This window comes from Benincasa hispida, chromosome 8, assembly GCF_027475165.1.
Source record: "Benincasa hispida cultivar pf3 chromosome 8, pf3_genome.v1.1, whole genome shotgun sequence".
Classification (NCBI taxonomy): Eukaryota; Viridiplantae; Streptophyta; class Magnoliopsida; order Cucurbitales; family Cucurbitaceae; genus Benincasa; species Benincasa hispida.
In genome coordinates, this window is record NC_143485.1 from 33,523,795 (window position 1) to 33,595,883 (window position 72,089).

At 33.9% G+C, this 72,089-nt stretch overlaps 1 protein-coding gene, 1 non-coding gene and 1 pseudogene across 2 annotated transcripts; 2 read left to right on the forward strand and 1 right to left on the reverse strand.

The window, feature by feature from the left end:
- The first annotated feature begins 33,829 nt into the window (after positions 1–33,829).
- Positions 33,830–35,712, forward strand: LOC120083400 (tetrahydroberberine oxidase-like). The gene has a single exon (XM_039039154.2). It carries the CDS (start codon positions 33,858–33,860, stop codon positions 35,487–35,489), a length of 1,632 nt encoding a protein of 543 aa, XP_038895082.1. The 5' UTR covers positions 33,830–33,857; the 3' UTR covers positions 35,490–35,712.
- A 2,190-nt stretch (positions 35,713–37,902) lies between these two features.
- Positions 37,903–38,025, reverse strand: LOC120084306 (small nucleolar RNA snoR77). The gene has a single exon (XR_005483669.1). It is a non-coding gene; the product is annotated as a small nucleolar RNA snoR77 (small nucleolar RNA).
- Positions 38,026–39,979: 1,954 nt separating this feature from the next.
- Positions 39,980–41,674, forward strand: LOC150034522 (protein FAR1-RELATED SEQUENCE 4-like; annotated as a pseudogene).
- The last annotated feature ends 30,415 nt before the right edge of the window (positions 41,675–72,089 follow it).

A 72,089-nucleotide genomic window follows, 5' to 3' on the forward strand; every position in this document is an offset into this window, starting at 1 on the left:
AGAGGAAATTATTACTGGTAGCGTTTCATTTTGCCAAAGAAAAGCATACTTCAGGTGATTTAGTAAGGTTTTCTACTCTAAGGTTGGTGGTTGTTCCAAGGATAGTTTTTTTGTTTTTCTTTCTTCATTCATTGTAAGCTTTTCTTCTTTGGTTGTTGTTTCTTCGAACACATTGCAGGTTTCTATGCATGCGGTCGCATCCTCTCTTTCATCTTCATCTTCAGACTTTTCTTCTTCATATAAACTGGGTTCATCATTGGACTCAGTGAGGTCTTCTTCTTCCAGATACTTCATGGCTCTAATAATATCAAATCTGATCGTCTTTCCGTTCACGCTCAGTGTGATCTCTCCCTTGTACACATCAATCTGAGTGCGACCAGTGGATAAAAATGGTCGTCTCAGAATGATGGGTACATGATGTGTTATTTTATGTGATAAAATAATGGAATGAAATGCGGTGATGGAAATGCATTGAGTAACAAGTTTTCTAAGTGGAATCCAAGTATAAACCCCACTGAGTTTCCTGGTAAGTCTAGGGTCGAACTCAGGGACTACGGAAATTGGTATGCGGTGGTAATTTTCGAGAAGACTTTGTGGTAACCAATAAATCAAATAGTTGTTTTGGGTTATTGTTTGCGGTATAAAATAAATGTATACGGCGGATTCGAGAAAAGTTTGATTATGCGGTAGATACACTGAGTATAAGAAGGAATGGGTTGAGAAAGTCTTTAGCCAGTGTTGCCCGGAAATGCGTCAAACTATGCGATCATGCTACACTCATGCCACAGCAAATCATTTTCCAATGCAAATGTGGTGCTCCTAGTTCTAGGACGCATGTGTTGAATGGAATAATGTCCATAGAGCTTATTCCTAAGTCTCTACTCTTTTTCTATGCGATGATGCAAGATGCACTCAAAGACAAGGTGACCCACACAATCATATCCTATCTCTAGGATGCATGCGACGCATTAATAGCAAACAGTGCTTATTCCTATGCTCCTATCTCTTGATTATGCATTTTAATCTGACTCTCTCGAGCCTAGATTCTAACCTGACTTTTTCAAGCCTAGATTCTGTCCTTAGACTACCCTCTCGAGTATCTCTAATGGATGAATGATGCATATATAATACAAGATAATCGCATAGAGTGAAGATCCCCAGTTATGCTAGCTAAGTGCTTCTCAACCCATTTGACAGATTTAGCTACTTATGCGTAATCAACATAGAGTGAAAAGATATAAAGAAGTAAATTTCATTTCTATAGATAAGTTTAAGTACAAAATGACAATGGAAGATAAGGATAGAGAGCCTGGTAGCAATCCTTTGCTTCCCAAGGCTTTTACACTGTCAACTTTATTCTGTTCAAAAGATATTCCTGCTTCCGCAGGAGCTAGCCCTCTCTCTGGTCTCGACGCTTCCGGCACTCTTTCAAGTTTACCAGAACGATCTCTTGGCACGAGCTCACTTCTCTCGCTTCCGCCTTAAAATAAAAGAAAAACTAAGAACAAGACTATTCTAACTATGGAGAAAATTATCCAACTATCCGAACTCCTTTACTGAAGGTTGCCTTCAGTCTTTATAGAGCTTTGGGGTGAAAAACGTCTTCTCTCTTATGATTGCACCGATGGAATGACATTAATTCTCTGTCTGATGCGGCAAATATTTGTCATCGAAAAGCTGAGTGTACTTGCTATAGTAGACCGTTAGCGGCTTGTCAACTTAATTCGGACTCGACCATCATCAGCTTTTTGTCTCATCGTGATTACTTATGCTTTTCACCTAGATGCTTTTCATCAGCTTTCTGCCATTTCTGAATTTCAAGATTGCGGATACACGTCGCTTGATTTTGGAGTACTATTTCATTCTTTTCAATATACTACTTCAGTAAGATCTCCAGAGATGAAGATTGCGGCACCTGCGAACTACTAGCTTGATTTTGTGTTTGATCGTTTGTTCGTGGGAAAAATCCTAGTGGCCCTTCTTTTTGCGCCATCGTTTGAAAATTTTGTTGTTGATTTTTCCACGCGAAGTTAGGGTGGTTTCTCTACCTAGGGTCGTAAGTATTGGAAAAATGATTATTCTTCACGAAATAAATAGATTGTGGGGTCCTCAGACAGTCTTCCATTGGATGGCCTTCTCCATAAGTGGCACAACTTGCACTCGTTTGGTCGATTGCGTTGACCTACCCCATATGCATTCCTGGGCTGCTAATTGTGATTCTTTTTATTAAATTTATCATCGCATTCATTTGGTTTTGTATGGATGCGATGGCCCCATTACTTGCGTCACTGTCCTTAATTCTCAGTCCTTGATCGCTTTCTCTCTAGTCTTCATGATTTTTCAAAATGCGATCAAGTATGTTCTTAGCCTCGTCATATGTCTTGTAAGGCAGACCTTCAGCTGCTGTCGCATTGGCAACCGTCTACGATGGAGAGTTCAAGCCGTGGTAAAAAATTTCCATTTTTTAAACAATCTGGTAAGCCATTGTGCATACAATCTTGCACCAGTTACTTAAACCTCGCCCAGGCGTCACTGAGCTATTTGTCGATATCTTGTTCAAAATTAGTAATCAACTTCCTCCTTCTGCCGTTCTCTGTCGGAGGGGAGTACTTCTTCATGAACTTTTCCACTACCTGTTCCCATGATGTAATCTCCCCTAGTTCGAGAGAATAAGCCCATTTTCGTGCTTGTTACACAATGAAAATGGGAACAACGTTAGTCGAACCTCCTCAGCGGAGATGTTTGGTAACACAAACATATTACAGATGTCAATAAACTCCGAAGGTTAGCATGCGGATCCTCGCCACGCCTACTGCCAAACTGTCTGACAGTTTCAATCAGGTGCAATATCACCGACTTCATCTCGAACCTCGATCCGTCCAAGGTTAGCCTCATGATTCCTGGTGAGAAATCATAAAGGTTGGGCAAGGCATAGTCCCGGATGGGCCTATCGCGGTTGTTTGCTAAGAGGATGGGTTTAGACATGACATTATTTGCATTCGGTGCTCTGTCTTCCGATTGCTCCGCCATGTTGGGATTTTTCGCTTATTGTTATTGACAGTTATTTCTTCTTCTTCCTCGGAAAGTTCTCTCAATCTCTAGGTCATAATTTGGCTCAGGAATTTGTCCTTCGGTCATACGACACCTGTTTTTTCCCATACCAAAGGAGAGGCAGTGCACAGAGATGGAAAGTCTGCAAAGAAAATAAAAAAGTTACCGTCAACATAATATGTACTATCGTAGCCCTTGGCAACGGTGCCAAAAACTTGATGCATTGTGGATATGATGAAATAATGGTGTATATTGTGATGGTGGTGTATGCGTTGTGCATGCAAGTTTTCCTAGCAAAATTCAAGTATAAATCCTACTAGATTGCCTAGTAAGCCTAGGATCGAACACAAGGACTATGGATACATTATGTGACGGTGATTTTAGATTTCTTTGCGGTGACAAATAAAGCAATGAGTTGGTAAGTATGTTTGGTTAAAATATAAATCCTATGCGGCGGAATTGAGAAAAGAGTTAATATAGCGAAAGTTACAATCAGTATACGGGGAATAAAAAGGGATTTAACTAGCGCTTCCTGAGATTGCGTTCAAGCTATGTGATCATGCTACACACACACAACAGAAATTCATCTTCCAATGCAAATCCCATAGCTCCTATTTCTACGATATATACGATGATGTCGATAGGACTTATTCCTAAGTATCTATTCTTTTCTATGCGATGATAAATGATGCACACATATACAAGGTGACCGTATACTATCATATCTTATCTCTACGGTGCATGCGATATGTTAATAGCAAACAGAACTTATTCCTAAGTTTCTATCTCTTGCTTATACGGTTCTAATCTGACTCTCCCAAGCCTAGATTCTAATCTGACTTTTCCAAACCTAGATTCTATCCTTAGACCACCCTCCTGAGCATCTCTAAAGGACGAATGACGCATACATAATACAAGATGATCGCATAAAATGAAGATCTCAGGTTATGCTAGCTAAGTTTTTCTCAACCCATTCAACAGTTTAGTTACTCATGCGTAATGTAAAGAGAGTGAATATATGTAGAGATGCAAATTCTATTTTATAAATAAGATCATAATACAAAATGACAATGGAAAATAGGGATAGAGAGCCTGGTAGCAATGTCTTTCTTCCCACGGCTTTTTACTGAGTTTTTGTCTACTCTGCCCAAAAGAATGTTCTTCCTTCCACAAGAGTCGGCCCTCTCTCTGTTCTCAACGCTTCCCAGCACTCTTCCGAGCTAACCAAGATGATCTTTCAGCATCTTCTCTCTTCACTTGCCTCCGCCTTCTAAGTATATAAAATTATAGACTACGGCTATCTATGTATATTGCGAAGAAGAACTCCAAAATTCTGAACACCTGAACCCCTTTAACGAAGGTTAACTTTGGTATTTATAGAGCTTCATGGTGAAGAGCTTTTCTCTCAAATGATTGCACTGATGGGATGTCATTAATTCTCTGTCTGATGCGCTGATTAATTGTCAACGAAAAGTTGAGGTACTTGCTACAGTGTTGTCGTTAATGGCTTATCAACCTAATTCAGAATCGACCGTCATCAACTTTCTGTCGCATCGTGATTTATTAAGCTTCCACCTTGATGCGCCATCTCTTTGTGACCACCTTCTTGGCCTTGCGGTCGCAATCTTTTAATGCGTTCGGACGTTGAATTCCTTTTATCACAATTCTGCCTTGTGCCAATGCATTTTCCTTCACAAAATACGTAAATTAGCTGCTTTAATGCAATGGACGCATGCGATCACAATGTTCTCAACTTAATGCTTTTATACACGATTTTATAAGATAAGCACGCCGCCCGCCTGCTGGCCGGGCGAATCGAAGCCGACTTTCGTCCCTGCTCAACGGCATATTTTTACCATCGCAATCCTACATTGTTTTATATCTTTCTGTTGTAATAACATGCATTTCTGCCCATTATCAAAGCACAAAAGCTTCATTGCTGGCCCAATGTTTTAATTTTGTGTTTTGAAATCTGCAGTAATCTTTTAAACTCATCAAGATTTTCTGTCAAGGTTTTGGAAGAACTCATTTTAAATGTAAAAAACCTTTCTCTCAAGAAAAGTTTATTAGGCGAATCTTTCATTTCAAAAAGTTCATTTAACTTTGTCCAAAACTTATATGTTGTATCTTGATCAATAAGTTTTCTAAGCACATTGTCAGAGAGGTTTAGGACAAACGTTCCATGAGCAATTAGCTCCATATTTTCCCTTTCTTCTTCTATTGCAGTAGGAGGGAGTCTGGATGGGTCTTCAAGAGCATTGTGAGCTTTCTGTTGCCCCACAATAGCTCTGATTTCAGCCTTTCATAAACTGAAGTTTCCTTTCCCATCAAATTTCTCTATGTCATATCTTGCAACAGCCATCTTTAACCTTCTTGTAATGTTCACTATGCTTCATGATTATCTTTCTTGGTTCTTGACTGATCTTTCTCTCATCCTTGCAGACTCTGATACCACTTTGTTAGACTTGTCAATATCCCATCGAGGACCAAACCATAAACTAAAACAACTCTGGAAAGCTAAGAAAACCACTGGCTTAGAAATCTACTAGCTAAAATCACAATCCACGTGATACTCAGATCTGGCCTTACACGTCAATGGTTGTGATCCCCTTTCCTCTATCAGAATAGTTTCTGAATGACTAACTCTATTTTTCCATTTGCAGATTAGAGAGAGAATGAGAGAGAAAGAAAGAAAGAAAGAAAGAAGAGGAAATGTTGTGCAATTTTATGGAGAAATTCAATGAAGAAGATGAAGTTGGCTCTATGTAAGAAGAGTAAAGAGAAGAAGAGGAGGAAGAACAACCGGATTTTACGTGGTTTGGCAACAGTGGCCTACATCCATGGAGGAGCTGAAAATTCTTTTATTTCTTGTAGAGATTGAAGATTACAACAAATAAATAGCTAGAGATCTCTTTTCTTTTTTAGTGTATTGAGGATTCTAGCTAGGATTCTTTACATAGGACTTTTTACAAAGTAGTTTTAACTGAATGTAAAGTTTATTTCACACATGTTCCTTAACATCTTTTTGCATTCTCTAGTTTGAGAGTTAGAAAAATGATATGAGCAATCTAAAGCTTTGAAAGAGTGATTTTGTCATTGGAGTTGGGAAAATTTTATGTGATTGTAATAATTTTTCACATAGTAGATTTTTTTCTGCTCCGTGATTTTCTTTTCTCTGGTTTGGAGTTTTTTCACGTTAATTTTCTTTTAATTTATTTGTTATTTTTTTGCATACTCCTGTAGTAGTAGGAGGTTTTTCCCAACACTCATTTCCTCATCACAAATGAGAAAGGAAATACAAGCAGAAAATACATCTTTCAAGAACAAATAACAACATTGAGAGGATGTCAAAATTGTAGTAACATGATTAGTATTCTTCTCCTCTCTAAGGATATGACAAGAAAAAGAGATATTTGCAGAGTTTACAACAAAAATCATGTCCTCGATGAGGACTTTGATATTAGCTAAAGAGCTCTTCTTTCTATTGAAAAGATTGATAACTTTTAAAGCATCAAAATTCACCTCTAATGGCAGATTGGTCCCGAACCACTTACACTCGACCACACTTAGAGTTTCTAAAATAGTTTCGATGTCTAGCATATTGACACTTCAATCCTACGTAAAACTCTTGCAATCCCGTAGATTGGCCGATTAACATGATCACAAATAATCTGCCCAAGTTTTCTCGAACCTACCTCTTTAGAAAATATTACATCAGCATTCAACTTCCAATAACCCACCTCCGACAGTGACCGACAAGGACAAAAGTATTTGGAAGGGGAAAAGACTGACCCAACCCTCACTCATAAAATCCTGATTAAGGACTTCAATAGAGCTCTTCAAAACAATAAGATCAGGCATCCCATTTCCAAAGGATATATCATAAAATCCCATTTTGTTCATATTTAGTGAGTTTTGAAGGGTTTTTACTTTTCTTTTTTCTTCAAATCATTTAGTTTCTCATAGTACTTTTGTTTTTGTTCAGTGAATTAGCAAAATTTCAGCAAGTGGTATAAATTGCAACACTTGTCAACTTGTAGGTTGGGAAATTTTTATATAAAAATGTATACTACTCACATTAATTAACTGTGATATCAACATTTTTTTAATAATCACGTGGGTTCAACAACATTAAATAATTGTTTATGAAAAAAAATCTAGTGTGAACAAGTGAGTAGCTACTACGAGATTCCTATAAAATTTTATGTTTTTGATCTATTGGCTTGTTTGGATTGATGTTGAATAATTACTTAAGAAACTATTTTAAGGGCAAAATAGGAACTTTTTATAAACAATTTAAAAGTCAATTCGAACGAATCATGATTTGATGTAAATATTGACAAAGATTTAACGAGTCTATGATTAAAAATTAAAAATATTGACCTAATTTCTATTTTGGGTTTAGCTATCATTTAGATCCCTTTAGTAATTATATTGTTTTGGCTTTTAATATTTAAAAATTAAATATATTTCTTCTCAATTTTTTACAATGTTTTAAAATATTTCTTAAGGAAAGGAGTTAAATTCTTGACCAAATTCCAAAACAAAAATTAATCTTTTACTTTCCAGAACTTCGCTCCGTTTTTGAGACATTGGTAAAAAGTAATAAAAAATGAGGAAATTTAGAGGTGAAAATGTGTTTATAGGTTTATTTTTTGTAAATCAAAAATTAAAAACTAAATGATTACCAAAGGGTACATACTAATTTTTGAATTTTTTGTTTAGATTTTAAAAATACACTTTCAAAATCCATAGATGGAAGTGGTGTTTATAGGCTTAACTTTCAAAATCCAAAAAATAAAAATAACATGTTTATCAAATGGAACCGAAATAATTTAAAGGAACAACTGCAAGAATAGAAAAAGCAAAAAAAGAATATAAAAATTGTAGAATTGCTTTTCGTTTTTAATTATTCTAATTTTACCAGACTCGTTTTCATGCATCAACATGTATATTAGTAGTATATTTGATATATTTTATCTTTGATGTATCTGATATACTTTATATTTAGCAGATTGGTCAGTTATACAATTGATAGACCAAATTTACCATACATTATAACAAATTTACAAGCAATAAATGCTCATGCACTTGTTATTATTCATGGAGTAAATTTGAATCTTTATTCATTTATTTTATAATTTACAATGGTTCAACTCTTCATGTTGTTAACCATTATGAATCTATGTTGATAATCTATTGATACACCAATGTTAAAGTTGAGTTGTATTTTGAACAAGTGATTATCTACTATTGGTATACTATAACAAATATGTTTTTATAAAGTACTAGTTTACTAATGATATGCTGAAACTATAATTGAAATGAATTTTGAATTGAAATTCACATACTATTAATACACCAATGTTCTACATAAAATTTAAGGTAAAATGAAATGTAATTGCCATTTTGTTGATAACCAATGTTTAGACTTCATATGAATTTTTAATGAGTTATGATAAATTACTGATGCACCAATAACATACTTGAAGTGAATTTTTATATAATGACTATTAATAACTTATTGATACACCATTATTAAATGTTTAAATGAATTTTAAATGAGTATTAACAAACTAATGATACACCAATTTAATACTTAGTATTATATTTTGATCGAATTGTAATATACCATTGATACACCAGTAATATACTTGAAATGCATTTTAAATTAATATTGGTATAAAATTAAAATACCTGATATTATACTTGAAAGAGTTAAATAACATGCATCGGAAGTATTAAGGATCCATAAGTATTAAAATTCACTAATTTTGGCAGAAACTAAAGCATGTTTTTCTAAAAAGAAGGTTTTAAGATCATACCTTCGATGAACTCTCCAAAAAACCGAGTGTATAGCAGAAGTCTTCACTTGATATCACCGTGAACTACCTCAAAGCCTTCCCTACTATCCTCCTAGAGCTTTAAACAAAGTCGTGAGACTCAAGAACAGCTTGAAAAAGTGAAGAACACTCATAGCCGGACAAGAAGAACAGTTTTTCTCACATTAATTTTTCTCTAAAAAATTATGCATTCATTCATCTCAAATGACTCCAATCTTTTTATATATTGTAGATGAACCTCCAAAGAAGTGAAGTGCATGGTTTGCAACTCATGCTTGAAGAATCAATGAAGAGAAGATAATGACCTTTCTGTGAGTATGAAGATGAAGGTTAACGGAAAAAATTCAATCTCCATTTTGTGCAACATGCATAAACTGGTTTTTACTTTTCTTTTTAAAACATAAAATGATTTCAAAACCATTTTAATTGAAAAATTATTTTCTTAAATTAATTTAAAGTATTAATTAATTCAATATCAAATATTAAATTAATTTTTGCACAATAATAATCTTCATATACTTAAATCATATTTAAATATATCTATTCTCTTGTTCCCTTTAATTTGAACGTTTCAAATTAATTTCTCAAGCTATCCTAAAGCTTATCCATTTACGAGCTAGTAGGGGAACCTCACGGACCTACAAACCATGGGCTCCAACGATTCAAGATTAATCAGCTAAACTTATTAGTCTGATCTAACCCCCGTTCGTTAACTAATGGGACACTCCACTATAGCCCATAGTTGAAATCCCCTCACTGTAGATATATTATGTCCACTTAATAATCATAATCAATAACTCAGTCCTTCAGAGGTTGTTCGTAATCACAACTAGCTCAAAACTACCGTTTTACCCCTGTGACTACATCTTGTTCCTTAAATTCCCACTGATCCTCTAATGAACAAGTTTGATTCATAATCTTTATGAATTAAATCCTTTCTCTATCATGAGAAGTCGAGGCCCCGATTGTTTAAGATCTGGAGTCAGTACTTAAGAAAACAACCTATCTGCTAACCCTAAATAGGGTAGGAGTGATTTTCATCTTGCAAGGCTATGTCCTCATCTATTCATCCGGTCTTATCCCCAAAATGGTAAGCTTCTTGAGCAGTGCTGTTAGGCTACTCTCACCATTTGCAGATCAAAGGATAATCCCAAACAAACAGGAGTCCATAGCTGGCTCAAGATTAAGATCAAGTTAACCTAGGTTACATATTAAATGAAATAATCAGTTTTAACAGTAAATGGTCGTTATAAAGAAAGTGCCTATTTTCGTGGTCCAGTCTATATGCAAACTCATTGTATAAGATGCCTCCACTCTCATGTCTCAACATGAATGATTTATGGATCACATCGCTTGTAGTAGCTTACAACTTCTTGTAACAACTACAGAGTGGGCCGCATCCAATTTTGTTACCAAGTTGAGATACCCAATATCATCCATATACTTATTAAACCATTTAGGCTATATATACTGTCAACTTGATCCTATTTATGTCATTTCATAAAGTTACAACATTCAGATTATAGCCAAGGTTTATTAGATTTTCATAATAAGATACAAAATCAACAAGTCATTGTTATTGATAAAATAGAATGTTTAACACGAACTACAAGTTCTAGGACATTCCCAACAATCTCCAACTTGGACTAAAACTTCAATGAGAACAAATATATACAATATAATGTTGAGATACATAATGGGAAAAATACAATAAACTAGGGCATCTATAATACCATAGACATTTTCCCACTTGCCCTAGATTACACTACTCGGAGTTCTAGTCCAACTAGGTGGCCCTCGAAAACTTTAGCTGAGAGGGCCTTGGTAAATGGATCAGCAAGGTTTTCTTCAGAGGCTATCTTTATGACGAGCACATCTCCTCTGTGTACGATCTCCCAGATGAGATGGTACTTTCTTTCAATGTGTTTTCCACGCTTGTGACTCTTGGGTTCCTTTAAGTTAGCAACTGCACCACTGTTGTCACAATACAGTGTGATAGGCAAGTGCATATTTGGAATGACTTCCAAATCAGCTAAGAATTTGTGTAGCCATACTGCTTCCTTAGCAGCTTCGCATGTAGCCATGTATTTTGCTTCCATGTTGGAGTCAGCGATACAACTTTTCTTGATGCTTCTCTAAACTATAGCTCATCCGTTAAGAGTGAAAATTGATCATGAGGTAGATTTTCTAGAATCTACATCAGTCTAAAAATCAGAATCAGTGTATCTCATAAGGATCAAATCCTTAGGTCCATACACAAGCATATAGTCCCTCGTTCTCCTTAGATACTTGAGGATATTTTTTACAGCGGTCCAATGACCGTGTCCAGGATTAGATTAGAACCTGCAGACGATTCTAACTACAAAACATATTTCAGGACGTGTACACAACATAACATACATCAAACTCCCAACTACAGAATCATATGGAATTTTGTTCATCTTCTCAACCTCTTGAGGTGTCTTAGTACATTGTTCCTTTGAAAAATGAATTCCATGCCTGAAAGGTAATAAACCTTTCTTGGAATTTTGTATATTATACCTTGAAAACATCTTGTCAATATAAGATGCCTGAGATAGTGCCAATGTTCTATTCTTTCGGTCTCGAAAGATTTGTATTCCTAGAACATATTGAGCATCACCCAAATTTTTCATTTGGAACTGTGATGATAATCATGTCTTTACGTCAGCAAGAAAACTTGTCTCATTCCTAAGGAGCAAGATATCATCAATGTATAGAACTAAGAATGCAATAGTTTTGTTGACTATCTTCTTGTATACACAAAGTTCGTCAACCTTCTGTTCAAAGCCATAAGATTTTATCGCAGTGTCAAATCTTATATTCCAAGATTTGGACGCTTGTTTCAATCGAAAAATAGATCGATTAAGCTTACAGACTTTCTGTTCCTGTCTTTTTCAAAAAACCCCTTTGGTTGAGACATAAAAATACTTTCATCAAGATAGTCATTCCGAAAAGTTGTTTTGACATCCATTTGCCATATTTCATAGTCATAATATGTGGCAATGGCAAGAAGTATTCTTATTGATTTAATCATGGCAACAAGAGAAAAAGTTTATTCATAATCAACTCTTTCTCTTTAAGTAAAACCCTTTGCCACAAGCCTGGCTTTATAGATCTGTACTTAGCCAGTTTGGTCTCGTTTTATGTTGTAGATCTACTTACAACCTATAGATGTAATACCTTGTGGTTGATCTACAAGTTACTAGACTGAGTTGAAGAACATAGACTCCATTTAATTGTCCATGGCTTTTATCCATTGTTCCTTGTCAACATCTTCCATTGCCTTCTTAAAGGTTAATGGATCCTCTAAACCATCATCTTGTATGATGTTTTGAGTTTCTGTTAAACCCATGTAGCGTTCAGATTGTTGAATAACCCTCTTACTACGACGAGGCATTCCCAACTCTTGGGATAGACGTGATGGGACAACAACCGTTGTTGATGGACCAGCTTGATCAACAACTCTTGTTGATCTTTCTGTAGTATCTTTGGACAGTTACTATAAGGTAGATGATTTTTAATATGATCCTCTTCCAAGAATGTTGCATTTGTCGATACAAACACTTTATCTTCTTGAGGATCATAAAAGTATCCTTCTTTTATTTCCATGGGATATCCTACAAATAGGCATAATTTTGAACTTGTTTCCAATTTCTAGGGATTCTGTACCAAGACGTGTGCTAGATAACCCCAGATACGAAAATGACGTAAACTCGCTTTGCATCCTTACTGTTGGGATTGGTGTCCTAATTCTCTCGGAGTCTCGTTGTTTTGTAAAGATACACATTGTTTAATAAATAAAATAAGTGTTATTTAATTCTGGCATTTACTCAAATCCAATAAACAAAGCTCCTTAATTATCTTATGTGAACTTAAGCATATATATGTGATATACAAGTTCTTGACCAAATACTATTATCTAGAATAACTCATATTCCAATAATTCTTTTGGTTATTGTTTTCGGTCAAGATCTTTACTAACACTTAGTAATTCTTGTAAGTGTGACCCACCATTTTCAGATATTATAGGATGGTATGAATATGCCTCCAAGATAGATGAAAATATCCAAGATGGAACTATAAGACCCTATTCATTTTATTGAAGTCTGGGTTGTTCCGAATCCTATGTTACAACCCCCCGTAGGGATCGCCGCGGTTAACGACTAGCTAGTGCCGCATAAAAACGACAGCAGGCACAACATAGGAATCTCACAGTTCAAACTAATGGAGGAGACATGTTGACACATTTCCTTCACCCACTTACTATGAACCACTTCCCTCATTCACCTTGTTATTGACCCATGCAAACACTTTCTGTATGGAGCAGTCGAGGTAAAATCGACAAGAAGTCGAGCATGAATCTCACAGTGTGAACTCTGGAGGACGTGAGAGCTAATAACTATATATCAAATATATTTGTTAATCTTCCACTTAAGTGTTCTAAATGTTTGGGTAATTTACTTAGGCATGACGGCTAATTTCATACAACCTAAGTCTAAGTAGTTTACCGAAATATGTCTTTATAAATTGATTTAACCTAAAATGTCTAGATGATAAACCATTTTATTACCTCACATCGCTCACGTAAGCTCATAAAATAAGTTAAAAACTCTCAATAGTTTGGTCATAATCCCTATGTAGGAGGTGTTCTGTAAACCAACAACTTAAGTATCCCCAGCCTTAGACAGGTTTATGAACCGATATGAGTTTGTAATCGTATTTTATAAGGTAACAATCTATCTGAGCGTTTAAAATTAGTTGTTAATCTAAGTGAGCATGAAGCATTGTTCTTTGTTATGGATTTTAAACGTCTAACCAATTTTATAACAACTTACTAAATTTAGACATGTTTAACATCCACAACATTCAACAAAGGTATCTAATATAACTATTATATTAAACACAACCCTAACATGCATACTGTATATTATAACAATTATAACATACTTTCAATGCATGTAACGTGCTTCCTACGGTAGGGTTTTAAATCTACATGGCATAGTGTATGCATATACATGAATTATTTAATTATCAAATACATCCCATGCATAAACAATTAAATACTAACTATTATGGTTTTCGTTTTGGCATAAACAAGCAAACAGATGGCTAACTATTAAAACAGTTTCATAAACATCTTTGAATTGCTCGAACCGCTCCAAACGGAACAAAAAAAAATTGAATCCGGGCTGGATGAGTCTGAACCGAACCAACCAAAACCATTTGAGGCTGAATCGGATTAAACCTTGAGAAAACCGGTCGAACTGGCTGCTCTCGATCCAACCTCAAAATGCTGCTAAGGTCAATCGTGTAGCACTGAAGGTAATCGTCTAGTGTGATCGCCTTAGGTTGAGAGGAAGTTCACGATCGCTTAGTGTTTGTTGAAAGCTAAACGATCGTTTAACTCTATCGCATAGAACTAGACGATCGCTTAGTTCCATCACCGTGTAATCGCTTAGCTCCATTGCATAGTACTATGTGATCGCTTAACACCATCACCGAGCACATTCATGTCATCATTTAGTATCCACCGCAGCTAAACAATCGCTTAGCTCCATTGTATAGAACATCATCGCATCGCTTAGCATTTATCTACACAATCGCTTAGCTCCACGATCAAACGATCTCTTAGTGCTATCGCGTAGCACTTCATCGCATCGCTTAATGTGCATCGTAGCTAAACAATCGTATCGTAGCAAATTCAACGTATCGTTTAGTTCCCACGACAAAGATAAACAATCACGTAATGCTATCGGATAGCAAATAAATGCATCGCTTAGCTCCCGTAGGTACACAATCGTTTAGCGTTCAACATCACAACGACCAGCGCATATTGCTAAACGATCATCTAGCTTTTCTTCTCATCGTGTAATGTCTGGAGCTAAACGATCGCTTAGCAACTGGACCTCAGCAACAAATTTGAGTAGAAGCGGAAAATACTGGAACAGTAGCTCGGCCTCCTTCGTTTGTTTCTTCGATTACATCTTAATTTCAACTCTAATTATTCCAAATAAATAACAGACTCTTGCTAACACTCAAAAGCTCATCAAACAAGTGCCAATTACAAATTTTTGAGAAAATAAAGAGAATTAAGATGCCAAAACCCAGAAAAGAATAACAGTGCATCAATTTCGTATATCTCATGAAAAACACCCACCTTGCCAAAATTAGATCGAACTGAAAGCTTAAAAGATGCTCTGATATCAATTGAAAGAGTTAAATAATATGTTGCAGAAGTTTCAAAGATCCATAAGCATTCAAATTCCCTAATTTTGGCAGAAACTAAAGCATACTTTTCTAAAAAGAAGGTTTTAAGATCATACCTTTGATGAACTCTCCAAGAAATCGAGTGTACAACAGCAGTCTGCACTTGATATCACCGTGAACTACCTCAAAGTCTTCCCTACTATCCTCTTAGAGCTTTGTGCAGAGTTGTGGGACTCAAGAACTGAAAAAGTGAAGAACAATGAAGAACATTCACAGCCAGATAAGAAGAACAGTTTCTTCTCACAGAAATTTTTCTCTAAAAAATTCTGCATTCATTCATCTCAAATGACTCTAATTTTCATTATATATTGCAAATGAACATACAAAGAAGTGAAGTGCATGGCTTGCAGCTCATGCTTGGAGAATCAATAAAGAGAAGATAATGACCTTTATGTGAGCATGAAGATGAAAGTTAATGGAATAAATTCAATCTCCATTTTGTGCAACATGCATAAACCGATTTTTACTTTTCTTTTTAAAACATAAAATGATTTCAAAACCATTTTAATTGAAAATTTATTTTCTTAAATTAATTTCATAAATTAATTTAATATCAAATATTAAATTAATTTTTGCACAATAATCATCTTCATATATTTAAAGCTTTGAGTTTGATCCCCCATGGACTTTCCTCCAAAGTTCTCAATTTCTTTTTGGTTTCTTGTATCTCAGAAACCATACTCTTTATATACCTCATAAATTTTAATAAGAAAATACATACATCTATTCTATGTTATTATTATTTTTTTGCATTTCATCTAATTATCTATTTATAATTTGCCATGCGGTAAATTCTTCTTATATTTCCTTATATATATAGATATATATGCATGATTAGAATAGGATAGACAAAAGATAAGTGCATTTTTTATGTATCTCTAAGGATGACTCTTTTAATAATTTAAGCTTAAATACTACTTTGGTCTCATATATTTGGCGTCTTTTGATTATGGTTCTACTTTCTACGTTTATTTATCTTTGTCAATACTTTCAACATGTGTACTTTGGTTTCTATATATATTTTTAAAAATTAACCATTTTCATGGTCCCTTTGCTTTTTATCTTTATCTTATTTTTTTCGATTGAAAATTTTGCATGACATTTTATTTAGAAATTAATTTATTTAAAATATAGAAGCAAGTTCTTCGTATTACATGAATTCCATTGTGGTTAAATGATGTTTTGAAACTATATAAATAAAAATAAATAGAAATAAAAATATATGGATCAAAACGAATAAATTGAAAGTATAAAAATGAAAATAAATCATAAAATATAAAATACATGAACTAAGGTAATATTTAATTTTAGTTTCTTTGAACTTGTATATTTCATTGTCATATATTCATTTTCGATTTTCTATTAATTTACCTCCTGTATTTTTAATTTTGGTCTTTGCAATAATTATATTTAATCTATGAAATTTCAATTAAGTATAAGTCATTTAAATGTATATGAACTATATTAGAATGAATTTCAAAATACATATACTAAAATGATAATTTAAACTGTCTTTTATGTGTTTGGTTAATTTTTAAACTATATATATAATCAGTTTTAAAAATATGATTAATATATTAATGGGTCCATTATTTAATGCTTATTTTATATAGGCATTAAAAAAAAGTATTCATATAGGCATTGGATTTCTATGGAATTATTTATTTAATAGTTGAGGTGTAATTATAAGTTGAAATACCTAAAATAAACTAAGGTAAGGATTGACAAAAAATGAGTTTATGAAAGTGAGGCTGCGAATTAATCTCTCAAGTGGCTTCATCAAAACTAATAAAAAATTATATTTTGGAAAAAAAATATAAATACCTATTATAATTTTTTGACTTTGATGGATTACGTTAAAGGACATTTATCTTCGTCAGAATAAACACTTTGACCTTGTTATAATATTACGCTGACATTGAAATCTCATTAAAAAAATTATACATCATCCAATATTATTTTTATTATGTTTGAAAAATAAACCTAAGCTTTCATTCAAGTAATGATTTAATTCCTATACATCTAAATTTGTAATAATTTAATCTATATATTAGATAAATATGAGTTTTATCTCAAAATCAATTTACAATGAAAAGATGTAAACTTATCTATCTTTAAAAAAATATAGGATCTTCCCATCATTTCATTCTGAGATCCTCAACATAATCGCTCAAGATAATGTCTATCTAGGTTCACCATTCTCTATAATAGTCCCATTTTTTAGAGTGAATCCTTATTTGGACTTTTCATTACCTCCAATACCATATTAGAGAACCATGAGGTTTCGGTTAAGAAATCGACAAAGAAAAGAACAAAAAAAAAGTACAGAATCGAAAAAAGATTTACGTGGTTTATTAATAATGGGTTAGCGTGTGTGGGTGCATGTGCGTGTGCGTGTGCGTGCGTGTGCGTGTGCATGTGCACATGCGTGTGTAAGTGTGCGTGTGCGTGTGCGTGTGCGCGTGTGTGTGTGTGCACGCGTGTGCGTGCGTGTGTGTCCGTGTGCGTGCGCGTGCGCGTGCGTGTGCGTGTGCGTGTGCGTGTGTGTATGCGTGTATGTGTGTGGGTGTGTGTGTGTCTGCGCATGTGCGTGTGTGTGTGCATGTGCGTGTGCCTGCGCGTCCGTGGACCTGCGCGTGCGTGTGTGTATGTATGCGTGCATGTGATTATGCATGTGTGTGTGAGTCTACGTGTGCGTGTGCATGCGTGTGTGTGTGCGTGTGCGTGTGCGCATGCACCTGCGTGTGCATCTGCATGTGTGCGTGCGTACGTGTGTGCGTGTGCGTGTGTGTGCATGTGTGTGTGTGTGTTTGTGCACATATGCATGTGCGTGCATGTGCGTGTGTGTGTGCGTGTGCATGTATGTGCGTGTGCGTGTGCATGTGCGCGTGTGCGTGTGCATGTACGTGTGCGTGGGTGTTCATATGCGTGTGCATGTGCATGTTTGTGTTTACATGCTTGTGTGTATGTGTGTGCGTGTGCATATGCGCGTGTGCGTGTGTGTGTATGCATGTGCGTGTGCGTGTGTGTTTGTGTGTGTGCGTGCACACGTGTGCGTGTTCGTGTGTGTATGTATGCGTGTACGCGTGTGCGTATGGATACGTGTGTGCGTGTGCGTGTGCGTGTGCGTGTGCGTGTGCGTGTGCTTGCATGTGTGTGTGCGCGTATGTGTGCACGCGCGTTCGTGGGCTTGTGTGTGTGCACGCGCACGTGCGTGTGTGTCCTAATAAACATTAATTGTGCTAATTTCCCAATAAAATAATCCCTAAATTAATTCTCTTTCAATTTATGTTGATTTCTCTCATTTCCCCCTCAATCCACCGTCAACTTGAAATTGAAGGTAATACCTGATAGCCTTTTCATATACTTGAAACTTTAGTATCTTCTTTTTTAATAGCTTGATATAGTCTCTTGATGTACTCAAAATTTTAATAAATTTGTTGATTGATGCATGATAGCCTTTGATGTATTCAAAATCTTAGTATGTTTTCCAATTAATGCTTCATAGTCCTCGTTTTACTTGAAATTTTAACATGCTTGTTAATTGATGTTTGATAGTTTAATGATTTATTTGAAATTTTAATATGTTAGTTGATTGATGCCATGTAGTCAGTTGATGTGTTAAAAATTTTAATATATTTTCCATATACTCATATTTTAATATGCTTGTTGATTGATGTCTAGTAGCTTAGCCTGTTGATATACTCAAAAGTTAATATGGATGCTTATTGATATCATATAATTTGTTGATGAACTCGAAATTTAATATGATTTACTAATTGACATTTGATAGACTATTGATTTTATTTGAAAATTTAATTTGACTGATACACTTGAAATGTTGAATAGTGTTATGTAAGACCTGCACCTTACTTTTCCCTTTTTAACTATGTGTACTATTAAGTTAAGCAAAATGTTGGGTTAAGTATCTAAGTTAGATTGTATTTGTATATCCCGAAAAAAAAAAAAAAAAAGATGAGTTTGAAGCTAGAGAAAACGGTTAAATAAGGAAGCTTAGCTCTCGGTCACATCATCCTGGCTTGACAAGGGAAATTTTTCCTAAGTGTTAATCATACTGAAGGATACTTGAACATCGAATAAGCGCCAGGCAAGCATCAAGTATAAGTAAGTGAGGAAGGAGGCGAGCATCGAGTATAAGTGATGGAGAAGGGTCGAGCATCGAGTAGATGCTGTCGAGTGTTGAGTATATGTGAGCGAGGAAGGAGGCGAGTGTCAAGGGTGAGCGGGGAAGGCTCGCATGTCGAGTTCAAGCGTCGAGTAAGGGTGCATATCGAGCGAGCTCCCATCATCGAGTTTCCCATCGAGTATTTAGCAAAGAGTCCTAGAAATATCTGTCGAGTAAGGACCTATCCCATTGAGTTCCTCAGCGAGAAACGAGTTGCTCGAAACACTCAAAATCAAATGCTCAGTTTTAGACTCTTCTTATAGTTATTTGTACAGATGACTTAATCTCAACCCTTGATCTATGGCTTAAGGAGATTTCAGGTGAAGGGCTGGACAGTAGTATAAAAAGGAAGATAACTTCAAGGGCTCGATTTGGACATTTTGCTCGAGAGAACTTGGTACCATTGGATAGCTATTCGAGTCTAGTTGCTGAAATCGAGCCTTTGGAAGGGAGATCTAACTAGAAATAAAGTCGGAGAAGAAAGGAAGAGTCGGAGGTTCATTTTTAGACATTTTCGGGCACCCGACAAAGAAACATAGATCTAGACCAAACCACTTGGATTTTCGAGCCGAAATGTTAAGATATTCTCGTACACACCATTCCAAGTAAGTTTGTAGAAGGAACCTTGGAAAGAAAAGGTCTATGGTTCGAGTTATATATTTTGGGAATTAACCCTTGAATCTTTACTCAAGTAGGAAGTTGCAGTTAGGGTTGTCGAGAAAGATTCGAGGGCCCAGGTTAAACCACTAAGAGTTTCACACTGAAACTTTGAGGTAAATTTGGTAACGAAATTCCGGACATGTTTAAAGAAGGAACTTTCATGAAATAGGTTCCAGTTTTCATGTTATTTACTTTAGAAATTGAATCTGAAATATGTTGGATGATTGGGCAATCCATTGCCAAGTATGAGCTTAGTTAAAAGAGTAGTCTCAAAAGGGAGGCTAAGTAGCAACTAAACTCTTATTCTTTTATGTGTAGGAACTACGTCCATTGGAGAGGCTTACAAAGCGTAGGAAGAACCAAGCCCACGGATATATTTTTTGCAATCCAAGTCTGATGCCTTTACTGCCTTTTTAAAGTCAAACAACTTGCTGAGAAAACTTTGCAACATTCAATCCTTAGATTGCAAACTGATAGAGGAGGGGAGTTTAAGACCTTTAAACCTTTGTTAAACAATCATGGCATTGAACATAGACTTACGTGCTCTCATACATCACAATAAAATAGGATTATGGAAAGAAAAAATAGACATATTGTAGATATAGATCTAACTCTTTTTTCTCAAGCATCTATTCCACTAAAATTTTTGGATGAAGCATTTACCACTGTTATCTATTTGATAAATAGGTTTCCTACTCCGGTTCATAGGAATCTAAGTCCCTTCAAGAAACTATATGGCCTTAAACCAAATCATTCTTCATTAAAAATCTTTGGTGTAGGTGCTTTCCTTGTTTAAGACTTTATAATACACAAACTTTCTATTCGATCAAAGATGCGTACATTCTCACAAAGGTTATAAATGCCTTGCTCTTGATGGTCACTTTTTATCGCAAGAGATGTTTTATTTGATGAATCACGTTTTCCTTTTGCCTCTTCTATTTTTTCCGTTAAAACTCCATCATCTACCAATACTTTACTTTCACCTATTCCAAATCTTATCTCATCTGATAACCATAATGAAGATATATCTACTACTATTCTATTTACTAATAATCTTGAAATTTTAACTTCTACTAATGTGTATCCTTTAGAAACAGATTCATATAAAGTGTCTTCACAGGGAAACACATAGAATATAGGTGTTACACATGATGATCAGTCACTTGCTCAGGTTGCTACCTGTTCAGACATTATCTCCATCTATTTCTACTCAAGTATCAGCTCCTCTTGCATGTACTCATCCTATGGTAACAAGAGGTAAGAATGGTATTTTCTAACCTAAGTTTTATCTTGTTGACTACACACAAACTGAACATTGTGATGTTAAAGAAGTTTTAAAACATCCTTAGTGGAAAAGAGCTACTGAAGAAGAGTATAATGCTCTTATTAAAAATAATACATGGAAATTGGTGAATAAACCAAATGATAAAAAGATTATTGGATGTAAATGGGTGTTTAAAATAAAATAGAACTCTAAAACTTTTAGTCCTACTATTAAACCTGTTACAATTCGTGTTTTATTAACTCTTTCTTTAATGAAAGATTGGTGTGTTCGTCAATTGGATGTAAACAATACCTTTCTTCATAGTTTACTTATTGAAAATGTATTGATAGAACAACCTTCGGGGTTCAGACAGACAGGGCCTATTGCTTTAGTGTGCAAATTTGAAGAAAGCACTATAAGGCCTTAAACAGGCTCCTCGAGTTTGTTATGAAAGGCTAAGTTATTGTCTTCATACTCTTGGGTTTCATACTTCCAAAGATGATGCTTCATTAATGATATATATGACTGTTGTTTTCTGTTGTTACATGCTTATATATGTTGATGATATTTTTATTATTGGAAGTTCTCCTAGTGACATTAATCAGCTTATACATACTCTTAATAGTTACTTTGCTCTAAAAGATTTGGGTCCTCCTAGCTATTTTTTGGGAATTGAAGTTTCCTATCCAAAGGCTGGAGGTATGTTTTTATCTCAATCAAAGTATATTGTGGATATTTTGCATCGAACAAAAATGAGTGAAGCTAAACCAATTACTACTCCAATGGTTAGTGGTCCCATACTGTCAGCTCGACAAGGGGAAATTTTTCATGATGCTTTTATCTATCGTTGTACTGTTGGTGCACTTTGGTATGTTAGTATTACACATCCTGTGATTTCTTATTGTGTGAACAAGTCATATCAATTCGTGCATGCTCCTACTATATTGCAATGGCGGTTGGGTAAAAGGATATTACGATATCTTATGTTATTGATCATGATTTACTTCTTAAATGTCCTACTAATTTGTCTTTGAGTGGCTGTGCTAATGTGAGACCTCTGATCTGTATGATCAAAAATCAACCTTTGAATTCTGTGTTTTTCTTAGAGGAAATCTTATTGCTTGGGGATAAAAAAAAGCAATATATTATTTCACCATCGAGCACGGAAGCAGAGTATCAATGTATTACTCTTGTTGCAGCATAATTAGTATGGATTCATTCTATGCTTAATGATCTAAAAATTTACTTTACTGATGTTCCTATAATATGGTGTGATAATCTTAGCTCTATTCATCTTAGTTCAAATCCTATATTACAATAAAAAAAATAAAACATGTTGAGCTTGACTTTTATTATTTTCGACATCATGTTCTTAAGAAACAGGTCAATGTTCCTCATCTTCCTGCTACATAATAAGTTGTTGATGCTCTTACCAAACCTTTATTGGCTTCAAGTTTCATATGATTTAGAAATAAACTTAATATTGTTTGCAGAGGGTGTTAAGGCAATCCATTGAAAAGTATTTTCATTATAAATTTTCAAGCCCAAAAGCCCTTTGTTAGAGAGGCTTATTTACTATATATTATGTTTTAAGATTCTATTTCTAGAAGACATATTAAGGTATTATTCAGTATGTGTGAGTGTAGTGAAACTCTTTTTGCAAGAGTTTTTTTATTCCTAGATTTTGTTATTTAAACATGTGGAAACTCTCTCATTGAATAACAAAATATAAGGTTTTTCTCTTGTAATTATGGTGTCTCTTCATCTTCAATCTCTTTTAATATTCTGATCTTGAAATAACTAACTCCTTCGGTCAAACAATAAGTAGAGTTCACAACTCCTACTTCACAACTTATAATTTGTAATTTCATGGTTCATGCCATTACTTCTATCTTTACCATCTGTTTATCATCTTGTTATTGAGATCGTTATGACACTACATGTGAATTTTGCATGGTGGTGTTGGGTTTTTCTTTTGATTTCAGGCCAAGACCAGTCCAAGAAGAGAGGTTTGGTAGAACGAAAGGCTCTCAGAGAGCCACGCCTCTTAGCTACCTCAACAACACGTGGATAACACCACTATCAACAATCAATGGGAATTCTTTGAGCCTGACCAAAATTCATTTGGTGAACAAAATTTCCTCTCTCTCTCTCTTCAACTGAGTTTCAGAAAATCTCTCTAACACTCTCAACCTTTCCTTGTGTTCTTGCGTGAATTCATAGAGAATGAATAATCAAATCACGCATACAAATTGAAGAAGAGAACGAGAAAGAGAACAACAACAAAAGCATGTACGTGGTTCGACTTAATTTGAAGACTACATCCACAAGAAGGGAAGATGATTCTATTGAAGTTATTTTTCAGAGATAAGTTTTCTTTCTTACAGAATTTGTAGAAGACTGAATGTAAAAACAAGAAATAAAATGAATGTAACAACTATATATATGTGTTTACAAGTCTGTTATGAAGTCTGTTGAAATGAAAACTAGCCGTTGAGCTTTATTGGAGATTAATATGATTCAAATATCCACCTTAATCTCAACTCTGAATAGCCTTACCCTTCCAAATCTGACCACTGTTTATCCTTTTTTCAGGTAAAACGAAGTCGATCAGATCAAGGCACTTGCTGAGCTTGAGCTTCGACAATAGCTTGGTAAGCATATCCACTGCGTTTTCTGAGGTATGAACTTTCAGGACTTCGACTTGACCTTTTTCTATTTTGTCTCTTAAAAAGTGATATTTAATGTCAATATGTTTTGTTCTAGACTGATATTGTGGGTTTTTGGAAAGATGGAAAGCACTTTGGTTATCACAGTATATCTTAACTACTGTTTGTTTGATACCAAAGTCTTCCATCAAGCCCTTTAACCACAATGCCTCTTTTATTGCTTATAAAAGTGCCATGTATTCAGCTTCAGTAGTAGATAGGACTGTTATTGACTGTAGATTCGCCTTCCAGCTTAATAGATTAGGACCATATAGGAAGAGATACCCTGTTAGGGACCTTCTCTTATCTTGATCCCTTGCGAAATCTGAGTCTACATATCCATAGAGTTCAAGATCTGTTTCCTTAACACTCTAATAGATTAGTTTAGATTGCTTAGACCAAATTAGATATCTAAGAATCCATTTAATAGCTTCCTAATGCCTTCTTCCTAGGTTTGACATGAAACTACTCATTAGACTTGCACAATAGGATAAATCAGGCCTAGTGGAGATCATGAGGTATATCAAACTTCCTACTGCCTGACTATAAAGAACCATTTACATCTGATTTAGATGTTCCAAGTAGGTTTCCTTAGGTGAATTAGCTGAGGACAGCTTAAAGTGTTGAGCAATATGCATGGTTATAGGTTTAGCATTAGACATATTGAACCTTTTGATAACATTCTCACAGTAATTGGTTTGACTGATGCTTAGGGTAGAGAAACCCCTGTCTCTGTTAATTTCAATTCTTAGGATCTTCTTAGACTGACCCATATTTTTCTGAGAATTTTTACAAGATTTAAATCTTCTTTAGTGGTCCCAACTAGCAACATATAATCTACATAGAGTAGTAGGTACACCTTGTTCTTATAGGAGGTTGAATCTACATACGTGCAAATATCATATGTGATTTTCTAAAACCAAATACTTTCAATATAGTCATTGAATCTTCTATACCAGCATCTAGGAGACTGTTTAAGACCATAAATGGACTTATTTAGAAGATAGTAAAGGTTCTCTTTACACTTTTACACAAAACCTTTAGGCTAAACCATATTGATGACCTCATCTAAGTAGCCATGTAAGAAGGTTGTTTTAACATCTAGCTGATCTAGTTCAAGATTGTATTGAGTAACCAGGGATAGTTAGAGTCTGATAAATGTTTACTTAACTACTGGTGAAAAAATTTCAGAGTAGTCAATACCTTCCCTTTGAGTAAAAACTTTGGCCACTAATCTTGCCTCGTAAAACCTTTGGCCACTAATCTTGCCTTGTACCTTGACTTTTCATCCTTAGAAGAACCCTCCTTTAGTTTGTAGATCCACTTAGATTCTATTGCCTTGCATCCTTTAGGAAGAGAAGCTAGAGTCCAAGTGTCATTAACACTTAGTGATTGCATTTCTTCACACATGGCTTCAATCCAGTTCCTAGCATCAGGGAAGCTTACTGCCTCCTCAAAATTAGCTGGTTCCTGATCACTTAGAGTTATGGTTGTATTTAAAACTAGGTTCATATAGTTTGTTTTAGTATACCTAGCTGGTGGAACAATTACTCTCTACCTATCCCTTGCTAGAGAATATTGACTCAAGTCAGGTTGTGTTTCAGTGGTTTCTACCTGTTGTTCTGTAATATCCTCTTCTTCTTCTGAGTCATTAGGAGAGCCATGATCTGCAAATTTGTCTTTTGATGCCTCCATCTCTATCCTAGTTGTAGGGATTTTAGGTATTTCAATTGTAGTATTTTCTTTTTGCATGAACATTTCCCTTTCTCTGAATGTAACATCCCTACTAACTACAAATCTTTTCTCAGTAGAGTTCCACATTTTAAAGCTCTTTAAACCTTCAGTGAACCCAACAAACATACATTTCACAGCCCTAGACTTTAGTTTTCCCTGATTTTGATGTATATAACCAACACATCCAAATACTCTTAGGCTATCTAATTTAGGAGGATATTTTGTCCATTTTTCTTCAAGGGTTATAAAGCTTAGGGATGTTGTGGGCACCTATTTAAGTTGTAAATAGCATAGCTTGCAACTTCAGCCCAATATTTTTCACTGAGTATAGCATCTAAGAGTAAACATCTGACCCTTTCCATAATGGTCCTATTGAGTCTCTCAGCTACCCCATTCTGTTGGGGTGTATGCCTGACTGTCCTATGCCTAGTTATGTCTGATTTATTACAAAATTTATTAAACTCTTCACTACAAAACTCTAACCCATTATTTGTTCTTAGGTATTTAATTTTATTAGAGGTTTGCTTCTCAATCACGAGTTTCCATTCTTTAAATTTATTAAACACTTGGTCTTTAGATTTAAGAAATATAACCCAGCTTTTCCTTGAGAAGTCATCTATAAAGAAAAGTAAATACCTTGAACCATTTAGGCTTGGAGTTTAAGCTGGACCCCAAAAGTCTTGGTGAATGTAGTCTAGAATTGCCTTAGTTGAATGGTGTGCTTTGGTAAAGTTGTATCTAGTTGCTTTCCCCAAAACACAGTATTCACAGAAGGTCAACTTGTCTAAAATTCCTTTGGGTAGAATTCTCTGTTTAGACAAAGCTTCCAGTCCCTTAGCGCTTATATGAGATAGTCTTTTATGTCATACATTGCTTCTGTCATCTCATTTGGTATAGCAACATATGCCCCTGTCATCATTTCAACACCTCTGACTACAAACAAGTCATTGATTTTCTCCCCAACAAGAATTACCTTAGAATCTTTTAGGACCTCAAGAGTTCCACCCTTGCCCCTGTAATCAAACCCTACTCCATCTAGCATTCCAAGGAAGATTAGGTTTCTCTTAAGAAGTGGGACATGTCTTACATTCCTTAGAAGTTTGATAGTCCCATCTTTAAGCTTTATGGAGACCGACCCAATGCCTTCAATTTTACAGCCTTGGTTGTTCCCCATGTAAACCATTTCTCCATCTATCTCTTTGTAAGGGTTAAACCAGGGACTCATAGGTGTCATATGGTAGGTGCATTCAAAGTCCAAAACCCAATCATGTTTCCCAAGGGGGTTAACATAAGTGACCTTGTCAAGAGTTGAAACTAAACAATCAGAGTAGATGTAAAAGCTTTTTACTATAAAGACTTCAATCTGCTTGCCTTTGGACTCTTTTTCCTTCTCTTGATTTTTCTTTTTGAGGATGAAGCAATCTTTAATTAAATGCCCCTTCTTTTGCAATATTTACACTTAATTTTCTATTTTGGCTTGTTTTCCTCAGTATGCTGCTGCTTTCTATCCTTAGATTAATTTGGTTTGAAGTTTTCTTTTACAAACCGTCCTTCTTCATTCGGTTGTTCCTTCTTAACTACTTGCAACTCAAGTACCCTAGTTCTTAGGGCAGATATTATTGCATCAGTAGATATACTATCCCTTCCATACTTCAAAGAATTTTTAATTTCCCTATAGGATTTAGGTATGGAATTTAGAAGTACATATGCTTCGTTCTCATCTCCTATTTTCTCCCCAAGATTCTTAAATTCAACAACAATCTTTTGAACTCATCTAGATTATCAGAAAGTGTCTTTGATGAATGCATTTTAAAGGTGAAAAATTTCTCCCTAAATTATATTTTATTAGGAAGATCTCTAGTAGCATATAAGTCTTCTAACTTTGTCCAAATCCTATAGGCAGTCTCCTAGTCAATAACTTGCCTCAAAACATTATCACTAAGATTTAGAACTAACGTACCATAGGCTGTCAGCTCCCAATCTTCCTTTTCTTAAGATGTCACAGTGTTTGGGAGAGGATGGATCCATTAGGGCCTTGTGAGTCTTTTGTTGACCGAGAATGACTATGATTTTTTCCTTCCAAAGACCAAAATCCCCTTTACCATCAAGCTTCTCCATCTCATACCTTGGTACCGCCATTTTGTGCGAATCTTGTGATCTAAATAGTTCGAGAATTGAATCTTTAAACGTCTTTTTGCTCTGATACCAAATTATTGGGTTTTTCTTTTGATTTCAAGCCCATGAAGAGAGGAGAGCAGCCCAAGAAGAGAGGTTTGGTAGAACAAAAGGCTCTTAGAGAGCCACACCTCTCAGCTGCCTCGACAACACGTGGATAACACCACTATCAACGATAAGTGGGAATTCTTTGAGGCCGACCAAAATTCATTTGGTAAACAAAGTTTCCTCTCTCTCTCTCTTCAATCGAGTTTCAGAAAATCTCTCTAACACTCTCAACCGTTTTTTGTGTTATTGCGTGAATTCATAGAGAATGAAGAATCAAATCATGCATGCAAATTGAAGAAGAGAAAATGGAAGAGAACAACAACAAAAGCATGTACGTGATTCGGTTTAATTTGAAGCCAACGTCCACAGGAAGGGAAGATGATTTTATTGAAGTTGTTTTTCAGAGATAAGTCAATTTATTTACATTTTGTTATATTTATAACTAGATAGTGATATTTTTTTATTTTACCATTAAAAATAATTATCTTTTTTAAAATCTAATTTTAGTCTTTAGTGTAAACTATATGGCTCAAATTAAAACTTTGCCTATTTTACCATTTTCGATATAAATTTAATCTTAACAATATTTATGTTATTGTATTTTCTTTCGATATCCAAATTTCACTATTTTGTCTTTTTAGTATACAATTTTACCGATACCCACAAGAAAATAAACTACTCCTAACTATTCGACATGGATCGATTCAAGCATCAAACGTACGTCGTACATTCTTTATGTCAGTTGAGTTATAACAATAATTAAAAAAAAAAATCGTGAAAACTGTAAGCTGAATAATATTTCATTTTGAATATTTAATAACTTTGATTTTTTTTTCCTGGTAAGGACTTGGTTGGCAAATAAGGATAAGGTTGGATTTCGAATGTAGAAAGCATTTTTCTATATATGAAGCATCTTGGAAATTAATATATAATAAGCGGGAAAAAAGAAATGAAAAAGAAAAGTAGTTTTTTCACATCTTAAATTCTTATCCTCAAGATACAGAGTTCAACCCATTTAACTCCATTTTTTTTTTTTTTTTTTGAGATGTTCTAACATAATCATCTAAACACGAGACTTTTTTCATAACTATCACTATGAAAAGAGAAAATTGAACCTCTAACATCAAAATTAATACATTTTATGCTAGTCTATCAATATTATTTTAATATTTTTGCATTAATTATCAATACAATACTTTTGAAGAGTTTTTTAATGGGTATGCTTTATTACTGTTATTATTATTTTGGTTCAACAACATGGTGAATGTAAAATTTGATCATCTAATTTTTTCGTAAAAAGTACGTATTTTATGTAAGTTGAATTAAGCTTATATTATTGATTTGCTCAATTGTCAACGTGTTTTATGTAAGTTGAATTAAGCTTATATTATTAGATTTGATTTGCTCAATTGTGAATATGGTCAATACTTCTCATTTGAACGGTTGAAATCATTTTTGGCTTCCAAGTTTTCATTACGTGTGAAATCATAATTCATAACCCTACAACGTTTTAGGGCAACTACTTGTCAAGTTGAAATTGCAATATATTTATACATGTAGAATCATTGCCACAAATTTGAATATTTCAAAATGTTGTTTTCATAGCCATAATTTTCTTTTTATTAAAAATATGTATTTCCCCCTATTTTCCCACTATATTAAAATTCTAATATCATCGCTTTTGACTCATAAATTGCCTTTTCGTCCAACAATTGTGGGTTCAAACATAAAAAATAATCGACCTTTAGAAATGGGTTTTATCTATTTATATTTGCCATAAATTGTTGGCTAAATATTTAAAGAAATAACAATATATGTAATAATAAATTTATTAGATTTTATAAACTTAGAAAGAGATAGAGAAAAAGAAAAGAAAAAGAAATGATCCAATCGTATTGCTTAGTTTCAAAAAGATTAAATTATAATTTAGTTACTATGCATTTAAGTTTGTTTTCCATTGGTTTCTAAACTTTCAAAAGTGTTAATATATTATTCCTCAATTATCAATTTGGATTGATATGGTTCTTGAATTTTAAATCGTATTTAAGAGGTCTTTAAACTTTTAATTTTATGTCTAGACCTAGATCTTTAAATTTCTAACTTGTGTGTAATAGACGTTTAAAAAATTATGGAATTAAAAAAACATGAAAATAATAATAATAATAATAATAATAATAATAATAATAATAATAAGAAGAAGAAGAAGAAGAAGAAGAAGAAGAAGGGAGATTTTCAAAAATAGAAAATCAGGAAAACTATTTACACAAAATAGAAAAAAATTAATCTTCTTTGGTAGAGGTTAATAGAGGCTAATTGAAGTCTATCAATATCTATCAGTGATAGTAAATGATAGAAGTCTATCACTGATAGACGTTGTTAGAATTCTATCAGTGTCTATTAATATTTTGTTTTGTTATTTCTGTAAATAGTACAACATTTTTCTATCTTTGAAAATTTCTCTAATAATAATAATAACCAAAATTAAATTTATTACTTGTTGTGAATTTGAGGAGCATAACGGCGTACAATGAGAAAGAATATGAAGAAAATATAATATAATAATAATATATAATAAAATAAATATAATATATAAATATATAAAAAGTAAAAAAAAAAAAAATGATGGATTTCTCCACTTTCTCCAATCTTTTTGAATTGATCACTAATATGTGTGTATCTTTCAAAACCCATCAAATGTCACAACTTATAGGCAATTTGGCAAGTAGAAGGATTATAATACTCTCTCTTAGATGTCCATTATATATGAAATATGTCCCACTAAATCTTAATAGGAAAAACCCACTAGGAAAACTATCTCAGTAAAGGAAAAAGAGTACTACGTATTTCATGTAATCTGATACTCTTAAAAAGTATATTTACTATCCCTCGTGAAAATATCATTTGAGATCTCTATGAGTTGTCGCACTCCAATGTTGTGCACCAGTTTTCAAAGATTGCGGTAGGTAAAGCCTTTGTAAATAAGTCTGTCATGTTATCTTTCAAAAAGATTTGTTGTACAGTGATGTCATCATTTCCTTCAAGATCATGAGTGTAAAAAAGTTTCAGTGAAATATGTTTTGTTCAATCTCCTTTAATATGCATGCTATGTTGTTTTAATATAATATCATTGGAAGATTTTTACTAGAAAACAAACAACATGTTCCATGAATTTGCTGAGTCATTAATCTTAGTCATACACATTCTTGACTAGCCTCATGAATTGTAAGAATTTTAGCATGATTTGAGGAAGTGGCTGTTGTGGTCTATTTCACTGATCGTCATGATATAACAGATTTTTTACATGTGAACAAATAACCTATTTGAAATCTAGCTTTGTGTGAATCAGATAAATATCCATAATTTACATAACCAACTAGATCAAAATTTGATTCATTTGAATAAAACAAACCCATGTCTATCGTACCTCGAAGATAACGAAGTATATGCTTAATTCCGTTCCAATGTCTTTTTGTTGGAAAAAAACTATATCTTGTTAATAGTGTTACTGAAAATACAATATCTTTTCTTGTATTATTAGCAAGATACATAAGTGCACCAATTGCACTAAGATATGGTACTTCAGGACCAAAAAGTTCTTCATTTTACCTCAAGGTCAAAATATATCTTTTTTCACATCTAGTGAACAAACTTCCATTGGAATGTTCAATTGATGTGCTTTGTCCATATAAAATCTTTTCAAAACTTTTTTTGTATAAGTTGACTAATAAACAAATATCCCATTTCCTAAATGCTCAATTTGTAAGCCAAGGCAAAATTTTGTTTTTCCAAGATCTTTAATCTCAAATTCTTTCTTAAAATATTTTATTGCTTTTGAAAGCTCTTCAGAAGTCCCAATTATATTTAAGTTATCAACATATACAATTATAATTGCAAATCTTGACTATGATTTCTTTATAAAAACATACGGATATATTGGATTATTTTGATATACTTTTTTCAATAAATATCCACTCAAACGATTGTACCATATTCATCTTGATTGTTTCAATCCATATAGTGATCTCTATAACTTTATTGAATTCAATTTTCGTGAATTTGATTTATATGCTTCAAGTACCTTAAGTCCTTCTAGATTATCACATAAATATCATTATCAAGAGATCCATATAAATATATTCTAACTACATCCATAAGATACATATCTAGACTTTCATACATAGTCAGACAAATTAATTAATATATTTGTATGTAATTACATCTACCATCAGAGAATACGTCTCCTCATAATCAATACCCGATGTTTATGAAAAACCTTGTGTAACTAGTCTTGCTTTATATCTTGTGACCTCATATGTTCATTTCTTTTTCTCACAAACACCTATTTGTATCCTACAAGTTTGACACATTCTAGTGTTTGGATGACTAGTCCAAAAACTTGGCGTTTTAAAAGTGAATTTAATACTTCCTCAATACCTTCTTTCCACTGAAACCAATCTTTTCTATGTAGACATTATTCAATAGATTCTGATTATGAATCCTCATTTTTAGATATAATATCAAGAGCAACATTATATGAAAAAATGTTGTTAATAACTACATGAGTTCAGTTCCATCTTTTTCCTGTCATGACATAGTTTATTGAAATTTCATTAGTATCTTTATATATTTTACCTTCTTCATTAGTCATGTCATGAATTTCTTCATAGGTATTTACATCCTCAACCAAGTCTTCTTGACTATTAATTATGTTTCTTTTTCGAGGTTTTTTATTTTTGGAACCCACTAGTCTACCACGCTTCTAGAGTGTTCCAAACAGGTTCCAAATTCATTAGTGACAACATGTTGTGTTGGGATATCAATTTTCAATGGAACATTTATAGCATGTATATGTGACTTAGTTACTTTTTTCGCATCTGGTAACTGATTTTCTATATTTTGCAAATGAATTATCTTCTGAATTTCAAGTTCACATTGATCTGTACGAAGATCTAAATGAGATAATAACAATGCATTTCATATAATTATTTTTTTCAAATGTTGAAAATTTTGTCTTATTAAAATGACAATCAATAAATGGTACAGTAAATACATCACCCATCAGGGGTTCAAGATATTTGATAATTGATAGGAAATGATTGGAACATATAATGCACATGTTCCTAACCTCGTTTCAATTTTATCGGATGTCTCCAAAGAGACATAAGTGCTTAATTTCCATATGGGTAGAAAACTTATTTAAATGCATGCAAGGATAACATAATATTAAAAAGAAATGTTATACGCAACTATTAATTTTCATTAGTATGAGTGATTTTACATTTCTCATATTTGCCTATTTTTCTCTACTAAAATAGGAACGAATTATGTAATAATATTTTTTTTTGCTATTCGATAAGATTTTAGGAGAAGATAAAATAATTTGATTTAGGTGATTTTTAATTTATTTTAAATAATAATCTAGTGAAAACACACCGCTATAAATTAGCGGTGGAGAGTATAAATTGATTCATTTATAAAAATTTAGAGATTAAATTATAATCTAAAGTACGATTATAATTTGATATTTTTCATTATAGAATATATAAATTGATATTTTCCCTTCAACCACGTTACAATGGATACAAAATATCATAAAACCATATTTTAAGATCATCTAGTTCAAAACAGAAATACTTTTATTTTCTTTATTTTATCTATTCTTTTTTTTCTTTTAAAAATTTCTCCATAGACTTTGACAAATTAATTTTTTCCAATAACTATATGAAGAAGAAAATGAACTTTCTCAATCAATTACATAAATAATTGCCGTGCATGGAATTTTCTTTGTTCAACATTTTAAAGCTTTGACATTTGTTGTTTCTTGAGCTCAAAACAAAGCTGCCTCTTTAACAATATAAATAATCAAGTTCTCTCATTTATTCCCAAACACAAAACCAAACATGAAGTCTCAAATTACCTCGTTTGCTTGTATTTTTATTGTCTTGTCTTTTGCATGGGCAGCTTCAGCTGACAACCATGAAGCTTTTCTCCATTGTCTGTCTCTTCATTACCCCAACACCTCTTCCATTTCAAAGATCATTTACACTCCAACAAACCCTTCATACTCTTCAGTTTTGAACTTCTCAATTCACAACCTCAGATTCACATCTCCTAAAACTCCAAAGCCTCAAGTCATTATCACACCGTTCCAAGTTTTTCAAGTTCAAGCATCCATCATATGTGCCAAAAACACTGGCTTTCAAATTCGAACAAGAAGCGGCGGCCACGACTATGAGGGACTTTCTTATGTCTCTGACGTCCCATTTGTCGTTGTTGATCTTATAAACCTCCGGTCGATTAGTGTCGACGTGGAAAACAACGTTGCATGGGTGCAATCTGGAGCCACCATTGGCGAACTCTACTACAGAATCGCCGAGAAAAGCAAAACCCTAGGGTTCCCAGCTGGGGTTTGTCCGACCGTTGGTGTCGGTGGACACTTCAGTGGTGGTGGCTATGGGTTGATGCTACGTAAATTCGGCCTCGCCGCAGATAACGTGATCGACGCTTACTTCATTGACGTGGATGGTAAGCTCCACGACCGAAAATCAATGGGGGAGGATGTGTTTTGGGCCATTAGAGGAGGTGGAGGAGCAAGCTTTGGAATTGTTCTTGCATGGAAAATAAAGCTTCTCCCAGTTCCACCAACTGTGACTGTTTTCACAGTCACAAGAAATTTGGAACAAAACGCCACAAACCTCATTAACCAATGGCAATATATCTCTAGCAAACAAGATGAAAACCTTTTCATCAGAATCATATTAAGAGGCATAAACACAACAAATTCTCAAGATGGAAACAAAAGAACAATAGAAGCTGCTTTCAACTCCTTGTTCCTAGGAAAAATCGAACAACTTCTTCAAATAATGCAAGAAACTTTCCCAGAACTAGGATTAACAAAGGAAGATTGCATTGAAATGAGTTGGATTGAATCCATTCTCTATTTTGCTGGCTTCTCAAGAGGGCAACCATTAAATGTTCTTCTAGATAGAAGACCATTATTCCCCAAAAGATTTTTCAAAGCCAAATCAGACTATGTAAATGAGCCAATCCCAAAAGCTGGCCTTGAGGGCATATGGGAACTGTTCAATGAAGAAGAGGCAGAAGCTGCAGAGATGATTTTGAGCCCTTATGGTGGAATAATGGACAAGATTTCGGAGTCGGAGATTCCATTCCCACATCGAGAAGGAAATCTTTACAAGATTCAGCATTTGGTGTATTGGGAAGAAGAAGGTGAAGATATTGCTCAAAGACATATAAATTGGATTAGGAAGCTTTACAGCTACATGGCTCCTTTCGTTTCCAAGAATCCGAGATTAGCATATATCAATTATAGAGACCTGGATATTGGAATGAATGAGAAAAATGGTAGAAACACGAGCTACAGTGAAGCAAGCGTATGGGGAGTTAAATATTTCAAGGGTAATTTTAAGAGGTTGGTGAGTGTAAAAACTAAGATTGATCCTTCTAATTTCTTCAAGAATGAGCAGAGCATTCCTTCTCTTTTGCCATGGTGGAAGAAGAGGGGTTATTAGATGTTTGGAAATATGATTGTGTGTTGAAGAAAGCCCCAACGAATGGATGTGGTTACAAAGAAAGTAAAGGGGGCTTTCTACTTTGGTTTATATACTTCATGCCTTAATAAAATTGTTGCCTTTATATTCTTCACATTCATGTATCAATTTGTTTATGGGAAAAAAAAGCTTATGTAAGTCATCTTCTATTTTGTGATAAATAAATCAATCCTAGTTCAAATAACTTTTGCCATATATACTTTCTTTGAACTTTTAGGCTTTCCATAGTTTTTTGTTAAATTATTTTTTAACTCCCCATATTTTCAAGGTAAGTTAAGGTTAATTGTCATTGGAAGACTAATTTAGGATGATTGGTTTAAATAACACTACAAGAAAAATAGCTTTCAGTGACAAGTAAAACGCGTTGCTAAAAATAAAAAAAACGTCATTAAAAAGTATTAAAATGCATAGAATAGTGTTGCTATGAATGTTGCGGTAGCCATGTAGTTGAAACTTTTAATGACATATTGTACACCAATAAAACGTGACTTTTATTGATGCTAACGCGTTACTAAAAGTGTATTTTAGCAACATATATTTTGTCTCTATTTGTTTTATAGAATGACGGTAAAAATTCGACTCTAAAAGTTAAGTTTTAGCAACATATAAGATTGTTACTAAATGTGGATCAATGATCATTATAAGTATCTTTTGCAACATATGTAAGCGTCGGTAAAAATATTTCATTAATTAAAAAATAATACTCAATTTAATATATAAACCTGTTATCATTAGTACAAAACTATGCTAGAATGTCAGTCGAAAACTGACATTATAAGGGTATTGATCGTCATCGAAGAAAGTTGACTAACAAATATTTATATGGATATATTAAAAGTAATAAGATATTTGTATACACAAACTTCAACAAACATAACAATAAGTAATTCAATTCAACAAAATTAATATAATTATTCGTTTCTCCACAAGCTATATTCAACTTACAAAGATAAATAAATTTGGTAACTATAATAAGTACAAGACTCTAAAACCTTAAAATTACTTGTTGACCCTAAATAATTATTGTCTTTTTTAGCTTAAATACTTCATAAAGTCCCATCATCAGTTACAAAACACCTAATTTTTTTCTAATGAAGTCGTCGACATCACTACACCCAACTTGAACTCAAGCAAGCAACCCCAACCTTTGATTCTTTAGCCTTTTGGTAACTTGCTTCCTACCTAGAATATTTTTGTTCTTGGTCCCTAAAAGAAGAAAAACACAATTTAAACTTAGTCACATATTTTTCAACACTTAATATAATCCAATACTTGAACTCGAATTTTTTTTATAAAAAAAAAACAAACTAGGATTTTGATGTATATCATTGTACTGGCTCATGAAACTAAATTCAAAGAAATCTGTTTTTTAGTATGCTATGCATGTAATAAAGAGTAAAAAGTCATATACACTATTAAGTTATTGCAGAGATATAAAAATAGTAAAATGCAAGAAAAATAAAGATTAAACAGCTTAAAAAAAAAAAAAGAACTTACATTGAAAATTTGTCGATAGATTGGCACCAATCATTTTGAATGCCACCAATGAAATATGTAAACAAAAACAACTAAGAAATACCCGTGAAAGTTAGAACCCAAATATCAAAATAAAAAATACATTCATGAAATAACAAACAATGGAAGTTGGCCGCAAAATGGTATAGGAATGAAAACAACGCACCATACTTTCAAACATTTCTATTAAAAACTCAAACAAAACAAAACCCCCAAATGAGACTTACACAACTTCCGATGGCAAAAGAATCTACAAAACTAGGGACGAACATCCGATGGCAAATGAATCTAGGAACGATTATCAAAATCAAAATGAACAAACACTTGAAATCCAACTCCTTACGAAGTATATAAAAATCATGTTCGACATAGCATACTAAACAAAACTCATTAAGATAGAAACAAATCTCAATAAAAGTCATGAACACCTTATCAACAAAATTATAGGACAATAACATAGCAAAAGATATTGGAGAGAGGGAGGTCAAAAGCACAGCCGTCTTCTATCAACATCATAACACACTTCCAAATTCTTAATTTCAAGAGATAGAGATAGAGAGTTATTTTCCAACATAAGAAAATGTTAAAGAAAAATATAATACCATGGATTGAAGACGATATTCCTTTCAGCGGTTGTCTGAGAAGGTGGATGAGAAGGGCAAAATCAGAAAAAGTGTGAGAAACGCTCTAGTCCATGTTCAATCTTCCTACCACTTCTAAAAAGTTAATGAATAATTTCTGCATAATCTTGTTTACGGATTATTAATCAGCTAGATGATCTAAGTTTATAAATACAAGAAAAATATTAAAATAGAAACCAAGTAAGAACACAACTCAAAATCGGTAAAACTGAGAAGCAAATGTACTTGGGCTTACTAGACCATCTTCAAAGGAAATCTCAGCAAATCTGAAGAGCATAGCATTTAATGTACAAGAAATTTGACGCTTCCTTTTCCATGGCAATTGCAAATCTGAAGAGCATAAGCATTCAAAAGGAAATGATATCGAGATAGATGCCGGAGGGATCGATTTCGGGAGTGAGGGAACAAAGAGGGGAAGGAGATTGGGGAAATAAAAAAAAATGGGGTTTAGGGAGATCAAAGATAGAAAAGAAAGAGGGAAAGGGGAGAGCGAAAACGAAAAGATGGGCTTAAAATTTGGAAGGATGGGAGTTAAAACTGAACCGACATTCCTGAGATATAACATAGACACTTAGGTCACATAGACAATAGTGTACATAACACTTAGATTATTAATTCTTGAGATATGACATTCGTGTCACACAACATTATTACACAAGTATATATACCGTATGTATCTCATAAATAGGGATGATAAAATTCCCCACGGGTCAAGTCACTACCCTATCGAGATGCAAAATCTCCGATTTGATTGATTACAGAGATCAAATTGGGAATTTAAATCGGATCCCCGATCGGAGACAAGGAGGAGATGGAGATCCCCGCCTTGTCTCCGACCCAAACTCACCCTTAATTTTTTAATGTTTATTATATATATAAAAAAAGTAAAAAAAAATACTAAAATATTTTAACTATTTATATAATATAATATAGGAAATTTGCATTGAATAATACAAAGGGGAAAAAAAAGTGATTATATATACCACATTTTTAATATTTGCTATTATAGCAAACATTGACCTGTCAACCTTTCCATTTTTTCAAAATTCCAAATTTACCCTCTTTTTCCCTTTATTAACTTTCCTTTTTCACGTTCGTCACCTGCCATTCTTTCCTTTTCTTTCACGGTGAAATATCGATGAATCAGTCTCCATGAAATCCCATTTGTAAAGCTGCGTAATACTTTGATCAATTCCAATTCATGAAGCTCTGTGATACTTTGATCAATTCCGATTCATGAGTTCGTTTTTCTTTTTTCGATTTCATCTTTGATTGGGAGTTTGTTTTTTTTTTCTTTTAGCGTTCGTTCTTTTTTTTTTCTTGTTCGTTCTTGTTTTTCTTTTTTTCGATTTCAATGATATTGATAGATTTATATTTGCTTTTGATAGCTATTAGAACCTATTGATATTGTTATTCAATAGTTTTTGTTTTACTTTTGCAGAAATTTTAAAACATGGTTATTCCAATAGTTGTTTTTCATAGTGGAATATGGAATGAAAAACACTATTATGTGAATTACAAAACTACTGGAGTTTTAGTAGATGATATAATGATTTTTGAAGATTTTATGGGTTTAATAGTTAAGGAGATTTGTTTGGATGTGTCTACTTCTTCTATAGAACTTTCAGTTTTATTAGATTTTGTTATGAATGAGGTTCAAAATGTAGTTCAAATTCGTGAAGATAAGGATATAGCTTGGTTTTTGGATTTAGTTAAGGAACACAATACACGACATCCTTTGGTTGCTCATGCCAGTAGTTCATGTTTAGAAGTGTCTTCTAATGTTGTTTCTAGTCGAGCTGAGAATTATTTGTCTACTATTCCTTCGTCTAAACCTATGATTGATGATGGTGATTTCAAGGTGATTATGATATACATATTGCTCGTGATTTGAAAGAAAAAGATGTGTTTGTTGGTAAAGAGATTTTATCAAATTGTTTTTACTTGATAGCGGTTAAGAAGAATTTTGAATTTAAGACTATAACGTCAAATTCAAGAGCAATTGTGTTTCGATGTGTTCAAGATGGTTCTCAGTGATATGTGAGGGCATCCCGTTACAAGCGGGGTGTTTTGTGGATACTTAGGAAGTTTATTGATATTCATGATTGTTCTATAAAAAGTATTCAAACTTGTCATAGACAAGCTTCTTCGTCCTTAATAGCTAAATGTTTGAGAAATGATTTTAGATTTAGTTCTTCTCATACCTCAACTCCTAGTGATATTGTGAATAAAGTCCGTAAGGAATTTGGAGTAACTATTAGCTATTATAAAGCATGAAGGGCAAAAGAGCAAATAATGAAGTCTTTGAAAGGCGATGCACGTGAATCATATGCTTTGAGTCCAAAGTTTTTGATGAAGTTAAAAGAAAAGAATCCAGGTTTCTTGTTTCTGACTTATTATATGATCTATCAATGATAGTTTCTATCACTGATTGGAGTCTATCACTGATAACATGAAAATAATGGAAGCTATTGGTGATGGACTGCAATCAGTGATAGAAGCTATTGGTGGCAGGCATCAATCAATTATATACCTTTTGTAATCTGGCTTAACTGTTTATTTTCTTCTTTTAGATACATTTACTGCCTATGAACCTGATATAAATGGGCATTTTAAGTATTGTTATATGGCTATTGGAGTATCAATTGAGGGTTGGAAGCATTGTAGGCCTAATATATCAGTTGATGGGACGTTCTTGAAATGTAAATATGTCGGGACTCTTTTGACGGCTTCAACAATTGACGGTAACAATCATATTTTTCCTCTTGCTTTTAGTATTGTTGACTCTGAAAATGATGCATCCTGGAGATGGTTTTTTGAGAATTTAAAGAAAAGTTTTGGTGAACGAGAAGGATTAGTCATTATTTCTGATCAACATTTTAGCATTCCGAAAGGTGTTATGAATGTTTTTTCAAATGTTAAGTATTGTGTTTGTCTACGACACCTTTTGCAAAATATGAAGTTGATTTATAAGGATTCTTTAAATGATGACATATATTATAGTTGTGCAAAAGCTTATACAATTGATAAGTTCGAGTTTTATATGAAATAGATGGAATCAATATATCCTACAATTCGGGAATATCTCAGTAAAGTTGGTTTTGAGAAGTGGGCACGTGCACATTCTAGGAGAAGAAGGTATAATATGATGACTACTAATATTTCAGAGTGCTTGAATAATATTTTGAAAGAGCCTAGGGAGTTCCCCGTTGCATCATTACTTGATTATATTAGAGAATTACTTCAAAATTGGTTTTATGAAAAAGGTCAATCAGCATTATCCATGAACAAAGTTTTGACTAGTTGGGCAGAGTCTGAGTTGCAAAAGCAACAAAATCAGTCAAGAAGTTTCAAGGTACAAATACCTTAACTATTAGAAAATATCATTAATAACATGTTATCAGTGATAGAAGCTATCACTGATAGTTTTTATTTTCACTGATAGCTTGAAAATATTTAATCCGGTAGGGATAGTATCACTTACAATTTCGTTTATATTTTAGTTTTCATTGACATTCCATTAGTTCACCTAGTTGATTACATTTCGTTGACTGTTTTATTTTTCAGGTTGATCCTATTAACAATGAAGAATATAAAGTAGTTGATGGGGACAATCACTTTTTGGTAAATTTGGCCTATAAATCACGCAGTTGTCGTGTTTGGGATTTGGTGGAGATTTCATGTGCTCATTCTTGTGTTGTTATTCGTGGGCTAAATTTAGATATATATACTTTTGTGTCATACTACTATTTTTGCAGTACATTGTTATCAACCTATAAAGGATCAGATTATCCTATTGGAAATCATTCTGATTGGAGATCTGTCGATGTTGGTGTGAATGTATTACCTCCAATAGTTAAACGTCCGACTGGACGACCACGTAAACAAAGAATATTATCAATTGGTGAAAAGAAAAGGAGCTCGAAGTGCAATCGATGTCATTGTCGTGGCCATAATTGTAGGACATGCAAATTTCCACTAGTTGTTTAATGAAGAAGCTTGATTTGTAATTGATGTTTCTAATGAAGAAGCTTGTTTTGTAATTGATGTTTGTCATCAATTTATCAATGATAGTGAGACAGCCGATGTTTTTCACCAATTTGTCAATTAGATTGTAGTTGTTATTTGTTGTCATCAATTTAACCATTAGATAGTGAGACAATTTGTTATTGATATTTGTCATAAATATATTAGAGACCTTGTTACTAATGTTTTGTTAGTGGAATAGACTTTGTTGTTGATATATCCATTCTTTAGTCAATATGATGCTTCATAATATGATGCTTTTATTTATGAAGCTTTCGTTTTCCTTTAGCCACAACAATTGAAAGAAATGATATCAAGCTATCTATAATAGCTTCGGTTAGCAATTAATACAATGAAATGATAGATTCTATCATTGACAGTAGATAAGCATTTTTGTAGAAGATCCATCAATGATAGATTCTATCACTGATAGAATCGCCAACCAAATGCTACACGATCGTATAGCATTACTGATATCATATTATCAATGATAGAAGCTGTGTGGCTTGTGTTTAGAGGATTTTGTAAGGAGGATATCGCTCTCGAGGAAATCTCATTAGGAATTGAGGTGGGTATCACTAAGAATTTCACAGGAAAAGCTTGGTATCGCTCTAGAGGATATCACTGGTGTCACTCTAGAGGGTATCGCTGGTGTCGCTCTAGAGGGTATCACTGGTGTGCTTGATATCGCTCTAGAGGGTATCGGTGGTGTCGTTCTAGAGGGATATCGATGGTGTCGCTCTAGAGGGTATCGCTGGTGTCACTCTATAGGGTATCACTAGTGTCGCTCTAGAGGGTATCGCTAGTGTCGCTCTAGAGGATCTCGCCAATGTCGCTCTAGAGGATCTCGCCAGTGTCGCTCTAGAGGATCTCGCTAGTAACAAAATACTATATGAAGTTGCAACTATATCAATCACATTTATAAATCAGTGTCACTCTAGTGCAGTAACTATTAGCTATTATAAAGCATGAAGGGCAAAAGAGAAAATAATGAAGTCTTTGAAAGGCAATGCACGTGAATCATATGCTTTGATTCCAAAGTTTTTTATGAAGTTAGAAGAAAAGAATCCAAGTTTCTTGTTTCTGACTTATTATATGATCTATCAATGATAGCTTCTATCACTGATTGGAGTCTATCACTGATATCTTCCATCACTGATAACATGAAAATAATGGAACTAATATCTTCCATCGCTGGTGTCGCTCTAGAGGGTATCGCTGGTGTCGCTCTAGAGGATCTCGCTAGTAACAAAATACTATACGAAGTTGCAACTATATCAATCACATTTATGAATCAGTCACATTTATACTATACGATCCCCTCTTTTCCCTCCAACCAAACAACCTCTAAAATAAATTGAAAGTTGCAACTATATCAATCACATTTATGAAGGATTCATATTGATTCAATATAACTATCATTGATCTTGTAAAATAAAAATGCAATTTCCAAAATCATACAATCATTGTATATTGTCAAAATAATTTTCAAACTATTGTCAAACAGAAGTCTATTGTCAATAAACAAGTCTATCTATTGTCAATCAAAGTTGTGATATTTTGAGATCAAAGCTTGGAGCGTCGTCATTCCACCTTGGAGACTGCCTTGTAGCTTTGCTTGGAGACACCTTGGTAGACACATTTGGAGAGACCTTCTTTTTGTCTTTTTTTTGTTTCTTTGCGTTCCCAAAATTTTCTTTGTTGGTTTTGCTTGTCTTTTTGGTTTCTTGTTGTCCTTTATATTTTCGATGACAATCTTTGGTCGATATTTTTTTGGACTCTTTTCAAGAGTCTTTTCAATCACCTGAAATCATGGAATCAAATATAACATGACATCAATATGCTATCAGTATCAGTCAAGTAAATAAAGCTTCCTATTATTTATACTATCACTGATAACGAACTATCAATGATAGCGTGTTATCACTGATAGTTGGTTATCAATGATTTTAGATATCAGTGATAGCATGCTATCACTGATAACAAACTATCAATAATGCTATCAGTGATAGCGTGTTATCACTGATAGTTTGTTATCAACAAACTGATTTCAAATATCACTGATAGCATGCTAATGTTATAATTAAGATCATCAATCAATCAATACTTACATTCTTTTTCGTCATATCTTTTTTATCTTTTTCTTCTTGATCTTCCTCTTCATCTTTAGGATCATCATGCAATTGTCCTTGCTGGTCATTCTCTTGATCATCTTGAGCCTCCTTGTCCTTAGCAGTGTCAACTTCAGCCTGCATGCATATATCATTTTTGTTATTGTACTTCTTTACAGAAAAAGAAAATCACAAGTTTTACCTCTAGAACTTCCAAACTTGCATCTAAAAACTCCAAACTAGATGATGCCGCTTTATTCTTCTCAAGAGATTCTTGAGATTTCTTTTCACCACCTTCATCTTTTTGTGGAAGTTTATCACTGACTTCTTTTATGTGGCCCAATATATCAAGAATTTCCTTGTGCTTTTCATTGATGTCCTTCTTAATATCTTCTTGTTCTCTTTTTAATTCTTCAATTGCCTCTTGTAATGATGCAATTCTTCTCCCGGTTGACATTTGTTTTCCTTCTTTTTCTTTTTCAATATCCATCTCCCTAGTTTCCACCTCCGCAAAATAGGCATAATAGTTGGATTGCAATTCTTGTTCAGTTGGAACAAATGAAGCAACAGTAAACTGAAAGTTTAATAAAGATGTTAGTGATACAACTAATTTATAGAAACAATCACTGATTTTAAGCTATCACTGATTGCTACTATCTACAATAACATGTTATCAATGATAGAAGATATCACAATAGTTCCAAATGACTGATAGAAGATATCGCTGATAGTGGTATCTTCTATGTCATAAAAGCTTAAACATCAGTTATAGTTTCTATCATTTGATAGCATGCTAATAATATATATAAATAAAGGAAATAAAAGTGATAAAAGACTTACACCAGTGGCTTTGAAAATATTGTTGTTGATGTGTTGCCAATTATTAGGTTCTTGAGACTCCCACTGAGTAAGTCTAGGCCCATCGCTTTTTATTCTTCGTGCAAATCCAATAGTGGGGTAGGATAATCTTGGTATAATTTCAAAAGCCCAATATACCAAAGCTAGTGGAAATCCTTGGAGGAAAATGGAAGATGCCTTATTGATGACAGCCTTCTTAAAAAACTCTATAGTTAGTTCAAAGGAAACCCTACCCCATGGATAAGATCTAAACCTTTCTTCGTCATCCAACATTTTTAAATGCTTCTAACTTACTTTGTGATATACTTGTGTAGGAATTAGGAAGCTTTCTAGAAAATACAAGTGTGCAAGTTTGACCTTTATATCAATGGGTATGTTGGCATCAGAACCTAACAAATTAAAAGTAGGTTGGAGCTCTCTTCTTATAATTTTTTTATTTTTCTTGAAAAAAAAGTTTCTAATTGTGTTGTCCATTGATTCTTGTTCACTATAGATACCATCTATAGGATAATCATCACAATTTAAACCTGTTACTAAACAAAAATCCTTGAGGCCAAATTCTGAAATATGTCCTTCTAAATTAAAGGTCAATATATTTTGCTTGGTAGTTGTACATTGCCTTCTAATAAGGTGTGATATCAGTTGGTTAGATATCCTTTTCATTTTCATATCTAAGAAGTGCCCAAAACGACCTTCTCTAAATAGTTGGAGTGATGGCTCATCTAATTTTTCTATGTTAGATAGGACATCTAAACTTATGAAGGAGCTAACTTTTAATAGATTTGTCCATTTCTGAAACAATTAATACATTTTCCTCTATATATAACAATAACATAAATGTAAGAAAAAGCAACTACAAATCTATATAAATTTATAAAATATCATTAGATTGTGACCATGATATTCTTGTGTTTTTTCCCAGATGTTGATCCTTCCAATGTTTTTCTATTTTCTTTCTCCATTTATCCTAAAAACAAACATGTAGAACCATTACATTCATATCATTGATAGCAATAATAGTGATAGATACTTTTCCTATGAATAAACAATCATCAAATCACAGTACAGGGAATTAAATTAGCATCAATGATAGCATCCATCAGTGATAGTTTGTTGATAGACAAATCCATCAAAAAACTATCAATGAACTGTCAACATATTACCTAACGAAAAAACTTCAGTTAAACAACAATAAATTACTTCAGTGATAACTTCAGTTAAAGCATCAGTGATAACTTCAATAATAAATAACTTCAGTCAAAGCATCAGTGATAACTTCAGTTAAACAACAATAAATAACTAAATTAGCATAATATTACTGAAACATCAGCAAATCACAACGAAACACAGTACTAATTTTCACATAATTAGCAATCAAACACAATCAACAATAAACTATCTACATATTCCTTGAAAAACTAGCAAATTACAATCAACATTACAAATAATCTTCACATAATCAACATTTTGATGACTACACCGTGATGACTACACCGTGATGACTACACTATGACCAAAATGCATAATAAAATGAAACACCTAAAACTATCAATGGAGAATGCATGTAGCCCTAATTTTAAATAACTATTTATCTTCTTATATAAACTGTCAATGGAAGAAGAACGAAGCCATACGTTTTCGAATTCTTGCTATCAGTGATGAAGAGATGAACAAAGGAAAAAGAAGAAACGATGAAACGATGAAACGAAGAAGAACAATGTACCTTTTGAAGTTTGGAGCGAAATCGATGGGGAAGAAGGCAGCACTGTCAGAGCAGTAGAAGATGGCACTGTCGAAATCGAGAGGTTTAAATCGGAAAGAGACGGCACTGTCAGAGCTCGAAAGGGTTGGAAGTGTTTTTCGTGTTTTCCAGGAGAAGATGAAGGGTCGAAATGAGGTGGCCAAACGGTTTTATATGGGCCCATGTCCATTTTAGTCTTTTCTTTTTTCTCGGCTTAATCTTTAATATAAAAAATCTATATTTGCAAATACTTTTATCTTGCTACATAAACTCTAATATTTATTGTAAAATAAATATTCATGCAACTTCCCCTATAATATAAAGTAGATACTATACATATAAATTACTAAAATAGTAGCTTATATATTTTAGTTAACTTTCTTTTTTCTAATTTTAATTTTTTAATATAATAAATTTAAGTTTTTTTATTAAATTTATAATAAAAAACACTAAAATATTTTTTTAGTTATTCATTTAAGCATATATATATATATATATAGAATGATGATTAATAATACTAACTTCTTATCTAAAATATTTACAATTTCAATATAAATACTAATTTTAAATAATTTTAAATAATAAAATAATAAAATAAAAATCGTAGATTTTTTGTCTTGAAGTCTTCGAATGGGAATTCCCCTACCGCAATCCAGACTCCCTAAAATGGGGAATGAGACGTGGATAGGGGTTAAAAATCCTCACAACGACTGCGATTGGGAGAGCATCCCCAACCATGCCCCACCCTGTTACCATTATTGGATTTTATGCCCTAAACTCGTGGTTTGTAAATAAATAAATAAATTTCGAATAATTAATTATTGTTTTATATTATGTCTTCAATTTACATAACTATATCCAATAAAGCAAAATCCAAAGTTATTTGCATGAAACTTGAACTGTATGTACTTGACATATAGTGGATTTTGTTCAAGTAATAACCTAAAGAATCTATAGTAGATAGATATGTTTGAGTATCTTATCCTGGTTATACTATTGATAATGCCCACTTTGTAAATGTTACAAATAATGTAATCGAAATCGTTCATGTGGAGACATGCGAGTGGAGGTATCCTATACAATGAGTTTCTATAAGACTGGACCACGAAATAATTAATCTTTCACTATAACTCCATTAATTGAAGACATTGATATTTCACAAGATGATCGTATATAATTCGATCTTAATCTTGGGTGAATTATGGACTCCCATCCATGATGGCTCATCCTTTGATTTGCACAGGGATGAGAGTGGCTTGAGCGTCAACTCAATATGCCTAACATTTTAGGGACTTGACCAAATAAGGAGCTAAGAACGTAATTTCACAAGACGAAATTTATTCATTCCCATATAGTGTAAGTAGGTGAGTGGTTTCATTAAGTGCTGACTTCGGGACTTGAACATGGGCACCACCCTCTCATTAGCCCAAGAGCGACTTGGTTTATGGTAGGACCATAAACAAATTGTTCATCAGATGATCAATAGTACTTAAGGACATTACAAGGGTAAAATGAACATTTGACCCAACTATAATTATGAACAACTCGTGAAGGATCTACTTATATGTAATGTTTATATCCATAGACAAAACATGTCCTAAAGTGCATAAGAATGCAACTATGGGTCTATAGTGGTTTACCACATAGTTAATGAATATGATTAATAATTAAAAGAGTTTAATTAATTAAACTTAAATCATTTGATTTTATAATCTGTAAGTCCATTAGGTCCCGTTGCAAGCTCACAACGAATTAACAAAGACCAAAGTTTTGAAAGAATAATTTGATTTGTTTAAGTTAGCTTAGGAAACACATATTAATTATATATGATGTGATTAATACAAAATATAATGTATATAGATACATTATAGTATATGGTTAATTATTTCAAATAGTAAAACTATTGAAAATATTTACAAGATATAGCAAAATTTTAGAACTATCATTGATAGACACTGATAGAATTCTATCATTGTCTATCTATGTTACTGGTAGATACTGATATAAGTCTATCAGTGTCTATCAACGTCTATCATTGATAGTTCTAAAATTTTGCTAAATTTTGTAAATATTTTTTTATTTATTTTTCTATATTTGAAAACAACCCTAGTTAATTATGAATATAATTCAAATATAAAGTATACAATACAGGAGAATAAATATATTTGAATGTGATTTAAATAGTAAATTGATATAAATGAGATTCGTATTAAAACTATAGGTAACAAACTAATATGAATAAACTTTATATGAAAACTATAGGTCATGAGAGATTTATACATTTGAATATGATTCAAATATTCATTTAATTTAATATAAAATAGTTAATTAAAATTATTAATTAACTATTAAATAATTAATTGATATTTTATTTAATTATATTAATGAAATAATGATAAGTTATTTTAAGGGTTGTTTTCAAATAAAGGAAAATATACCAACTTATTTACAAATATATAAAAAATTCACTATCTATCAGTGATAGATCTCAATAGATTGGAATAATCATCTATCATTGTCTGATAGATGTCTATAACGATCTATCGCCCAGTGATAGATGTCTATCACGGTCTATCACTGATAGATTGTGAAATTTTGCTATACTGGAAAATATTTTAATCAGTTTTACCATTTAAAAAAATTATCCTTATTTAATTAAAATCACTCCCATTGATGAAGTGGAGTGGGAGAGTGTAAAGAAGTGGAAAGTTATTCCACATCACGTTAAAAACACAAAGAAGGTCTCTATGTGGTTGGTTGATCTATGCACAAGGTTATTCTCTCACTCTCGAGCTCTCATTATACAAAGTTTGTGCATGGACATTTGCATCATACAGACTAAATGATTGAAGGATATTGAGGCCTTCAATCGATCAAATATATTTTATAATGTTGATTAAGGACTTCCACTACTAGATAGATTGTTGGAGTTTATGCCCTAAATCTCGTGATTTATAATAAATAAACAGATTATTTATTTAATGAAATAAGAAGTTATTTTGTTTGACATTTAGAATATGTAACTCAATCCAATAAACTAAGATCCAGTGTTATTTAATTTAACTTGAACAGTATGTGGTTGATATACAGGTGGATCATATTCAAGTAATAGTCTAAATTGTCTGTGGTATATGGATAAAATTGAGTGACTTATCCTAGTGACATTATGGATACAACCCACTTTGTAATCGTTAGAAACGATGTGATCCAAATCATTCATGTAGAGACATGCGTGTAGGGGTATCCTACTCATTGGGACCCTCCATCTCATTAGCTCGAGAGGAATTTTGTTTATGGTAGGACCATAAACAGGTTGTTCATTAGAGGATCAGTTGGACTTAAGATATAAGAGATAATTACAGTGCTATAACCGCAATTTGACCCAATTGTAATTATGAGCAATTTCTGAAGGAACAAATTACTTGTAATGATTATATCCATAGACACAAAAATATTCTACAGTGCGGAGAGTGCATGTGTGGGTCTTTATTGGAATGACCCACAATTAGCAAATGTTGATTAATATAAATAAAGATGTTAATTAATTAATCTCGATCGAGCTATGTAGATCCATTAAGTCCCCCTACTATCTCACTAAGGGTAAAACAATGATCAAATTATTTTGGAAGAATTTTAATTATCCAAATTAAATTAGGGAAAATAAGTAAATTGTATAATATAAAGTTAATTTTGAATGAGATTCAAAATTTAACTATATAATATGAGAGAGTAATATATTTGAGTAAGATTAAAATATTAAATAAATATGAATTGCATTCGTATAAAAACTATAAGTTAAAATTAAATATGAATTGAATTCATATTAAAACTACAGATTATGAGAGAGATATACATCTGAATATGATTCAAATGCATATTCATTTAAATATATGGTATTTAGTAATAATTATAATTATATTAATCAATTGTTATTTATTATTTACATATGATTAAATTAATTTATTTTTTATTAAATAAAAAATAAAACTCCCCTACAATTGCAGTGGAATGGTGAACGTGAGTGGGAGTTATTCTCCCTCTCACCTCTCTTTATTTTCTATAAAAATGCAGATGGTCTGTAATGAAAGGAATTATTTATTTTTTCTTTACGTACAGATCTCACACAAAAACTCTCTCTCAATCTCTCTCAAAAAAAAAAACAAAAATTACAGAGAATCCTTTCCCTTCCAAAAAGAAGGTTTCCACAAGTCCTATCCTCATGGAGAATAGTAAGGAAGTCTGTTGTTCATTTTGTTCGAAGTTGAAGAGTTTGTTTTTTCAATAATTGAGAAGATATTGGATAGGAAAATATTCTTCTACCTTTGTTGAAATTCTAGCATGCTTAATATAGTGTATTTTTCATTTTTTTGTGTCAGTTCTTGAATTAAATTGAGGCAAAAGCATTCATATGCTTCCCATGGGATTCAATCCCTTTAGTTTTAGTAGAAAGATCCATTCAAACCATATGAAGTCTAAAGATAAAATCTCTCTAAAGTAATTTTTTCTACGAAAAGCAGTAAAGGGAGGGTTTGACAAGATAAACTAAATGCATAAAACTAAAGTGCAGAAAGTAAGATAAAAAACACGACGAACCAGACTGTTAAACCGGTGGTTTCACACAGTTCGATTTCAACCAGCTGGGGGTCGCGAATGGGTTGCGAGCGGGTCGGTTTACTCTCCCAACTGCCCACACGTGTTCGATTTTCCTTCATTTTTTCGTTTTTCTCAACTCTATCTCTCCAGTTTACAAACAATTGGCAGCTTTTACTTATTCTTCTGAGTTCTGTAGCTTTTACTTATTCTTCTGAGTTCTGTATACTATATTTGTTGATGAATGGTAAATTAAATGCTTATACATATATTTGTGTTTTCTTTGTTTTTTTTTTTTTCTAAAAAAAAGAATTTAGAATTTTTGAAAGCTACACAAAACTCCACCAAGTCTAAATCTTCAACTTCACATGACTTGACTCCATGCTGACATGACTCCACTAAGTACAGAAGACAACAGACTAGACTAGGGCAAATTTGGCAGACGGAAGAGGGCAGTGGCAGTGGCAGCGCACGGTTGGTTGGGTAAAATTAGAGTAATATTATTGTTTTAAAAAGTATTTATAAAAATATTGTTGTTTTCAAATTATTTATAAAAATATTATATAATTTTTTTAAGTTGTCGAATATTCAAAAATTGATCAACCTAGGTCGAATTATGAAGATTCGACATTCATTCTATTTTTTTTTTAATTTCCATTAATTTGACCTCCATTTTTTCTATTTTTTTAATTTAATATATTCCACTTGGAAAATTTGGCTAAGTACAACCCATGCGTTAGAAGCTAGAAAATTTACTAAGTGTTGTCCATGCGTTGGTCTTGCTCATTTAGACATTATTTGGGGTGTTGAAGAAGACAAAGTGTGGCCAAGATAAACGCATGCGGCAGCCAATGTTTTAAGAGGTTAGAACAACGCATGCGGCAACCTGAAGTTGCTCGGACAAGGGCGCTGAGCGTTGGAGTTGCGCGCACTGGTTGATCAAGGAGTAGTGTTACACGATGGATGCGATGGATGCAGTGATAGAGGCATGCGGCGATGGAGGCATGCGGCGGTGCATGTGACAGTGCTACGCGATGGATGTGGCGATGCTATGCGATGGATGCGGTAGTGCTACGCGATGGCATGCGGTGATGCTACACGATGGATGCGATGGATGCGGCAGTGCTACGCGATGGTATGCGGCAACACTATGCGTTGGTGATGTGCTATGCATTGGACATGTGCTATGCGTTGGATATCCAAAGGCATGTGGGCGCATAGGACAAGCTAATAGTATGCGTTGAAAGAGTGTTGGTCATTATCCTAGTTGAGCGCATAGGGCAAAGGTAAGCCATGCGAAAGGAAAGGATATGCTGGCAAAGATGAGCTTTGCGAGCATCTAGCATATGTGACTAAGTTGTGTCAATTAAATGCACAAGAAATGATTGAATGGGTGCATGCACCGATTGATGGTGTTCGGACATAGGAAGGTTGCGGCATTTTGATGGACACATTTGTGGTTAGATGACCACATATAAGATTGGATAGACGCATGCAAGGACGTCATCCGAACATCTGGCTTGTTGGGAAGAAATCTTCAGCCTTAAGCAAATGAGGTGGATGCACAAGAAGACATGCAAATTTAAGCATTTTGTGTTCGCTAAGGAAGAGGAAGACACCTTAGTATGCAGTGATTAGAGGGTTGCGTTGGTGGTGTGGGGAAAAGACACTTGGACATGCGGCCAAGTAGGAGGTGTCGACCTTGGAGATTTTGGATGCCTATATATAGGGCCAAGGACTTCTTTTCAAATCATAATTCAAAGATCATTAAGAAGAACGTGAAAGCTAATTAAACTTTGCGTTGATAGCAAATCTATACGTCGGTCATAAAACTTCAAGAGGAGACGCAGTTAGACAGTGAAGTTTGGAAATATCATCAACTTGGGACGAGAAGTTCTCCTAGTATACACGTGCGTTTGGAGTGATTTCAAAGCCACCTGAAAGCTCTTTTCAGGATAGGGCTGCCGAAGAAGAAGCTTGAAGGAATCGGGGTGGAAACTGAGAAAAAGATAGAAGGGTCAAGCTGTTGGGTACGCTTGACCCAGTCTTGAAGATTTAAAGATGCTGGCCAAACCACGAGAATTTATGAGCTAAAATTTTAAGGTAAGCTTCCTGAGATATTTTAAAGCATGTTTGTAGAAGGAAGTATCTTAAGATAAGGCTTAGAACTATGAGTAATCTGAGTTTTAAATTGAAACGGGATTTTAGGGGGTTCAAAAAGGAGCCCGAGGTAAACAAAGAACTTCTAGAGAGAAAAGTTCCTAGACAATCAAGGTGAGTGACTAAAATATTTGACTAAATATTTACAATGTTTCAAAGAAACCATGTTTTAAAGAAAGATTATTCTCATGCCAGCTAGTTTTATAAAGTAATTTCCAAGCAAACCATGAGTTATGTTTCAAACACATGCATGTATGAAAAGTTTATTGAAAACTATTTATGTGTGTTTAAATATACCCAGCATGCGTTAGTATCTTTAAAGACATTTTTTCTATGCATTATGCTTTATATGCTTTAAAAAGAAAGTCATTCATGACTAGTTCTACTTGAAATGCGATACCTTGGGACAGTTGAGAAGGTATCCGTGCAGCTCGATACTGAAGGACAAGTTTAGAGAAGGTATCTGAGCAGAAGTACCTAAAATATGATGGTACTTAGTATGACCCCATGCATGCAGGTAGTTAAAGTCAGAGATTGAGCAAAAGGGTTCTTTCTTGACTAGCAGTTGATGTTGGGATTTAACCGCAGCAGGGTTATTCTCAACTAAGAAATAGTTTTAATGTTTTCTGATAAAAACAGTTTTATATGTTTTATGCTTGGAAAATGTTTATATTGTAGTATAAGGTTACTGTAGAAGTTTATATTTCAGTTTAATTTCTTTATTGAGACTTTTGCATGAGAATCAGTTTTCTTTCTTAAGTCACTCACTGGGCTAGCAAGCTCACTTCGTTTTCAAATGTTTTCCTTTCTCCCAGGTAATGGTCAAATCCTCAGAAGATAGCTTTACATCTGCTCTGCCACTACAGGACAAAGATATTGTAACTCGTCTGTTAGGTGGTTACTGTAAATATTGTACACATGTTACAGTTGTTCATATAGGGACTAGGGTTTTGGACATCGGAACTTGTGAAACTAGTAATGTAATCACTTTAAATATGTTGTGTTTTTTAATTAATAAATTTTTCCTGAGAGGCATCCGCTGTGTGCGAGTTATATGCTGATATCAGAGTTATTTTCGCAAGAGTTATTAGGCAGTAAATGTCAATAAAAGAGTTGATAACTGCTGCAGTCATGTCCTTTCCTAAGCTCGGAGAGTAGTTTGGGATGGGGTGTGACAAACTGTTCAATAGAAACCTCACTGCAATAAACCTTGCCCAATAGTACTATTGTACTACCAAATGTGAAACTTTTTTGGACCAATCTCCAGTCCTTCAATCAATATCATGCAGTAGGGATTCAGTATTACAAGGCGATAGACATCCTAAAAATCGAATTGTGTCATCACCCTGTCAAGAAGATGCCATTTACCAATGTGAAAACATATGAGAGGACTCATCGTCCACCATATGTTTTGATCATTTGTACAGAAATTGGGCAAAGTGTGCATAATAATTTTGTAGGGCTCACAAATAACCTGAAACACAAAATATTATATTGGAAAACATTAAAGACAAATACAATAAAAATATGTATAAAATAATCAATCTGGTTCAGTGTTAATGTACTTGATCAAGTTGAAGAAGATCAAACATGTATCTATACTGGCTGACTACATGTGTGGTTGTCCTAGTCACACAAAATTTGTCTCTCCACCTAAATTTTTAAATTGATAATTTAGATTCTAAATTAACTAGATCAGTCATATAAAAATTAAATTGAATTAAAATAACATACCAAGAACCGTAGGCTCATCCAGCTAACTAAGCGTCATTTATATGTTGTAGTTGTGGAGCCATTGTTGGAAATCGCTCCCAAGCCCATAGTTGCAAAAGTATGAGAGACCCAGCTATCTCACGAACTTTAAGTCTTGTTGCTTTGCATAGTTGTCTATATAACCATGCCAAACATGCTCCAACCCACGAATATCGCCCCACATCATAGATGTTAGCTAATAGTGGCAGGAACATCAAGTGAACAAAATGACTTGATTTGTCGAAAAACAGACTTCCATCCATCATTTGTAGTATATCTTATGAGGTTTCCTCATCTGCATCAATTGCGAGCTCACGAAATTGTGTCCTTAACTATATAAAACTTAACCTCGATCCTTTAATTTTGTCGGCAGGTGGGGTCACACCGAGGTACAGTTGACAAACTTGTGACCAGCCATCATACATCATTCCGGTGACTGGTTCACCGTCAACAGGTAACTCTAACAACACTTCTATGTCTTGTAGAGTGATAGTGCACTCTCCAACAGACATATGAAATGTATGCGTCTCAGGCCTCCATCTCTCGACCAAGGCTATGATCACATGCTAGTCCAACTGAAAAAATCCCAATCTGGCAACCCCATAGAATCCAGATATACGGAGTAGCGGTAGTATTCGAGGGTGGAGTGGGATAGTGTGTTGGACAACTGCCTCTCGATGCCTGCAAGATATTTCTCTAGTAGTACGATATCGCCATACAACAGATGATCGATGAATGGACTGGTCGTACAAAACATTGGGATCAATAGGTCCTCGGTTTAAAGCCATGATCTGAAAGAAAAAAATATTTATTTCTCAATTAGAAGAATAATGTACAACTTTTTAAATTGTAATAAAAAATTGAATATACAATAAAAGTATCATCTACACTTAATTAAATATACATGATAAAAAAAATTATTTATTTCTCAATTAAATAATGTACAACTTAATTAAAAGAATAATCGATATGCTCCAATGCATCCCTTATTTCTTCTCTTCTTTTCTCGAAATAATTCACACACTTGAAGAATGTTATTTAAGCAAGAGCATTTATCGATAACATTCGAGCTCCTTTGAGGATGCCATTTATGCACTCTGATACATTTTTCGTCATCCACCCAAATCTGAATAGTCCATCATGTACTTGAATCCATAGCTATATACCAATATTGTAAAAAAAAAACTCAGACAGCTCCGATTTATTCTTTTGATATCTTCAATTACTTTATTGAACTTCCGAATTTGAAACTGACACCTGGCACGATAAACATAATGTTTCAATGAATTAAATTTGTACTTTTTATTAAAGTTGCTGACGATATGTCGTAAGCAGAAACGATGGTGACATTTTGGTCTCGTCCAACCATTTGTTAGATTATTCACTGCTACAATTATGACAGCATGTTGATCTGAAATTAAACACGCCTCTTCATATGTTACAATTTCTCTCGAGTATTTCAGGAACCATCCCCATGAGTCTACATTCTATTTATCTGCAACGGAAAATGCAAGTGGAAGAAGATGCCCGTTCGAGTCAACTGATGTAGCAATCAACAATGTTCCTCGATATTTGCCATACAAGTGGGTATCATCTATCTGAATTTTCGGCCAACATTTATTAAAAGCTTCTATACAGGGACGAAATGCCCAAAATACAGAAGTTAGGATAACATGGCCTTTAGTAAGCGTTTCTTTCACTCTCCACTCTACACGTGTTCTAGGATTGGTCTGCTTAACCATATACAACCACCTGGGTAACAATTTGTAAGACTCATCCCAATCACCGACACTTTAGCCAATGCTTTTCTTTTGCCCTCCCATACCCTATAGTAAGGAACATGATATCATGATATCCAAACTTTGATTTGATGTCGGACTGTAATTGTATCACGCCAATAGATGGTTTTTGTCTTACGACATCACAAAACTCTAGTGCAATCATTGATGAATCAAATTGCACATGACTTTGACTCGGTTCTAAATAAAAACATGTATGTTGCTCAGCATACTTAGTGATCTCGAACAAGCCATGTGATTTTTTCTTTATTGCACGAAGTCTCTATTTGCAACCTTCTTCCCACTTCTTACATCGAATTGTTCAACTTGTCGGTATCGATTCCACAATCTCATATGGTGTGTGATATTTAATAGAAAAATATTTGACCGCGTGTTGTAACATTTCCTTGTCTTGACAAATCATCCCTTTATACAACTAGTATTGTCAATGTCTAAAGGGGCTACAACTGGATCATGTTCTCGAATGTTATCTAGTACATTCATATCCAAATCGTTGAATGTATCTAAAGGTAACTCATGTTCACGACCATCGAAATCCAACTCTTCAAATTCATCATCCATTTCTGTTCTGAAATCTCTATACTAATTGTTAGCCGCCATATCTTCATTATCACATGGCAATGCAACTGACTCCAGATCAAGATCAATACATTGAGTTAGATCTTCAAACTGACTAAATGGTGCATTCAAGTTTATATCCAACTCTATCCTATTTACATTTACATACAAATGTACTAAATTCGGCAGTGGCATCACGATTAATAACATCAAGTTCATAGCTTGTGCATTCGGAATAGGGAATGACATAAACCTTACTAATCCGGATGGTTCTAGGTTAGGATGTCTATATATTATTTCTAACTGATTTGTTCTCATATCTACACTAAGTGACATCCCAACCATTTCAATGAATTGTTCAAATACAATTCCACAGTTCACATTTATGCTAAAACCCCCACCATCAATACCATCAATCATATTACCATTTGTAAACAACATAAATCCCAAACATTTATCCTCTATTTTCTAAAAAGAAAAAAAATGAAAAACAATCACTAATTGTTCTACTAATTATCAAACTTAAGCAAAAACAAATCACAATAAAAATCACAAGAAGAAATATATATAAGAAATATAAGAAATATATTTAAAAAATTATAATAAAACATAACAATAAATTAAACTTTTTAAAACATAACCAGAAATTAAACTTTTCAAAACTATTGTTAAGCACAACAATAAATTAAATTTTTTAGAACTATTTTTAAACATAACAATAAATTAAATCTTTCATAACTATTTTTAGACATAACAATAAATTAAACTTTTTAAAACTATAGCCAAATTATTTTTTCAAAGTTCATACTAAAAACTATTTTTAAACATAACAATAAATTAAATTTTTTAAAACTATTTTTAAACATAACGACAAATTAAACTTTTTATAACTATTTTTAGATATAACAATAATTTTGTATTAAACTAAAAATATTAAGGTTTATGAAAAGCAACTTTTTAAACATAACAATAAATTAAACATTTTAAAACTATTTTTTCAAAGTTAATACTAAAAAAATCAAATATCATAAGAAATATATTAAAAAATCACAATAATTTTGTATTAAACTAAAAATACTAAGCCTTTTAAACTATAAACATCAACTTTTTAAACCTAACAATAAAATAAAATTTTTAACACTATAAACATCAAAGTTAATACTAAAGAAATCAAATATCATAAGAAATTTATTAAAAAAATCATAATAATTTTGTACTAAACTATAAATATAATCTTTTTAAATAACAGTAAACTAAACTTTTTAAACTATACTAAACTTGTTAATTAAAAAACAATACTAAAATATAGAATATCATTAAAAAAAGGACAAATAAATAAAATTACTTCTTGATCTTCAATTAAAAAATAATATTAAAAAATTAACATTATCATGGTAGACATCAATATAAAGAATAAAAATGATATATTTAGCATAACAAATATTAAAAACAGAAACCTACTAATAAATAAAAGTTAAAGTTCAACTCACAAATTCGACGGTAGTTCTTTTTTTCCTTCAAAGTGACAATGTTCACTCTTTTTTCTTGTTATTTGTTATCCGACAACAACTACAAAAAAAAAAAAAAAAAAAAAAATATTAGAATCTACAAAAAAAAAAAAAGATAATAATATAAGAACAAAAACAAAATTTATAATTATTCTTAAAAAATAAAAATTTAGTAGAGTAACGAACCAGTATAGTTTGTGATCAAGGAAGAAATGTGGGAACAATTTGTATCAAACCAAATAGAAGAAGAGAAATGGAAATGAAAAGCAGTGAGGTAAAAAATGGGAGGAGAGGGATTTAATATCCACGAGGAGGAAGAAGGCAGAGGATTTCGAAAGCAAAGACAAAGACGAAAATGTGATTTGAGATTGGGAGGGGAGGGGTTTAAAACTACATAGGTCGAGTGTTGAACACTCGACCCATGGGAGTTGAAATTAAAAGCGGTAGTTGGGGGGCACGACAGCACGACAGAAGTCTTAAAGTTACCCAGATACGATCAACAGCGGCAGCGACAGGTTGGCAGTGGCAGGTTGGCAGCGGTGATGGGATGAGATCTCAGCTTCTCGAGGGTTGAACTTTCAACTTATGTAGGTCGAATGTTCAACACTCGACCAGTCTCCAAGCAGAAGAAACCATCATCGAATTCTCAACCCTTGACATCTATCCATGTCGAATTCTCAACCCTTGACATCTATCCATGTCGAATTCTCAACCCTCAACAAACGCCTCGAACACACAAAACTACCACAAATCTCTAATTAGTTTTAAAACAACCATATTTGCCTAAAAAGTTTTCAAATCTACAAAATTCAAATAAAATATCCCTATTGGTTGTATATTAATTTAAAATTGTTAAAAATTATAAATTATTTTACATTTACCCCTTGAACTTGAAAAACTAAGCAACAGAAGAACGAAGATAGATGGAAGTAGAAGAGGAATAGAATGACTGAAGTAATGGAAGAACTGGCACAATCAAAGTCAATCAGTGCATGAGATGGCCGGCTCGGGTTAGTTAGCGATGCTCAATCAGTGCACGAGATCGAACCGACACCGTTCGAGTTCCAGTCAAGTTAAACCATCATTGACACGACACTGAACCGTCGTCAATTTCCGCTTGTTTGGGCGGTCCCGTCAGCTTCGTCGGCTCCTGCTTGCATGCCTACTAATAATGCTGGTCAAATTCTTTTAATAGAATATTCACTCGTATCGCAGTGATAATTTCCAAGTTAACTAATTAGTTGTACGTATTGCTTACTGTAAGTTAATCCCATTAAGTTTTTGAATTGATTAGAACATTAATTTAAACCTGCCAAGGTTAACCAACTATTTTTTCTTTTTCTATTCCTTAGATGTTATCTTTGTTATTAGGGATCGTTGATAACACTAGATGTGGAACCATAAATATAACTCTACCTATTTATTACTCAAATTAAACATGCTTTCATTACGAAAGCCATCATACATAGCATGCATGTACAATTTATGCTTTGAAATGACTAATCTTTCACATTAGTCCAAAATTTATTCAAGGAGTAGAAAACAAGAAATCACTAAAATCCATAAAATATTAAATCAAAATCTCATTAAAAACATAAACGAATTGCCCAACAAACCTCTAAATCGACAATTGGGGCATAATCAGTCATCGAACCTCAAATTTCGATGCCAAAATCTTTATTACAAAACAAAAATTAAAGAAATCTCATAGGTTTTGGCCAAAAATGACTAAAACGGAGTTTAGAGCTCATTACATTCTCTCCACTTTAAGAATTTTCATCTGCGAAAGTTGATAATCTTGAAACATCTTGGACACCTAATCCTCATCTTATCCTTACATTCTTAAGTCACTTCTTTGATCTGATGATCTTGCCAAAGGATCTTAACCATTACTATTCTCGATGTCTAAGGTCTTCAGCTTTTTTGCCTAAATTTTCTTTGCCTTCTCTTTGTAACTCAGTTCTCATTCAAATCCAAGGGTTAAAAATCCAGCATATGAGTATAATCCTCTATGTAAGTTCATAGCATAGAAACATGAAACAAATTATGCACTTTTGAAAGAAATGGTGGCAAGGCTAGGTGATAAGCTACAAGCTAGGCCTATCTGCCTCAATATCTTAAACGGTCCTATAAATCATGGGCTTAACTTCTCCTTCTTTGTGAAGCTCAAAGACATCCTTGATAGGAGCCACTTTCCAAAAAAATTTGTTGCCTACTGCAGACTTTAGGTCCCTTTTCCTGACATCAATATAACTCTTTTCTGCGTTCTTCGCAAAACTTTGCATTCACATTCTAATTCTCTAGATTACTTCATTCATCACTTGGGATCAACTTAGGGCTGAACAACTTGAGCTCTCCTATCTTATCCCATAAGGGGTCATGCCAATAGAAGCTAGATAGTTATTGTTATATGTATATTCCATGAGGTGTAAATGAGAGTCCCAACGACCAGCGAAATCTAACTCACAAGTTCGTAACATGTCCTCTAGCATCAAATTCAAACGCTCTCTTTGGCCATGTATCTAAGGGTGAAATGTTTTACTGAGCTCCATTCATATACTCAATGCCTTATTGAAACTCTGCTAAAAGTTGAACATGAATCGACAACAAATGACAATAATTGAGAGTGATAAATTAGAAAGATTTCACTTATAGAGTAACCAAGTATCCACTATAATTGACTATAGACATTTCTAAAAGTAAATTTTCACTGTCCTGATTGAAGAACTGTGTCAAAAACGCTACCAAAATTTCAACTTAATCAGAGCACAAGTCACTTCTGTATAGAATCACTTTTTTTTTTCTTTCTATCTCTCTCTCGTCACTTTCTTTTTCTTAGTTTTTATGTATGCCAATTGATCTGCTGCTTTTGTTTTTAAATTAAAAACCTATTAACATTTTTTTGGCCTTTGTGGGCTTTCCACAAAAGTTTAAATAAGGGGAATCAAAGTAAATAGCAGAATTTTAGGTTTCAATTGGAAAAATGATCAAATCAAAATTTTAGAATTTTAGTAAATTTGTAGTGGAGCATGTGATCTGACTTTTTCTAATTTCTTATTTGTCCTCAATTTAATCTGTAGCACATACAATGTAATTATTAAAGACTAAGTTATTAACATTTATATATACAGTATATTATTAATTATTGAGTTATTAGTTCTCATCAGAATTTGATTAAATAAAAACCAAAAAATAAATATATTTTTATATTTAGATGAATAATCATTCCTAGTTTTTCTCCCTAAATATCTCTATTCGAATAAATCTCTAATTTTTATTAATATATTTTTACATTTAAACAAATAATCTCTCTTTTCTTTTTCAGATTTAGTTTTTATCTAACTAGTTTTTTATTAGTTTTTTTTATTACAAGATTCAATATTTATCTAAATCTTTTTCATTTATTTATACATATTGTTATTTATTTGTTTTCATCTTTTTCCAACATATTTGTTTGTATCTTTATCATGTACCATTTCATATTATTTTAATACAAAGTTATAAGATCAAACTGATATATATTTATAGATATAGTGTAATTGTAGTATGAAGTTATAAGGATTTTAACCATCATTTTTCACAATTCCTAATTATAATGTTATAGTGCATCTTCCTACAATTCTACTAATATCAATATAATTTGGTAATTAGTTGATATACATTTACAAGTACAGTGTAATAGTAATATAAGGTTAGTTTCAATCAATTCAAATTTAATTATGGATTTTTTTCTTTCTTATTTCTTTTTGGAATAAGGGTGGGTTCGATAAAATCAAAATTGGGCTTAATTTGATTTTAATAGATGTCCATGATCTAATAAATTAAATTTATAATAGATTAAATTAAATTATTTTAATTTTCAAAATTTTGAATTAGAGATTTTGAATGTATATTTCATAATTTTGGAAGTTTATAATATTTATTTTAATTTGAGTTTATTGGGAAAGATTATCTTATGAAAGATACAAGAAGATATCAATATTGGAATTTAAGATGGAAAGGAGAAACTATTATTGTTATTATTATTATTATTATTATTATTATTATTATTATTATTATTATTATTATTATTATTATATAAACATATTTAAATATGTTTTTTTAGGTTAAAATGACATATAAAAAATAAAAGAAACTTTACAAATTTGGAGGAAAAAAACCCTAGTTATCTAACAGCCGCCCAAAGTCCTCGCCTCTCTCCCCTCACTTTTCTTCCTTCGCATGAAGAGTAACTCTCTCTACTTCACATCATCATCCTTGCCATTCTATTCGACTACAGCCCACCACACGCCATCGACCGCCTCACACCGTTGTTTTTGCTGAAACCATCGTCGCGTCTCACACTGTTATTTTTGCTGAAACCATCGTCGTCACGGAAGTTAGCTTTGATAAGTTTCATAGATCTTCCTATCTCATTCCCTCTATTTTCCTCAGTTTCTCTCTCACTCTTCACGCTTTATATTTCTTTTCCACGACTATTTACAAGACACCATCGCTACTACCCTATGTGGTCGTAAGAGGAATCAACTAGCAATGTTTAGGTGATACGTCCAATTTAAATGTAATGCAGTTAGTGTGCAGGGTAATTTGGATATTTACTAATACGTATTTTTTTTATTTTAAAAAATCATTTTGCTATTTTTTTAATTCTAAAAACTTTTTGCTATTTTTTCAAATGAAACTTTAAATATTGCTATTTATCTTGTCAACCTTTTAAATAACCAATCAAGAAATCGTTGGCCACCATCTGTACATCTTAAGAAAAACTTTGGAAAATTGTGTAGAATGGCTAAAAGAAAAAATGAGTGAAAAATGGCCAATATATTTGGCTATTTAGATTTATAGTGGCCACATTTTTAGGAGATGAGAATGGATATTTCTATTCTCAATTTTTCCCTTGATATATCTCAACACATTTTAAAAGTTGGTTTCAAAATAAAATAAACAAATCCCCCAACGAAAAATGTATATCTCCTCCTTGATTTAGGTATGGAAGGGAAGATACATTTTCAAATGATGATTTTTTGAACATCAAATTAGGATTTTATTAATTGAGATTACTATTGTTTTGGTCTCCACTAGTTAGTTTCAACTTTCAAACATCTTTGCCCCCAACCCTAGTTTCTACTTTCAGACGGTTGTTCAACATCATACAAAGGGTCTCCAACCCTTATGAATATGTGTATATAATCAAATATACAATAGCACAAGTGCCAACATGTGAGCATATGTAATATCCACTATACATCTATACAAACCAATATACAAACCAATTTACAGAAAGAGACTCATACCCCATGAATGTATGTGTATATAATGAAACCTACAACATCTAATATACAAAATTATACGAGAAATCCCATAACCAGTGAATGTATGTGTATACTCAAACATACGATAGCACGACCGCAAACTATGAGGAATATCCAGTATATAGGTGTATATACCAGGGTTTACAAAAAAAAAACCTACACCCCATAAATATGTGTCTTTGTTGGTTATGACAATACTCTCAGACTGTGAAAAGGATAGCAGCAAATGGTCAGGACATAACAAACAAGAGAACGAGCACAAACATATGCGCTATATCCCATATAGATGGTGTATCTATACCATATACTTATAAAATGCAAAAGAGTATAAAAGTTATGGATAAATACAAAGAATAACCACACACACATTAATCACATATTTACCATCACCATCTTGTTCCCTTAATCCTCTGCAGCATTAGGATCCCTTTTGGACTTCCCCCTTCTCTCCAGCTGGGACTCATTATAGATAAGAGCATTGTGAGGCTTTTCCTCTATAGAAACATTTATGGCCCCCAACCTCACTATAGGAAAATTGTTTCTTAAATAAGTATATACCAGCAAAATTTTTATTCATATTCATGAATATAAAATAACTTACATAATAAGTAAAATCCTCAATATTGTACCTACATTGTTTTATAGGAAGACTTTGGTTGGTAGAAGTAAAGGAAAAAATGAAAAATGTCATAAACGGTTTAATATTATAGGCTACCAGATTTATAGGAGATGAGAGTGAAATTTGTTTTCTTCCCGTTTATACTTCTAGTATGTATAAATATTTATATTTAACATATTTAACTGCAAAATGAATAAGAAAATTCATACCATAATTTATATATAACAAAACAAACAAATTGACATACATCGGCAATGCTCAAATACATAATATGTATAAAATAATACATACATGTATACACGATACACATACCATGTTCCAGAAAACGTAAGATGTCTACTAGAGTAGTCACAAAAAATAACTATGTATAGTAACGTAACTTCTCACATATAAACAAAGGTATATACATATGATACCTATTTATGGGTGAAGAAGTTATTTTTGAAACTAACGACAGTGAATAAAATCCCTAAAAAATTTGAACCTCAACTTAAAGGTTGTCACACCCTTCTCAGATTACCCTCTTAATTTGGAAAGATGTAAAGACAACAAACATCAATCCTCTTATGAGATTTACTATCCACCGATTCTTGCATAACCTGATATTTAAGACATATATATTAGTATACTCATTGTTAAATTGTAAAAATACAAGTTATTATATCTCTTTCATTTAAAATAATAAGGCAAAGGTATGCAATTTAGATCATTTTTACCAATAAATCTATACAAAAAGCAAAGCACGCAATCACATACTTTTAACGCATAACATATTTAGATTCTTGACTAATTTCGCAACTTCTGTGCAATATATCCTTCAGCAGTCTGATGATCGCGTGATCGCACACCCACTAATGCATTCAAAGCAAGAAGTTGCCTGAGAAGAAAAGGAAAGACGATCGTATAAGCTACAAGCATTGAGGCATGACATGGCATGGGTGGTGGGTGTCATATCACAAGTTGTTTTGGTGGCCGACAGGAAAACTTTGTTGAAGATTCAATGAACTACTGACATATTGTAGACAGCGCGGCAGGATATGGAATGTAATGCACCCCATCAACGCAATCATGAGCTTGAGAAAAGAAGTGCTCACGAACGCCTATAAATTCCCATGCAAATTCCATACAAAAGTAAGTTAATATACATCGTGAGATATATCAAGGGAAACATTGTAGGAGATGAGAAAAACACCCTAAAAAGGAATTCTGCTAGAAACCCCTATCAATCTTCCATAGAAACTCCTTAGTGAGAGCTTAGGACTCTAGGGAAAGAAGAAGATAATATTGTTCAATTATCAAAGGAATCAGCTGTAAAATTAGCCGGAGGAAGCAAGACATTGCAAACCAGGGCTTGACTCTCTAACCCTTTCTATTTGTTTTTGTATTTATATTGTATTTCTTGTATTGACAAATTCCTAATTGCAATACGAATACATGTTTATTATATCTTGTCTATCTTTTTCACCAATATCATTCATAGCTAAATCGCTTCATGGGTTGAGAAGATTGTAGCTAACACGACTAAATAACTAGAGGAATCATGTGATCAACTTGTTTTATGCATGCTTATATTTGTTACTTGAATCAATTGAGAAATTGTTTTAAGTAAAGCTAATCTAAATTTGAAAGAATTTAGAATAACACCTCATAAAACAAGAGAAAATGTTCCTTAGAAATAAGTACATTCTCTGCATATTACACCTATCGCATGCATTTAGAGTTAAGATAATGTAGCAAAGAACATTGAGAAGTGTTGGTCGTAACATTGAGTATATAGCTTGATCACATATTTCATCTAGTTGTTTAGAAAATGTTAGTAAAAATTCTTCTCAACCCTCCTATCGCATAATTGTTATCCAACTCGCACTACTTCATTTTAAACACAATCCTCATCACATATTTAGGTTTAGGTTTGCTTATTCAATCACTCCTTTGAACATTTTAAACTCACGCTAAGATCATATTTTTAGTTTCATCGCATACTTACAAGCAATCCCTGTATTCGACCCTAGACTCACCAGGAACTTTGGTCAAATTTGCGCTTGGGTTTGACTAAATAAAATTGAGCGTTAAATCTCATAAGCATTATTATTTCATCGCATGTACAGAATGCATCACTCATTTACATGTATCATACTTAACAACCTAAAAACATTCGAGAAATCCTCACAGCCTGTAAACCAGTTCAGTCAACCTTGTAACCAAGTAACTCATCTCTTATATCAAAATGAACATGACGACAAGACATCCAACTCAAAACTATGAAGATACAAAAACTTAAGAATTGGAACTAAGTGACAATCTGATGCAGTGGCAAACTAGACTCGTGTAGGCTAGGCACCGGGAATTCTTTTGGTACCTGGGGGGAGAAAAACATAGAAAAAGGTGGTTAAGAAACCAAGTGAGTGATGAGTTTAAAACAGTAATGTTTGTAAACATTTATAAGCATTTCAAGTTAGAAACATCTTTCCATAGATTTGATGAACATTTCATAAACTCAGAGTTCACAAATCATGCTAAAAAGATCAATAAGATCGGCAAACCTTAAAAACATAGTAAAGTCATTCTCATACTTTCATCATCCATAACATCACATTAAACCTATATGCAAAACCTTAGCTGAAGTCGAGCAAGCTAAATACGCTCAACATGATTAACCTTAGCTGATGTAGAGTAAACTCGATACATTCAGCGTCGATATCTTTCAGTGCATGTAGAATGTCCCCAAAGGGATTAGCAACCCTTCACAGGCCCATAGCCTCTATATATGCTAGGGTGGGTCCCAAAGACCTATACTACTCTCAGATACTAGATTTCCCCGATACCTTATTCTATCCTTCAGTACTGAGAATCTTAATATCTAGGATACAAAGCCTAATGGTTTGAAACTATTCTTCAAAAGATTTAGCATTCATACACAACATTTATATAACAATTCCTTGCTTAACAAAAACAATCAACATCATTTTTCAGCAAAACCATAACAAAATATAGGCAAAAAATTATGAAAATCAAAATTTTTTTCCTTTATAAGCATATTATTTTAGAAACAAACCATAAGAATTCAAAATATGGAAATCATACTAAAAAACATAGCATACTCAGTTAACCAACTTATTTTCATAAGAAATCATAATCATAAGCTATAAAAGAGTTTACTGTAAAAACATGTGTCACTCACCGTCAATGGCTAGCTCCTAATGCTTTATAGGCCAATTAAATCTCTATTTGGCCTGAAAAATTAGATCATAAACCTTTCCTAAGCAATTCCTTAGCTCCAATAATTCCTAAATTATCTCCAAATACCCTTAAAATCATCTTAGAGTCCATAATTATTCATTTTATAGCCAACAACCCAAGAAAATCTTGAATGGACTCAAAATAACCCATCAAAATACCAAATGACCAAGACAAGTCAATGGGTAGATTGATGGGTAGCTCGACACATGGAAAAGGCATGCCATGGGCGTCGTGGCGTGCGCAAAGGGGTAGGCTGATGGGAGCTACTCACATACACAGACGTCAAGTGTGCACATAAATAGTGACATAGGAAATTGGACGCTTGATGCTAGGTGTCGAGCATTGGCTGGCAAGGCGTGCGTTGCTAGGTGTCACGGTCATGCTTGTCCAGGGCCTGTTGCCCATGGCCACATGCCCGATCCAACCTCCTTCTAGCATACTTTCATATCTTGTATTGTATTAGCTAAGTTAGCTTGCTTTCTTTACATTTTCATTGTAAGTGACCACTCGCCCTTTTGCATATGCAAGGGCGCTAGTTGGCTTTTTGTTCAGAATGCACTATATGGGGATAAGACTAACCATCACTTCCTCACACCCGAAGTAGTACTCTATAAAGCTGTTGTTGTTGCTTATTACTTTCTAGTCTACTACAATCTTTCTTTCTTTATTCACACTCACAAAAACTTCTTACGAAAACCTTTTCTCCAAACCCGTTTTCTAAAACCGTTTTCCCTAAAACGGGGGTGAAGGTTGCGAGAGGCACTTGGTGTGCCACCGGCAGTCCGTATTCGAGTTGGCTGACTTGTTCGTGAGCGGGAACAAGTGTCGCACAATCGCTAAGAGAAGCTTCCGAAAGAGTGATTGTGATAGTTGGTATCAGAGCCAAGTCGGCTCACAGAGGGAAGATCAGTGATCATGTCGGCGACGAAAAACCTGAACAAGTCCCATGTGGATAGGTTGGTAGAGATGGAAGAGCAAATGCTCTACATGAGAGAGGTCCCGGATATTTTCCGTTTCCTAGAGACTCGGCTACAAGAAGTTGCTGAGAAAACCGATGGAATTGATGCGGTAGTGGGCCGCCTAGACGGATTACCTGTCAGAGAATTGATGATGTGGGTAGAGACCCTCGAGACTAAAACAGCACGGTCCGGCAGCTTTGAACGTGGCAATAGCTCATCGGGCTCTGTTGCCCACATAGAGGAGTGCGTCGAAGAGTTGGACGGCTCCCAAAAAGCAATACTTCAGATGGTAACCGATTTATCTGAAGACTTTCAGTCGGCCCTTGACGTCGTCAGAGACAAGATAACAGATGTGAGTGCTAGGGTGAATCTCACCATCCGAGCGGTAGGGAACCAACCCCACCTGGGGGAGCAATGGCAGTAAGCCGAATAAAAATCCCAAAACCAAAACCCTTCTGTGGGGTGCGAGAAGCAAAAGCCCTGGAAAATTTTATCTTCGACCTTGAGCAATACTTCAAGGCGACGAACACAATGACTGAAGAGTCGAAAGTCACACTAGCAACGATGCGTCTGGCAAAAGATGCAAAACTGTGGTGGAGATCATGATTTATAGACATACAGGAAGGACGATGCACTATTGATACTTGGGACAGATTGGAACAAGAACTTCGCTCGTAGTTCTTCCCTGAAAATGTTGAGATCTTGGCTCGACGAAAACTCCGAGAGTTGAAGCAAACGGGTAACATCAGGGACTACATAAAATAGTTTGCAGGACTCATGTTGGACATACGAGATATGTCTGAAAAAGACAAGGTCTTTTGCTTTGTCGAAGGGCTGAAACCGTGGGCGAAATCAAAACTATATGAACAGAGAGTACATGATCTCCCCTCTGCCTATGCAACAGCTGAACGGCTATACGACCTTAGCACTGACTCGCAATATGTGAGGAAGCAGTCAACTTCCTCAAATGGGATAAACAGAAACAGTCGTTCCAGTCCTCTCAGACCTGGGAGAGGAGACAAGAACACAGGGGGGACTGTAAATCATCACAACCAAGATAAGGAAACAACTAGCGGGGGCCGCTGCAACAGCAAAACAATTACAATCGCCCCCTATATTGTCTCATATGTAGAGGGCCACACAAGACGGGCGAATGTCCAAATCGAACTGCGTTCAATGCTTTTCAAGCCACGTTAGCCTCTACCTCCGAAGACAAGGCTGAATTGGAGGAGACGGTAATCGAGCCAGCTGCAGAAATTGAGAATCTCAGGATTGGGGCATTGAAATTCTTATCTATGCTCCAAAAGAATATGGGAAAGGCGACGGAGCCACTAGAGAAAGGACTCATGTATGTGGACGCTTGGGTCAACCAAAGATCGGCCAAGAACACTATGGTTGACTCCAGGGCCACCCATAACTTCATGGCTGAAACGAAAGCTCGCCGCCTAAACTTGACTTGGGAAAGAGATGTAGAGAAGATGAAAGCTGTGAATTCTGCAACCCTACCGATTATGGGGATAGCGAAGAGAACTCCGGTGAAGTTAGGAGACTGGAAGGGCTTCGTTGACTTTGTGATTGTTAAAATGGATGATTTCGACGTGGTATTGGGGATGGAGTTCCTACTTGAACATAAAGTCATACCAATGCCCCTCACCAAATGTCTAGTCATCATCAGATCTACACCCACCGTAGTCCAAGCCAGTATCAAGCAGCCAAATGGGGTGAGAATGATCTCAGCCCTCCAATTGATGAGAGGCCTGGCCCACGACGAACCCACGTTCATGGCCATCCCGATAGAATCAGTTGAATCCACTGAAGAGGAGATCCCCCAAGACGTTCTATTTGTCTTCAAAGAGTATCGGGATGTCATGCCGAAAAGCTTGCCCAAGTCCTTACCCCCACGAAGGGGGATTGACTATGAGATTGAGTTGTTACCAGGGGCAAAGTCGCCTGCCAAGAATGCATATCGGATGGCCATGCTAGAATTGGCCGAACTCCGGAAATAGTTAGACAAATTGTTAGATGGAGGATTTATCAGACCGACGAAGGCCCCTTACGGAGCCTCAGTACTGTTCCAGAAGAAGAAGGATGGGAGCCTTCGATTGTGCATCGACTATCGGACATTGAATAAACTCACAGTCCGCAACAAATATCCCCTTTCTATCATTACTGACTTATTTGATCAGCTTCACGGCACTAAGTATTTCTCGAAGCTGGACCTACGGTCTGGATATTATCAGGTCCGAATTGCTGAAGGAGACGAATCTAAGACGACCTGTGTCACGAGATATAGAGCCTTCGAATTCCTCGTGATGCCCTTTGGCCTCACCAATGCTCCAGCAACTTTCTGTACCTTAATGTACCAAGTGTTTCACGAATACCTCGACAAATTCGTCATAGTGTATCTTGATGACATTGTGGTCTATAGTGCCTCGCTGGAGGACCATCGACATCACCTCCAACTAGTATTCGAAAAGCTGAGGAAAAATCAGTTGTATGTAAAGAGAGAGAAATGCTCCTTTGCCCAAGAGCGCATAAATTTCCTCGGCCACGTGATTGAGTGTGGTCGGATTGGTATGGAAAAGGACAAGGTGGCCGCGATTAGAGACTAGAGGGTACCATCATCCGTGACCGAACTACGATCCTTCCTCGGACTAGCCAACTACTATAGGCGGTTTGTAGAAGATTCTCGAGAAGAACAGGGCCATTAACCGAATTGTTGAAGAATAGCCAATGGAGCTGGACTTCTGAATGTCAAGCCGCCTTTGAGGGCTTAAAGAAAGTGATGATTGAGGGGTCGGTCCTCGGAATTGCCGACGTGACCAAGCTATTTGAAGTAGAGACTGATGCTTCTGACTTCGCGCTCCTTCAAGACGGATACCCCATCGCGTATGAGAGTAGGAAACTAAATGATGCCGAACGGAGGTATGCCGCCTCCGAGAAAGAGATGTTAGCAGTAGTTCACTGCTTAAGAGCCTAGAGACAGTATCTCTTGGCGACCAAGTTCGTGGTCAAGACCGACAACAACTCCATTTGTCACTTCTTCAACCAACCGAAGTTGTCGTCGAAACAGGCACGGTGGCAGGAGTGTCTAGTGGAGTTCGACTTCCAATTCAAACATAGACCGGGGAAAAGTAACCAAGCGGCCGATGCTCCTAGCCGAAAGAGCGAA

Coding starts and splice junctions, on each gene's coding strand:
- LOC120083400 (XM_039039154.2), top strand. CDS start 33,858: ATGAAGTCTCAAATTACCTCGTTTGCTTGTATTTTTATTGTCTTGTCT.